Source organism: Papaver somniferum, chromosome 5 (genome assembly GCF_003573695.1).
Source record: "Papaver somniferum cultivar HN1 chromosome 5, ASM357369v1, whole genome shotgun sequence".
NCBI classification, from domain to species: domain Eukaryota; kingdom Viridiplantae; phylum Streptophyta; class Magnoliopsida; order Ranunculales; family Papaveraceae; genus Papaver; species Papaver somniferum.
The window spans coordinates 32,336,184-32,408,272 of record NC_039362.1 but is presented as its reverse complement, the minus strand read 5'-3'; the positions used below and the strand labels follow the sequence as shown (position 1 = coordinate 32,408,272).

The 72,089-nt window shown below is 39.1% G+C and overlaps 5 protein-coding genes and 1 pseudogene across 6 annotated transcripts; 1 reads left to right on the top strand and 5 right to left on the bottom strand.

The window, feature by feature from the left end:
• Positions 1-40,124: 40,124 nt before the first annotated feature.
• LOC113281325 (protein COFACTOR ASSEMBLY OF COMPLEX C SUBUNIT B CCB1, chloroplastic-like) lies at positions 40,125-41,697 on the bottom strand. Its single transcript, XM_026530034.1, has 4 exons — positions 41,158-41,697; positions 40,921-41,048; positions 40,677-40,829; positions 40,125-40,558 (listed from the first exon to the last, which is right to left on the bottom strand). The coding sequence occupies exons 1-4, from the start codon at positions 41,509-41,511 to the stop codon at positions 40,372-40,374; spliced, it is 822 nt and encodes a 273-aa protein (XP_026385819.1). The 5' UTR covers positions 41,512-41,697; the 3' UTR covers positions 40,125-40,371.
• Positions 41,698-41,878: 181 nt separating this feature from the next.
• Positions 41,879-43,130, top strand: LOC113281327. The gene is made up of 4 exons (XM_026530036.1): positions 41,879-42,274; positions 42,403-42,461; positions 42,552-42,669; positions 42,775-43,130. Exons 1-4 carry the CDS (start codon positions 42,012-42,014, stop codon positions 42,851-42,853), a joined length of 519 nt encoding a protein of 172 aa, XP_026385821.1. The 5' UTR covers positions 41,879-42,011; the 3' UTR covers positions 42,854-43,130.
• Positions 43,131-43,302: 172 nt separating this feature from the next.
• Positions 43,303-46,056, bottom strand: LOC113281326 (chromophore lyase CRL, chloroplastic-like). The gene is made up of 9 exons (XM_026530035.1): positions 45,675-46,056; positions 45,518-45,567; positions 45,122-45,182; positions 44,953-44,988; positions 44,794-44,844; positions 44,428-44,520; positions 43,962-44,066; positions 43,702-43,794; positions 43,303-43,569 (listed from the first exon to the last, which is right to left on the bottom strand). The coding sequence occupies exons 1-9, from the start codon at positions 45,834-45,836 to the stop codon at positions 43,429-43,431; spliced, it is 792 nt and encodes a 263-aa protein (XP_026385820.1). The 5' UTR covers positions 45,837-46,056; the 3' UTR covers positions 43,303-43,428.
• Positions 46,057-47,166: 1,110 nt separating this feature from the next.
• LOC113281323 lies at positions 47,167-52,370 on the bottom strand (annotated as a pseudogene).
• Positions 52,371-52,379: 9 nt separating this feature from the next.
• On the bottom strand, positions 52,380-57,635 carry LOC113281324 (CCR4-NOT transcription complex subunit 4-like). Of its 2 annotated transcripts, XM_026530033.1 has the most exons (10): positions 57,464-57,635; positions 57,250-57,377; positions 56,993-57,126; positions 56,683-56,792; positions 56,331-56,414; positions 56,188-56,236; positions 54,689-54,777; positions 54,447-54,613; positions 54,232-54,298; positions 52,380-54,140 (listed from the first exon to the last, which is right to left on the bottom strand). In XM_026530033.1, exons 2-10 carry the CDS (start codon positions 57,254-57,256, stop codon positions 54,092-54,094), a joined length of 756 nt encoding a protein of 251 aa, XP_026385818.1. In that variant the 5' UTR covers positions 57,257-57,377; positions 57,464-57,635; the 3' UTR covers positions 52,380-54,091. The 2 variants fall into 2 exon arrangements, with proteins under 2 accessions (XP_026385818.1, XP_026385817.1); XM_026530032.1 differs by having other exon boundaries at positions 52,380-54,288; positions 56,993-57,377.
• A 3,268-nt stretch (positions 57,636-60,903) lies between these two features.
• LOC113278922 (probable polygalacturonase) lies at positions 60,904-66,410 on the bottom strand. Its single transcript, XM_026527645.1, has 2 exons — positions 66,391-66,410; positions 60,904-61,612 (listed from the first exon to the last, which is right to left on the bottom strand). Exons 1-2 carry the CDS (start codon positions 66,408-66,410, stop codon positions 61,027-61,029), a joined length of 606 nt encoding a protein of 201 aa, XP_026383430.1. The 3' UTR covers positions 60,904-61,026.
• Between the last annotated feature and the right edge of the window lie 5,679 nt (positions 66,411-72,089).

Sequence of the window (72,089 nt, the reverse complement as noted above, 5' to 3'; positions counted from 1 at the left end):
GTGCGTTAAAGGTTAATCGATTGGAGATCCGACCTTGTGGTTGTCGATTTCATTGATTAACACTTGGATATTGGTCTTTGGTACCGTCCAAGTTATTCCTTGTATTTGATAAAGACTCGCTATTGTTTTTAGCTTGAGTAAAAATCAAATCAAGAGAGAGATATTAACTCCTTGAGATACTTTTATCTAGATTGAGTCTGACTGTCTAGTTGATTCTCTAGCAAAGTATTTCGGAGTTAACCCATACAGATTTCTAAGCGAAATATTGGGTGGTGTTGTTAGACCTTCGCTTTTTCACTTATGAAGGCGCACAGTATGCATATATAAAATATGGATCAGGGAAGATCAATACTGCGGAATGGACAAAGATTCATTTTATTTTCATCACTATTTGCATAACGACATATAATAGACATAATATTTGTGGACAAAAATTCATCCTATCTTCCATCAATTATTTTCATAACGACATAATAGGTTTTGTTTTGTCAAAAGTTCATCGATCTTTTATCAATACATGCATATCGACATATGAAGGAGATAACTTTTGACATCGTATGGGACAATCATAGTTCACGGACGCAAACACACATATCCCATAACATATTGCAATATATTAAACCATAAAGATTAATACCACAAAAATCATCTTCCAAATCAATTTAGAATTTAAATAAATAAATCTAAAAACATTGAAGATGAAAACGTTGGACATAGCTATGTGTACTCACAATAATGGCTATTCCAAACCCTAGTTATTCTTCTAAATAAAACATGAAAAGATGATTTACTAGATATTGTAGAGCTTTCTCAAGGCATCTACAGAGAATTCCTTCTCATTATTAAAGAAACCATTTATTATGGGATCATTCAATTCCTCTAAGTCTTCAGAAATGTCAGTTAACTCACTGAGTTCTCTTTTTAGCTCACACAAGGTGTTCTTGGTTAGAGACAACATTCGTTCATAGTGAGTTATCTTTTCCAAAGAGGAAACAATTTGAGATTTTAAATCATTTCTCTTGTTGGTGAAATCTTTCACCATGCTTCTAAAATTGTTGTCATAATGACAAATAGATAAGAGACAGTTAGAGGAAGAACCTTCTCCATTATTTGTCGGCTTCACTTTCTTCATCCTTGAGGAAGTGATTCCTTCACAAATATACACATTAACTACTTCAACTGCATCTTTTTTTGTGATCCCTCTAGTTACAGGAGCCATGAGACCGTATCTTATGATAAGGAATGAGGAAGGAAGGACACAGAAGTATAAACGGATTTATGAATATAAAACCCTAGAAGGACTTTGAATGAGTCTTTCAAGACGTGTTATCCACCATCCATCTTCTTAGGAGAATATTTTCTTAACAAATATAAGAAAGAAATACAAATATAAAGACTTGAGATACTTTTAACGCAAACCTCATTTTCCCAAGTTAAAGATGAGGATGCAGAAGTCACTGACATTAATCAGTGATAGGGTGAGCCAAATGCTCATACCTTTTGCCTCCCAGTAGCTTGTCAACGTTTGTTGTATAAATAGGTTTCTTACCTCGTCTAGATCTGGATTTGATGGATTTTTTAGGAAAACCTTGATTATCCAATGCCAAATTTATCTTCTACATGTTCTCTTGAAGTTTGGTGATTCTTTTGTTGCTCCTTCTGAATCTCAAACACGTGCTTTGATCATGCTTTGTATTTCCACAAAATGAACACAACAATGAAGATTTTTTGTCTTGATGGTTTTTTTTTTCTGTTTATCACAATAATTAACAATCATTGTTCCCTGATTACTTGGAGCCAACGTGTTGTTTGAGCTTACAGTTTTGCTTTTGAACCTTAAACCATTAGTGTTTCCAAAGGATCTTTGACCAAATAACATTGCTGAGATTTTGTCAGAACTTCCAAATAACCTTTGCATGTCATTCTTGAGAGTATTAATATCTTCTTCCTTTAGAGACATGGTTCTGATGAAATTGTCATTAAGACGCTCTATCTCAATATTTTTCACCAGGAGTGATGATTTAACATTCTTTAAGGATGCCTTTAGATGAAGGTTCTCTCGAAGAATCTCTTTATTCAAGAGATCAAGAAACTGTGTGTCATATTCAAGTTCCGAATCAGAAGTTGATCAGGTGAGAGAATCTGGGGTAAAGGAAGAAAGTCCATTATACCTGTTAGACACATCTAAGATTTTGACACCCAGAGTAGATTTGTCTTCTGTTGAATCATCTAAAGCATTAACTGGAGATGGATTTTCATTACATTTATTCTTCCTCTTTATCAATTTCTTGACCTATTTGATTATCAGTGATTTATCAAAATCAACATGATTGGAAGAACATTCATCAGCCCAAGACAAGTTAGAGGATTCACTTGTTTTGGTCACAACATTGAACGCAGACATTCTGCCTGTGTCAAGATCAAGAATTTTTAAATTTCCTATCAGAGTATTTCTCGAAAGTGTATCAAGGTTATTTCCCTCAACGATGGCATGCTTCTTAGAATCGTATCTAGATGGCAGCGATCTGAAAATTTTCATCACAATGTCCTTTTCAGGAATAGTCTTACGCAATGCAAAATATGCATTAACAATTTCAAACACTTTGTGATTAAACTCATCAAATGAATCTTCATCTGCCATACGAAGGTTTTCCCATTCGGAATTTAGGTTTTGAAGCCTGACTTCCTTTTCACTGGTATTCCCTTCAAATACGGTTTCTAAGATATCGCAAGCATTTTTAGACCGAGTGCAATTAGACACATGGTGCTGAAGATTAGGGGTAATGGCATGTATGACGGCATTCAAGCCGTCGGATTTTTGCTTTGCAGCAAGTATCTATGCAGCATCGTATTCGCCAATATTCTTTGGAACAATAGCGTTACCTATTGCCATAACGGGAGCATCATAGCCATTAACTACATATACCCATGATTGAAAATCACGCGATTGAAGAAAAGCTCGCATAACAATTTTCCACCATAAGTAGTTTGATCCATCGAAGACTGGTGGTATGTTAATTGAGATAGCATCTCTGTCCATAGAGTCAGATCGCTACAAAAACAGAATTTTGAGGTCTTGAACGTGTTTGCCTGCTCTGATACCAATTGAAAATACGGGGGGTCTAACAACCTCACTCAATATTTCGATTAGCAATTTGTATGGACTAACTCTAATATACTTTTAAGAGAACTACCTAGACAGTCAGACTCAATCTTACTAAAACATATATCAAGGAGTTAATATCACGATCTCTTGATTTAATCTATACTCAAGCAAATAGAAATCTGCGAGTCTTTATTAAATACAAGAGATACAAACTTGGATGGTACCAAAGACCAATATCCAAGGATCAATCAATTTCCAATCAACAACCAAAGGTTGGATTTCACAATTGATTGATACAACGCACAACCTGTGATATTTCAATTATATAACAAAATATAATGCGGAATAGAAATAACACAGACACCAGAAGTTTTGTTAACGAGGAAACCGCAAATGCAGAAAAAACCTGGGACCTAGTCCAGATTGAACACCATACTGTATTAAGGCGCTACAGACACTAGCCTACTACAAACTGACTTCGGTCTGGACTGTAGTTGAACCCCAATCAATCTCACACTGATTCAAGGTACAGTTGGGTTCCTTACGTCTCTGATCCCATCAGGATGCTACGCACTTGATTCCCTTAGCTGATCTCACCCACAACCAAGAGTTTCTACGACCCAAAGTCGAAGACTTTAATAAACAAATCTGTATCTCACAGAAAAGTCTATGGTAATAGATAAATCTGTCTCCCACAAATAAACCCATGAGTTTTGTTCCGTCTTTTGATAAAATCAAGGTGAACAGGAACTAATCGATAAACCAGACTTATATTCCCGAAGAACAACCTAAAATTATCAATCACCTCAAAATAATATAAATCGTATGGTAGCGAAACAAAATATTGCGGAATCACAAACGATGAGACGAAGATGTTTGCGATTTATTTTTATCTTGCCCTATCGGAGATATAATCTCAAGTCAATTCTTTCAATTGAACTCGTACGATAGAAAATGGAAAGATTAGATCGCTCAAATACAAGAGAAGTAGTTTCGTATGGATTTACAATCCCAATGAAGTCTTTAAGTCGTTAACCTACATGGTCTCGAGAAGAAACCTAAGGTTAAAGGAGAATCGACTTTAGCTAAACCAACTAGTATCACACAAGAGGTGTGGGAATTAGTTTTTCCAGTTGCTAGAATTCTCCTTTATGTAGTTTTCAAATCAGGATTTGCAATCAATGTTAGCTTAGTAACAAAGCATTCAATATTCATCGTTAGATGAAAACATGATTAGATACAAGCTATTATCTTTCAACCGTTGGATCAAAACTTAGCTTGTCATACACAAATGAAATGTATTTCATTTAGGTTTGAGTAACCGTACCTAAACGTGTACACTTAGTTGGTTCACAAATAGTTAACCAATGGTTAGCCATATCAGCACTTTCATATTAACCGTATTCATCTTCTTCATAACTAGTTCTAATGACTTCAAAAGAACTAGTTGAAGAGTTGTTCAATTGCTTAGGTCTTTATACGTAGACACAATTGAAACAAAATCGGTTTGATTCATTTGAATCAATTCATGAACAATATAGCCATGGTTTGCAAAGATTGCATTCCTTATAATTTATTGTTTAAGTTCATGAACTACCGATTTGATAACATAACCAGCTTGGGTACGCGTACGGGTATGCGTACCTTAGCAACCAGATTGAGTTGGTTTTGGTTTCCAATCTCAGCAGAATTTTTCGGGTAGACTAGTTCCGCCAGTATGTGTATTTAAGGTGACTGGTTTACTAGTTTGTAACTACAAACTCAGCAGAATTTTCTGGGAGAAAAAGTTCCGCCAGTACGCGTACGGGTACGCGTACCCAACCTGTCTCCTTTACCAATTCCGTATGCACACATATGCACACACTTGGTATCCGGTACATGGATTTATATACTAATGTGTGAACAAACTATATATGCTTATATCCATAGATGGTTACATAATCTCAACTCTACATTTCAATCATTGAAACATTCTTCTATAATGTTATAATAGTCGTTATCACAAATATCGTCATCAAAGCAATTTTCAAGAGATTGAAACGTCATCATGACTTTATTCACGGCTAAAGATGAAAATGGTTAAAGCGAAAGCATAACAACACATATTTCTAGAAATAGATTGGCGAGATAAACTCGGCTCAAAATAGAAAATGTGTATGTATGAAAACTATCATACTTATACGAGTTTTGTCTCAAGAGAGGAGATATAGTAGATAGACTTTTGAGTGATATATAAGTTCAAGTCTCCACATAACTTTTAGTCGGATGAAGTTCCACTGGTTCCTCGATTAGTTCTTCGTCTTTGTAAGATGATCGTGGTGGAGTCTGGAGCTCAACTACACTTAACTATCCTAGTCTGAGACTTAGCTATAAGTAGACTAGAAATCAAGACATATAGTTTTGACAACTAAATTTGAAAAACAAGCTTGAGATAGCAACGCTTGCGAGTTCAACCGAGCAATGCTCTAACACTATGAACTTCAGACTGGAATGTATTTGAGTCCTAATCAATCTCACACTGATCAAGGTACAATTGCGCTTCTTACGTCTCTAAACCCCAACAGGATTTTACACACTTGATTTCCTTAGTTGATCTCACCCACAACCAAGAGTTGCTACGACCCAAAGTCGAAGACTTGATAAACAAATTTGTCTCACACAGAAAAGTCTATTGGAATAGATAAATATGTCTCCTACAAAAATAACTATGAGTTTTGTTCCGTATTTTGATAATTCAAGGTGTACATGAACCAATTGATAAACCAGACTTATATTCCCGAAGCACAACCTAGTATTATCAATCACCTCATAATAATCTTAATCGTATGGAAGCGAAATAAGATATTGTGGAATCACAAACGATGAGACAAAGATGTTTGTGACTACTTTTAATCTTACCCATCGGAGATAAATATCAAGCAAATCTTAGCAAAGACAATACTCAACCACGATAGTAAACGTAAAATCAGAACACACAACTAAAAAAAGAAAATAATTGGGTCTGGCTTCACAATCCCAATGAAGTCTTCAAGTCGTTAACCTACATGGTTTGTTGAAAAACCTAAGGTTAAAGAAAAATCGACTCTAGTCGCAACTAGTATCACACAGGAGGTGTGGGTATTAGGTTTCCCAGTTGTTAGAGTTCTCCTTTATATAGTTTTCAAATCAGGGTTTGCAATCAATGTTACCTTGGTAACAAAGCATTCAATATTCACCGTTAGATGAAAACCTGATTAGATCCAACCTAATATCTTTCAACCGTTAGATCAAACTTAGCTTGTTATACACAATTGGAATGTACCTTCATTTAGGTTTGAGTAACCGTACCTAAACGTGTACACTAGGTTGGCTCAACAGTAGTTAACCAAAGTTAGCTATATGAACACTCTCATATCAACCTTATTCATCTTAACCACAACTAGTTCAAATGACTCAAATGAAACTAGTTAGAGAGTTGTTCAATTGATATATTCTCATAGAAGTATACAAAACCATAATTGAAGCAAAATCGGTTTGATTCACACGAATCAATTCATGAACATTATAGCCACGGTTTTCATAGAATACATCCTTATTATTTGAATGTATTAGTTCATGAACAAACTGATTCTAGAACTTTAAACACTCAAGTATGCAAAAGAGTACGCATACTGAAAGTAGCCGGACTGAGTTCGGGTTCCCCAAAATGCAAACAGGTACGCATACTTCCAAACACAACAGAAATTCCCGAACCCAAACCCTTCGCCAGTACGCGTACGGGTATGTGTGCTTAGGCTCTGGAATTTCTCAATTAACAGGTACGCAACGGGTATTCATACTATAATTCCGACCATGGATCACATATATGCAAGCACGCATACTATGTTCATAATCCAATGATGGTTCAGTGTTCTAAACTCTATTTCAATCATTGAAACATTCTTAGAGGATGACAATAGTTGTTTTCACGAACTATTAGCATCAAAGCAATTTTCAAGTTATTGAAATAATCGTAACGAAATATTCAAGTCTACACCAAATGATTGTATCACACAAACCATGTAAGATTTTACTCGGCTATTTTCACATGAGCATCTTTTGACTTTTGAGAAATATGTAAGCGAGTTAAACTCAGCTCGAAATCTCAAATGTGTATAATCGAAAACTATATAGTAATACGACTTTTTCCTCAATATAAGAGATATAGTAGAAATAGACTTTCCAGTGATGGATGAGTTTTAATCTCCACATACCTTTTGTTGATGAAGTTCAACAAGCTCTCCTTAGTATTTCTTCATCTTTAATTGATGAACGTCGTGAAGTCTAATGCTCAACTACACAATATTATCCTAGTCCGAGACATCACTATAAGTAGAGTAGAATTCAAGACTTATAATTTTGATCACTAACATTGACAAACAAGCTTGAGATAGTAACGCTTGCGAGTTTGACCGAGCGGTGCTCTAACATTACCTTAATCGGTGTGAGACTTGGTTAGGGCTCAACTACATTCCAGTCCGAAGTTAACTTGTAGCAGGCTAGAGTCTGAGCGTCTTAATACAACGTGGTTTTCAAATCTGGACTAGGTCTCGGGGTTTTTCTACATTTACGGTTTCCTCGATAACAAAATTTCTGGTGTTTGTGTTATTTCTTTTCCGAATTATATTTGTTTATATAATTGAAATATCACAGGTCATGCGTAGTTCAATCAGTTGATAAATCCGACCTTGTTTGTTGGATAAAACTTGATTGATACTTGGGCATTGGTCTTTTATACAGTCCAAGTTATTTCTCATATCAATCAGACTCGCAGATTTCTCTCTGTTTGATTTGCTGATTGTATTGAGAAAGAGATAAAAACTCTTTGATATAATTCTTGATTGAGTCTCACTTTTAAGTTGGTGCTCTCAGAATTAAATTGAAGTTTAGTCCATACAGATTGTCGGAAGAATTATTGGGTGTGGTTGTTATACCCCAGCTTTTCCGAAATTGATAGTTAAATTTAGGGTTTATAGGACATAGCTCTCTGATAAGCCTCATAACCAAGTGCGTTGGAATACGAACATGACGTTGAAAATCTTCATCAGAGTACACACATCCATTGATAACATAATCACGCATTATTCGTTGATTTCCATCTTATCGAAATCTCCACGTGTATCTTCGTGTCAACATTACTCTTGGTTCTAAAGCTCGCGGTACTTTCCCTGTGTATGATTGTATTATGGTGTTCGTCATTGTTCTCTCTTTGTCTGAATCTTCATCTATTTGATCCAACTAATGTATCCATTGTAGGGTAACTGTCTTCCCTTCCTCCTTTTCTAAATTATGATCCATAAGAGATTTTTTTTTATTATTATCATTATTAAATTATTAAAAACAAGGAATATGTTGAAGAAATTTGATGAGTGTCAATGAAAATTAAAAAAAAAAGACAGAAGTTGTATGAGTTTATTGGTGGATAGAAGAAGATTTATATAGGTAGGATGAGCATATAACCTTTGGATTGATGTTTATAAATGTAGTCGTTGTCGTTGAAATAGGGACGATAAGCTCTAGTTGAACTGAGGCTCGGTTGATGTTTCACCTAAACTCAGCTGAATCTGGGACGTGCATCCCAACTAAGGAAAATTTGTCTATCTTTGAAGGTATTCCCAATTCCTGTTGTGAGAAAATTAGTTTGCGCACCCGCGTGGACCATTGAATTATGTTATATCTCAAGTCCCACTGGACTTGCTCTAATAACTATGTGATGGACAGAAATATATAGTGATTGGTAAACTTGAGTCTTGAATTAATATCAGTCGGATACCCGGCATCCCTCCGTATAGTAACGATTTATTTGTAGCTAAAACATGAACCCTGATTTTGCTTCAAACCACGCTAGTAGCAATATTAATTGGGTTTTCACTATCTCTATCCTGGCATGGCTATTTGAGGGAGTAATCTGGGATAAAACGAGAACAATTCTTACTTGTTAGTCTATATTTGCATTTACTATATGATTGCAAGAAGGTCATTTTATCTTTAAACTGTAGTTTAATAAATCCTCTAAGTCTTTCATCTTCGATCTAGTTGGAAGTATACTAGTGCAATAAATGTTAGAAAGATGGGTTAAAGTCGAGGACGAAAAATAAACAGAGAATGGTGTAGCATCAACTTCAAGGATCTTTCGATTTTTTTAGAAAATAATTTGATCCTTCAAAATAAATTCGGGAGTATAACAGGTTGAATTATACCTTCGGGACTTAATAATCCCTACCCCCTTCTAGAACCTCTAGCCACAATTAAATCGGGATATTTCGTGATCATGCAAATTTTGGACCAAACTCAGACATTGCTTTTAATATATTTTTGGTTACGTTGTCAAATTTGTTCATACTAGTAGATTTTTTGTTACAATGCATATATTTGATCCTAATATAAATCTGGTTACGTTGTCAAATTTTGGTCATATTAGTAGACTTTTTATTACAATGCATATCTTTGAACCAGAAGGATTACTTTCATATTAAAATAACTGAAAAGTGGACAAGAGATTGATTTTTGATAACGTGACAAGATTAGGGACAAGCTATGGAGTACTTAACGAATTTTGGTTCATGAAGCAAAGTTTAGGACATAGTGGCCGAGTTTCAGTTACAAGGAAGATTTGAGGTCACCATAAAATGTTTGGGTAGGTCATGTAGCAAAGTTTAGGTCATAGTGATAGAATTTCAATCACAAGGCAGATTCGAGGTCACCATAAAAAATTTGGGTTTCAGGAATGTATGTTTTAGTTTTTTTTTTTAATTCTGCGTGTTGAATTAAGGAAAGATTTGAGTTACAGATATTCCACCCTCCATTGTTGCTTTTGCAGTAAATTTTGGTGGACTTGACAACATACTCTTGAAGTTCTGTAAATCTTAGCATGCCTAGCTATTTTATCTACCGTCTTATTATAATACACCATAAAGGATTATTGCGTAACATAAACTTAATGTCTTGAACGAAAGATTGATTTTCCCAGCCGACCGTCTGATGATCTCCATTAACTGCATCAACTACAGTTTGTGCATCCAGTTCAAAACATGCGTGTTGTATTCCTAGCTCCATTGCCCATTCCATAGCTAGCAGAAGACCACCACACTTATCCTATTCTGCATTTATATATTCAGTTGCATATCAGCACTTCCCGCATTCGTACGATCCTGCAAAATTATGTATAATTAGTCTTATGCCTGAATGATGAATGTTATGCTATTTTTATAAGATGCATAAGAGAACATAGAATAGTAGGGTGCTATAGGAAATTTCCAGTGGGATGTATTTCCCATAATCTGTTGATTACGGACTGTTGGCATATGTTTTATCTTCATGGCTTTTCCTGTGAATTCGTTTAGAAGTTGTATACACTTAACAACTCCCGCAGGACTAGGCCATATGTCCTGGAAGGTACAGTTGCACCGATCTTTCCATATTTCCCATGATGTGTTTGTCGTTCTTACTATCCAGTCTTCAACTAGGCTATTCATTGTGTCAGAGAACCAGCTTCTTATCCAGTCTGTCACATTAATTCCATTGCTATGTATACTATGTAGATCCCCTGGAACACTGAGCCAGATTGCTCTGGAAAAACTATTTTCCATAAGAATGTGTTTTGTTGTTTCAATTCCTTGATTGCAGATTTTGCAATTACTTACACTGTGATTCATTACCCTTGACATCCTCTCATTTGAGAGGATAATATCTGAAACACATTTCCATAGAAAGTACCTAACTTTAGGAAAAGTGGCAATTCCCCATAGTTGTTTACAAAATCTAGCTTCTGTTGTATCATGTGTAGTGTTGTTGTTGTTCTTGATCTCCATAAGTTTGCGATAAGCTGACTTAACTTAGAATTTTCCATTCTTCATCAAAGTCCAAACTAGTCTGTCATCAGCTAACCAAGGGATTCGAATCTTGAAAATTATTTCTGCATCTGTCTGACAAAAATGATGTTGGACCAACTGCACCTTCCAAGCTTTGGTGTGCTGATCAATTAATTCAGATACTAGGTTGTAATTTCTTGCTTTTTCAGGTGAAACTATCGGCGTTGGTGGAGAACTTTTACCACGTATCCAACTATCACTCCAAATGTAAATCGTACTGCCATTACCTATAATCCATAGGCTATGTTCCCGAATGAAACCCAACATGATGTAGATGCTTTGCCAAGCTCAAGTAGAGTTGTTCTTCTTTTTTGCATGAAACGCATTAATGGTTGGGAAGTGTCACTATTTTAATGCGTTAGACCAGAGCTGGTCATCTTTGGTGCACAATCTCCATGTTGTTCTTGCAAGTAATGCTTGGTTAAACAGGTGAGGTCACGAAAACCCATACCTCCTTGTGTTTTAGATTTTCCTACTTAAGGCCAGGAGATGAAATGTAGACCCTTATCTATTTTTTTTCCCACCAGAATTTGCGTTGAACCTTATCCATTTCTTTAATAGCAGCGGCTGGTATTTTGAAAACCCCTATCTGATGAGAAGGCATAGTACTGAGCACGCTTTGAATCATGGCATACCTTCCCACTTGGTTCATAAACTTCGCATTCCACTTGGTAAGTCTAACTTTCATGTTATCAACCAGTCTCGAGAAAGAGGTTGTCTTCCTCCTATTGAGAAATAGAGGAATTCCCAAGTACTTTTCTTCTAATGGCATTTTTCTCATCTTAAGTCTTCTCATTAACACTCTACAATGACGAGGATGTATATGCTTGGAGAAAAATACTGCAGACTTCTGAAAATTAATTTTTTGCCCTGATATAGCACGGAAATTATTGATCACCTCCAAGAGAGTGTTAACATTCTGAATATCTTCTTTAGCAAACCACAAGCAGTCGTCTGTAAATAAGAGATGCATTACTTGTGGTGCATTTCTTGAAATTTTTATGCCTTGTAACTTTCCCGAGTGTCCAGCTTTGTCCAAAGACCTGGTAAGAACTTCCATAGTGAGAAGAAATAAATAAGGCGACAAAGGGTCACCTTGACGTATGCCATGTTAGCTTGAACGGTTTGCATGGAGAACCATTTAGGAGAATTTGAATTTCAGTTGTGTTGATGCATTCATGAACCAGCTGACACCATTTACTATTGAACCCAAGCTTCATCATAACCTTATTTAAAAAGCCCCAATCTACACGATCAAAGGCTTTGCTCATATCCAATTTTAGAGCCATATAACCTTCTTTTTGTCTTTTTCTTTTCATGCAGTGAATAAGTTCTTGAACTAAAGGATGTTATCACCAATTTGACGTCCTGGTACGTATGCTACCTGCATGAGGGAAATAATTTTCTCGAGGTGCTGCTTTAGTCGATTTGCCATTATTTTAGTGATCAACTTGTAAGTTGAGTTGCAAAGAGCTATAAGACGATAGTCACCATCTGTGTGAGGAAGTTTTATCTTTGGAATTAAACATATGTTTGTTTTGTTCATCTCCCTTGGTATTCTTCCTGACACAAAGAAGCTTTGCACCATACGAATAACATCTTCTTTGACGACATCCTATTGAGTCTGAAAAAACCAGTTGGAGAACCATCTGGTCCTAGGGCTTTCCATGGTTGCATTTCTTTTAATGTTTCTTTTATCTCAGCTGTATCTGGCACTTTAACAAGAGATGAATTATCCTCTTCAGTGATACACGTTGGAAGTGAAAAAGCGGGGGTCTAACAACACCACCCAATATTTTGATTAACAATTTGTATGGACTAACTACGAAACACTTACTAGAGAATCAACTAGACAATCAGACTCAATCTAGATAAAAGTATCTCAAGGATTTAATATCTCTCTCTTGTTTTGATTCACTCAAGCTAATAGAAATCAGCGAGTCTATAATCAAACACAAGGAATAACTTGGACGGTACCAAAGACCAATGTCCAAGGATCAATCAATATCAATCAACAACCAAAGGTCGGATTTCCAATTGATAAATTCAAACGCACAACCTGTATTATTTCAATTATATAAACAAATATAATGCGGAAATAGAAATAACACAGACACCAGAATTTTGTTAACTAGGAAACCGCTGTAGATGGGGAAAAATGATTTGCTGGTTTTTAAGGAATTGAGGAGACGACCGTACGAAGGAAACTCCTCGGACCGAGCGAAATGTTAAACCTCACACAGATGCACCGCTGCAAAGGGGGTGCTTTAGATTCGAGAGATCAATCTGTAATACTCCGGCCTAAATCAAGACAATGACCGTTCCAGAGTAAATTCGGTCACAAGAGAGGATGGGTTGATCTGTAGGAGGGAAGCTGAGAAATGTGTGGAATCAATGGTAATCAAAGATTGTGGGTGTGTGAATTCCGAATACGATAAGATCTGAGTGATTGAAATTGCTCAATTGAGAGTAGCTGCTCAATTGATGAGTCAATGATCTCGTGTTGTCAGTTTGACGTGAGATTGATGATACTGATGATGATGATTCAATCATGATTCAAAGACTTATTTATATTGCTGGAATTGTAGACACCATGATTTCATGAAGTGCGACAATTGATGGAATTAAGGAGTGGGGAAGTGGAGATCGTGTTTGAAACCAGTTGCTCAACGTGTGGAGACTTGGTCGATTTTCCACCCACTACCTCGTGAATTCCTTCAACTGATTGCACAACTTGCTCACATTCCATTGTGTGTTTGAAAGCACGTGCCGTAGACCTCCAGACCAAAACCCTAAGTGATATCCCCCCAAGTGAAACGATTGATGTCTTGTGGTTTGTTAGTCAATTGATGACTTCGTGGTTTGATGGGACGATGAGTTCATGTAGTCGTTTGAGTTGAACATGATGTTCTGAAACTCATGAATTGAACATGTCATGAGACAGAGGTATAGTTCTTACGATGAAGTGAGCAAGTATTGCTCATTCGATGGATCGTTGAATATTGAGCAAATATTCCTCATCTGAGCAAGTGATGCTCGTCTGATGGATTATTGGCAGCATACCAAAAATATTAATTAGAATACTGGTCGTTGAACCGAGCATAATTAATAAAATTAATGACCATGAGGTCGTCATAAAATTATTAAGGTTAGAATCTGGAATGATGATCCTTGGATTCAGAAACCCTAATTTGATCAATTGATGATCAATTCATGGTTCGTCAGAATTTCAACCATGGAACGAAGGAGGGAGCGACTACATGGGACCGTGAATCAACCATGTAGTGTCCATATTCTCACGTGAGCAAATACGAAGAACTCCTGAAGAGTTGACGATTTGTTGGTGGAAGAATGATTAAATGCTGGTTTAATCATTTATTCAAAAAATGCTCGTCTGAGCCTTAGGTGAGAAAACCTAATTAATTATGACGAGGCAAGGGACCGACCATGGAGTCATGAAACTGGACCTGGGTTATCCCGTGACCGCCTGACGATCACTTCATGAAAATCCAAAGTGTTTGGGAGAGTCTTGGACCTAATACGAGCAATTGTGCAAATTAGGTCAAAACTGTGAAAATTGATGGGACCGGCTTCCGTGAGCCAAAGAGCCAATCTTGGTCAGTCAAGATAGCACGCTCGTATCCCCAAGGCGTCCGCGTCTCAGTCCTGAGAATTTTGATATTTTCTGGCGTGCAATTGAGCATCCATTCGAGAAAATATGCCAAAATTAGGGTTTCGACGAAACTGAGGAAAAACACCATGAGATGATGAAAAATAATTATAAAATAAGAAATAAGGAGGCGTGGGACCGCCGTGGTCAAGGCATGGTCGGCCGGTCGTGACCACGGTCCCGTGGTGCTTTTTCCTTAACTTTATAATATTTTGATGATTTTATGAAAAAATTCATGAATTTTGAGAAATTTGATGAATTTTGGGAGTTTCCATGAATTTAAGGAGTTTTCATGAGTTCAAGGAAGCAAAAGATATTAAAATAATAAAACAAGGGCGTGTGGGACCGTGGAAGGCATGACTGGCCGGCCAGGGCCCGGTCCCACAAGTTTCCCTAATTTTATAATGATTTTATGAAAAATTCATGAAATTTGATGAATTTAGGGAGTTTCCATGAACTGAAGGAGTTTTCATAAGTTCAGGGAAGCAAAAATATTAAAATAATAAAAACAAGGGCGTATGGGACCGTGGAGGCATGGCCGGCCGGCTTGGGACCGGTCCCACGAGTTTTCATAATTTTTTAATATATTTTAAGTATTTTTGATGATTTGAGGGAATTTTTCCTAATTTGAGAGAAATACCCTGAAATCAAGGAATTTAATGAATTCAAGGAAAACTAATAATAAAATAATAAAACAAAGGGGCGTGTGGGACCGGCTAGGGCATGGCCGGCCGCCAAGGCCCGGTCCCATAAGTTTTCATAATTTATATTATTTTATTATTATTTGATGATTTATGCAAAAATACCATGAAATCAAGGAGTTTTTTCATGAAATTAGAGAAATAATAATAATAAAATAATAAGGAACCGTGAGTGTGGGCCGGTTGGGACCAAGGCATGGCCGGTTGGCCAATGGTCACGCCCCACACTCCTTTCCTTAATTTTATATATTTTTTTATGGATTTATGGAAGTACCATGAAACCGAGGAGTTTCCACGAGACGAAGGAAATTTGATAAAATGAGAGAATTTTCATCAAATCATGAAAAATAATAAAAATGCATTAAAATATAAAACTGGCTGGGATTGACCACGACACGGTCGGTTGGTCATGTGTCCGTGCTCCCAGCACCTTGGTCAATATTTTAATTATTTATTATTTTCTTCTCTATTTTGCATAAGTTCATCGTTTCGTTGTATTTTTGAAATACTCGTTCGTGCGGTGACTGTTATTGTATCATCGTTGAATACACTTTTACCATTTGAATCGGGGCTTACTTAGAGGTAGGTCAGACGCCCGGTTGTTGATTATTTATTACTAATTGTGGAATTCGATGGAGAATAATTCACAAAACTGAGTAATAAGATGTTTATTATTAATTCATAGGATCAGCTGAGGATTCGACTACAAATTCAGAATAATAAAGTGAGCATTACCATTCCATGGGATCGTAGATTCGACCATATAATCGGAGTAATTAAGATTTATCTATTACCATTTATGAGACCAGTTGTGGATTCGATCATGAAATCGGAGTAATGAGATAATATAGTTATTGCTATTCTATGAGATCAAGCGTGGATTCGATCATAGAATCAGAACAATTGTTATTGCATTCCATGGGACCAGTCGTGGATTCGACCATGGAATAGGAGAAGAATTAGGAATATTAACTTTGTGGCTCTATACTAGCAGAGCAAGTGTCTAGGAGCATTAATCATCCCGATATGAGCTTGTCGGTAAGTCATATCTTTTATAGTCAGGGTAAACTCGTTGTTTGTTCCTGAAGACGTTATCGCTCTATACTAGCAGAGCAAGCTGTCTAGGAGCCGTCCATCACGTGATGCTATATAGAAATAATCACTGAAAGTATTCAGTATTCATGAGATATGCGTTGTCCAGTCGTGAGACTACATATCTACATGTACTCTGAGAGAAAGTACTCTCCGTTGAGAATTCGATGAGAGACCGTGTCTCGATACTCACGTCTGATTGCTGAATCAGAGTTCGTATATTATGAGTTTACGAATTTAGCCTTTGTCGAAAATCCACCATCTACATTAAGTCCCCTGCTTACTGAGGAAAGTGTGTTCCTCAGTCAGCATTAAATGGTGATTTTCCGGCCATAAATAATAATACCAGTAATTGAACTTAGTCGTAAGTTGAGACGTTACCGGATTTAGAGAGCATGAGCAAACCACGACTTGATGAAGGCTTCAATGTCATGATTGGAGCATCTTTGATGAGCATAAATTGGTGTTGAACCGCTGGTTTGGATGACGAGTCCGTGGTCGGTTAGGATTCGCGGGTCGGGCCCAATAAGGAAATCCTTAGAAAATTAGGTTTTGGAAATAAAATTGATATAAAAGGGATTAATCCTTTTTTTTTTTCTTCACACGACCAGCACCTTCATCACCTTCACGCCAGGGAAGGAGAGTTCCCGCCGCCGCCGGACCACCACCTGCCCGCCGTCGCCGTCGTTCCGCCGCGGCCGGCGCTCCCAGGTACGTTTTTTTTTTTGTTTGCTGATGTTTATGATCCTCATGAGTTGTTCATGCTTTGATCATGATGAAGTTATATACATGTGTGTATATTAGTGTGAGTTTTATGAAAAAACCCTCGTTTTTGAAAAGTATGTTCGTTCGATCGTTAGTTTTGAAAACTAATTATAATCCCTGATTTAGGAGAGATTTTTTTTTTAATATGAACCTAGGTCCAGTGATAAAACTTAGTGTATGAGCTTTCATGTATACCAAGGTTTCATCATAAAAGAAGTGAATTTTCATGAAATTGGAAAAATCCTTCGTTTTAAAGACAAATAATGATGACACGAAGGAAAATATGTATGATGAACTTGTGTCCAGTGATAAAATTTTGCTTATGAGCTTTCATGTAAATACAAAACTTTATCATATGTATGAGATGTGAGCTTTCACAATATTTTTTGAAATAAACCTTCGTTTTAAAGACAAATAACGACGATACGAAGGAAATAATTTTTTTTTATATATATGTAGCCGTGACATATATTGTGTAAAATATGATGGTATATTTTATTTGCATGAATTTGTTTTCATTAGATAAAATCTTGAGAATTTATATGCAAGTTGCATTAATTGTTGTTTTTTCGAAAAATCAGAAACGTGGGTTTTGAGGAACCTTCGAAGATAGACAATATATTTATGATGAAATATTTTATTGTTGTAAACTTCATAGGTCAGTTGTGTGAATGTTCACATTATGAAATTGTGTCCGTGATTTCATGAAAAATCAGTTTCGGAAATTAAATAAAGTTTCGTTCGTTTTTGCAGTTTTCGAAGAAACGATTTTGGGGTGTTAACTCTAGCATTACTATCACTATTGTTAGTGGAAGTATAAAAGGTAAGAGTTAAGAGTTACCATTTTTGCTTGTATTTCCTTGATTTATATCTGGACGGCATACTGAAGTAGAATGTAGTGTGAACCTTTTCAGCTACTTAGCAAAGATGTCCAATTCCCAAGCTGACGACGCCTCGAGGGAAGAGATGTGCGTTGATGATGGTATCTCCAGAGATGAGACATGCATGGATGAAACTTCCGTTGGGGAGACGAAGACGAAATCCCTGGGATTAAGAATGTCCCGAACATAGATGATGCATTCTTTGAAAAAGATATCCCAGGAGCTGAGCAACATTTGAAATCCCCAGTGTATCGTCTTTTGATAAATCCCAGAACTGTTACTCAGAAGAAATTGGTGACTCCTAAGACAGTGATTCGATTTTGTCTTGAACGAGGGGTCTTCGCCTCATCAATCATAGAGTTTAAGCTTTCTCGACGACCTTTGGAGAAATTTGCCGGCTGGGCGAGGCATATGTTGGGTTTTCCTCATGTGAGGACTATGCTCGACCAGGCGCAGGTGACGAGAGCTATTCAAGCTTCTGGAGAGTTGTTCATTTATCATGACGCAAGTGGTATTGTGGCTCTGTTTGCTCGCTGGTGCATTCCCACTCACACTTTCATATGTAGATGGGGAGAGTTTACCATTACCTTGGAAGACGTGGCGGCTCTGATGCATCTCCCGATCACGGGCAATCTTCCTGGGGATCTTTCAGATGAGGAGACCGCGTTTCTCATGTCTTGACAGCTGCAATGGAGAAAGCGAATAAGGCTGGTAGTAAAGGATGCTATGCTTCCTGGTTGACACACTGGTGGCCCAAAGACGAGGTTTCTGATAAACCCATCGACGGTATGTTACCCATTGCTGCTTTCTTATGTTTATGGTTGTCCAGAGACGTTTTTGAAGACAGTGGAAACTTGTTGAAGCCTTTTGTGATTCCCTTTGCTATTAAGATGGCTCAAGGTGAGCAACTTCCGATAGGTAGTTTATTCTTAGGCTCCTTGTATTACAACCTGGACTCCTTGATTATAGACTCCAGTGTGTCGAACGGCTCTATGAAGATTGAGTGTTATGCCAACACGATGTTTCTTCAAGCTTTGATGTGGGAGCATTTTAAGAATTATGCACCTACTCCACGTAATGTTCTGCAAGGACCGAATACTGATGCGCGCCATACTTTCCCTGAGAAAGATAATGCTAGGATCATGCGTTGGTCCACCAAGCAGCCTCGTTCTAAAATACGTTTTATTGATGTGTTAGATGAAGAATCTGAGTTCAATTTTCGCCCGTGGGTGTCAGTCCCTGATTATGTTTCTCAGCCGATGACTTTCAATACTGGAGAAGGCACGAGTTTGACGTCTGGTGCGCATCTGAGTGATGGCGAAAGATCTTTCATGTTGAGTTGCACTCCTGGTCATTTGCTATCAGTCACGTTTGGAGAGCTTTCAGTGGAGGAGTATAATATTGATAGAGCAGCTCGACAAATGGGTATGGATCAGTGTGTTCCAACCATACGGAGAAGGAAGCCATCAGTTGAGCAACTCAGGACTCATTTGGATCATACTCACGTGGAAGGGAGTAGCTACTGGTTTCCTGGTTCTGATAGATTCGCCTATGTAACCCCAGGTTATGTAGAATTCTGGGACCAAACTTGGGCGTTTGCGTGGCTTTGTAAGATTTCCCAGACCTCCATTCAAGGATCTTCCTTCGGCTGAGATGATTTCCAGTCGACCAAGATTGAAGTATCTTTCTGGTGATAAACGAAAGTCGTCTCCAGGATGCTCTCAGGTATGTTTCTTCATATAATCTTCACGAAATTATAAGAACTGTATTCTGATTATATTACTGGATTTCACCACAGGACGGTCGTAATATACGACCTCGAATCGGTGTAGATTTCTCAGAGACTGAGGCGGTTATTCATGGCGGAGAAGGCAGGCATAAAGGTTATAAGCTGTTACCTAATACCGTAAAGTCCCCAGTTGGTGCTTTGGTGAGTTCCCAATATTTCTCACTGACTTTCATTGCTATTAGCATTAGAATCATGAAGCCAACGTTGTTAATTTTGTTGCAGAATTTTACTCCATCAAGTCTTGAAGGTCTTCAATTTTCTGCTACTGAACAAGCAATCGCTGATTTGAGTGACGAAGAAACTGTAAGTATTTCTTCACATGTTCAAATGGGTGCTTCATAGATGAAAATATTGATTGTAAAGGACGTGTACAGGAGGATGTCGTCATGGAGATGGAGAATTCTGGAACTCAATCATCCTCTGGGAAGGAATGGAGGTAATTCCCAAGATTCGGAGCCGGATGGAAGTGATGTTCCTCTTGTCGTTGATGTGGACAATTCCAACCCCTTGGACACTTTGGAGACTCCTCAAGTAAGTATATATCCTGTATATTCTTCATAGAAGTATAAAAGTGCTGACTTGTGAATGAATGAATGGAACCCATGTGAATATATGAAAACTTAGTCGAATTTCGTCGTCAGAAAATTCAGAACCCAGCTTTTTAATAGAAACGCTGTAGAATCTTCGTCCGGGTCGGATTTTGATCTGCATGTGCAAATTCAAGCCCGGAAAATTTCCAAGCTTTAGCAAGAAGCTTTTTAAGTTTTGAGCACGTTCAGAGCCTGAAAAAGGCGAAATAGTAAACTTCCAGGAGACTTCCAGAACTTTTTCAGATTGCGCGTCACTTGATATTTTGGCCACATCTACTCGCTCGTTCATCGGATTGTCATGAAATTTTGACATGTAATAGAGGACATCCATACGAAGAGAATGGCATATGACCCATCCTCGGATTTCTTGTAGATTGCTCCCAGTTCGTCTCTTAGTACAGGTCAGAGTTCAGTTTCTTCAGACGGAGTCATCGTAAAATGTGTTTTCATGACTTTCATGTTATTTGCTCGTGCTTTGAATGTAGTATGATGAACCTTGATGATTTTGCTTTGCTGGTATACTGTGTTTCATAATCTCCTTTAGATTCGTGACTCTAACCTCATGTAATCTTCGTATTAGGTGCTAAATACCGAAGTTGAGGATACTGGAGCCAACGATGGTAACCCTAGCCATTGTTGAGTTATTGATGAGGAGACAACCATCCTTGTATTTAAAGGCCATGAGAAGGTCGCTACTGCTGTTATGGAAACCCATATGGTTGTTGCCTCAGTGATAGAAGAAACCGAGACAACAACGGAGAATACCGAAGGAACTGTTGCTTTATTCGTGGGAGCCACTCCAGTGACCGAGAACCGTATAATAGTGTATGAATATCCAACTGCAGGGGTCGCTTTCGATCCTCCCTTTAACACTTCACTCCCGTATCATGAACTGGTCGGTGGATTCAGCGTTCCCATTGGACATGCACGCTTGTATGAGACGATATGGAAGAAGTTCGGCCATATGATCGTTGACAGGAACCCTGCGCGTGTTTACGCTTTAATCATGCAAGTAGGCGTTATCTTACGTGTCGTGAGTGATATGCACACGAGACCCAGTAATACCGTGACTCCAGATATACTCTTTGATTGGGAGTTTAACTTGGAGAATTCAGAAAGACTTGGCCTCAACGTGAAATGGCTTCGTAAGCAAATAAACGTTATCAGGGATTCATGTGAGAAGAACATACCATTTCCGAATGATGCTGTGAAGGAGAAGGAGGACAATATTCCCAAGCTGACCGAGGAGTTGAATAAGGAGAGGGCGGCTTTGCAAATGTTGAAGGATGCTGATGAGCGAAAGCCTTTTCTTGCTGATCTCTTGAACTTCTGAACTTCTGAGAGATGTAAGGTTTATACTTGGGTTTTTGATATTTAGATGGTTTTGGATTGAATGATGGTTGAGGATTTTCTTGTAGATTTGATAGAGATTTTCTTTTACGAAATATGAACTGAATTTTGATAAATTTCTGAATTCAAATACTGATTGCAAGTATTGCAAATGTTTTGGAGGAATTGAAATACAAATGAAAGAAAATCCTAAATGTTAAATCCCAACGCCATGAGTGCTTCAAACGCCCAATACCTTAAATGTCCAATAATTTCAGATAAACACCTTGAGCAAATTTTCGTGAATTATTTGTAAGGTTCTGCCATCTGTGTTGGTCAATTTGTAGTATCCTCCGGCCACGGATTCAACGACCATGAATGGTCCTTCCCAATTGGAGTTCCTTGTAGAATGAAGACCGCGCTGAACTGCTTTGAGAACCAGGTCTCCTTCATGAAACTTGTTAGGCCTAGTCGATCGTGCCTTGAATATCTTCCGCTGATTTGGAATTCCCTGTTTGATGGAATTCCTCGATTGTGGCCCGAATGGACACTCGCGCGGAAGAGAGTATCCAACATAGTGTTGATCATGCTTAGCCAAGTCTTCAGCAATAAATCTCTCGATGGAGTGACCGATTTGAAGAAGTTTTGAACCCAACCATTGAGTGTAATATTGTTGAGGTGAAGTTACCCACTTGTAGCTTTTGATGACTACTAAATTATTCATGGGGAGAAGTCCTTGGACCATAGTACCGTATTTGAACATTGGTAATATTGGAACAAGAGGAGGAATAAGACTTTCCTGAGCTCGAAACCTTCTGACAAAGGTGTGCGTATTATCTCCAAGTTCATGTGTAAGTCCCATCAGAGTTTTTACTTCTTCCAGATGCTCAAACGGTGGTGCGTCCTCTGCTTCGTCTTCCGACTCGTAATCCTTGTCGATGACAGGATGTGTTGAAGCCATCGTTGTCCTTTCAGCATGAATCCAAGTTCTCCCAAGGACCATGTCGTATCCAGGGTCTTCCCGGATTATGAAAAACTTGGCCTCAGTGCAGATCGATCTTTCCGTAACTTTGAGAGTGATGAAGCCGTATGCGTTTCTGGAGATTCCTTCGTGATCCCTGATTGCTATGGGAGCGTGGGTGGCTTCCCGTCGAGTAATACCAACAGCTCTGAGAGTTTTCAAAGGGATGATGTTGACGGCGGTACCAACATCGATGAACGCCCTCTTGAACTCATTTCCTTTAATGTGCACTGTGGTGAGCAGTCCCCAATCATACATTTATGTGTCAGTGGCTGAAGGTCCGGTGATAGTATCTTGGATCAGCGGACGTCTTCCGGACACGACGTGGTTTAGTTCAGCAAACATGTCTTTCCTTTGAGCTTTCGAAAGATACAACAGCTCACAGACATGTTCGATCAGAGATTGGACCGTTTTCTTGACAGGAGGTTCGGAGATGGTAAAAGTTCTGACTGGGAGGGGTTTTTTGTGCACCCCCTCAGTCCCCAGGTTGAGCTCTCCTGTTTTGACCTTTTCTTTGAATATGCGCTTCAAAATTTTGCAATCACTCGTGGGATGGCTGACGTATCTATGGAAGCGACAATACCGAGGATTTTCCATGGCCTCTTCAGTTGGTTCCTTCTTGACATAAGGAAATTTGATTGCGCCGTCTTGAATCCAGGCGTCGAGTAGTTCATTAACTTCTTCCATTGAACATGGAAAATCAGGTGCTTCTGGATCTTCCGTATGCTGAGGAGGGATCTTCGAATTCTCCTTCTTGCGTATCTTTGAAGGGGTGGAGGAAGTCTGCTTGTGTTGTGGTTCTGCTTTTTGCTTACTCCCTTCCGCGACAACATTTGTTGAAGGTTGCAGGTTATACTTCTTGTTGATCAGATGTCTGCTTCCTCGAGTGTCTTTTGAATATTCAGTCTTTGTTGACTTTTCTCTTTCCAAAAGAGCGGGTACAGTGGTTGCCGACCTCTTCGCAGCTTCGTGAAGCTCTGAGAAAGTCTGGAATCGAAGGTTTTCTAGCAAGGCCCTGTAGACCGGGAGCATGCCATTGATGCACAATTCCACCAGTTGTTGCTCCATGACGTTTGGATCATGACAATCCAGGGCTTGAACTCTGAACATTTTCACATAATCATTGGGATTTTTACTGACCCTCTGAAACATTCTTCCAAGGTCGGAGAGGGTGACTTGTTCTGACACGAAGAAGTATTTCCTGTAAAATGCGTTAACCATTTCTTCCCAATTGTTGATGGTCCCTGGTGTGATGCTGTTATACCAGGTGTATGCCCTGCCTTTCAGAGATTTTGAGAATTCTTTGAGACGGACGACATGATTATGTTCATGTTCTCCCAAGGCTTCGAGAAAACAAGAGACATGTTCCCGAGCATTGCCAGTTCCATCATACAAGGTGAAAGTTGGAGAAACGTAACCTTTGGGTAATGGAATCCTCTGCGCAGCGGCAGGATAAGGAGGTTGATGACGATGGTCATGCGATGTCTTGCCTTTTCCATGGTTCTCTAAGAGGTGCTCCAGATCCTCGCGAGTGATGAAATTCGGTGATCCCTTTGCTGATGAGTTGTCTGCAGCAGTTTTGTGGACTTCGTCGTCTTCTACTGTATGGATTGGAATTACTTCAGGACCGTCGTCCGAGGATTTCTCCTTCTCCTTTACCTTCTCTTGAGTCTTCTCTGACATCTTGTCAGTAAGAGTTTTGAGATAATTACACATCTCCTTCTGTGTAGCAGCCATGTCAGTCTGGTTCTTTGCAAGAGTCTTCTGCGCTTTGATAAGATCAACAATGGTAGGCGGTGGATCTCCTCTAACTTCTTCAGGGTGTCGTCCGGACAGTGGATGACCTTCGGCGTGAGGAGTAGTAGTGTCACCACCATCAGTGTTGGAGGTCGGAATTGTCTCCGGGATATTCGGATTGTTGTTGTTGCTAGTGATAGCACGGTTTGTGTTAGGATTCGTAACTGAACCTGACCTGAGATCAACCATCTTGTGAAATTGTGAGATTGCAACCGAGAGATTAATCTCCCACTGTGGTCGCCAATCTGTAGATGGGGAAAAACGATTTGCTGGTTTTTAAGGAATTGAGGAGACGGCCGTACGGAGGAGACTCCTCGGACCGAGCGAAATGTTAAACCTCACACAGATGCACCGCTGCAAAGGGGGTGCTTTAGATTCGAGAGATCAATCTGTAGTACTCCGGCCTAAATCAAGACAATAACCATTCCAGAGTAAATTCGGTTACAAGAGATGATGGGTTGATCTGTAGGAGGGAAGCTGAGAAATGTGTGGAATCAATGGTAATCAAAGATTGTGGGTGTGTGAATTCTGAATACGATAAGCTCCGAGTGATTGAAATTGCTCAATTGAGAGTAGTTTCTCAATTGATGAGTCGATGATCTCGTGTTGTCAGTTTAACGTGAGATTGATGATACTGATGATGATGATTCAATCATGATTCAGAGACTTATTTATATTGCTGGAATTGTAGACACCATGATTCCATGAAGTGTGACAGTTGATCGAATTAAGGAGTGGGGAAGTGGAGATCGTGTTTGAAATCAGTTGCTCAACGTGTGGAGACTTGGTCGATTTTCCACCCACTACCTCGTGAATTCCTTCAACTGATTGCACGAATTGCTCACATTCCATGGTGTGTTTGAACACACGTGCCGTAGACCTCCAGACCAAAACCCTAAGTGATATCCCCCCAAGTGACACGATTGACGTCTCGTGGTTTGTTAGTCAATTGATGACTTCGTGGTTTGATGGGACGATGAGTCCATGTAGTCGTTTGAGTTGAACATGATGTTCTGAAACTCATGAATTGAACATGTCATGAGACAGAGGTATAGTTCTTAGATGAAATGAGCAAGTATTGCTCATTCGATGGATCGTTGAATATTGATTGTTGAACCAATATTGAGCAAATATTCCTCATCTGAGTGCTGCTCGTCTGATGGATTATTGGCAGCGTACCAAAAATATTAATTAGAATACTGGTCGTTGAACCGAGCATAATTAATAAAATTAATGACCATGAGGTCGTCATAAAATTATTAAGGTTAGAATCTGGAATGATGGTCCTTGGATTCAGAAACCCTAATTTGATCAATTGATGATCAATTCATGGTTCGTCAGAATTTCAACCATGGGACGAAGGAGGGAGCGACTACATGGGACCGTGAATCAACCATGTAGTGTCCATATGCTCACGTGAGCAAATACGAAGAACTCCTGAAGAGTTGACGATTTGTTGGTGGAAGAATGATTAAATGCTGGTTTAATCATTTATTCAAAAAATGCTCGTCTGAGCCTTAGGTGAGAAAACCTAATTAATTATGACGAGGCGAGGGACCGACCATGGAGTCATGAAACCGGACTTGGGTTATCCCGTGACCGCCTGACGATCACTTCATGAAAATCCAAAGTGTTTGGGAGAGCCTTGGACCTAATACGAGCAATTGTGCAAATTAGGTCAAAACTGTGAAAATTGATGGGACCGGCTTCTGTGAGCCAAACAACCAATCTTGGTCGGTCAAGATAGAGCGCTCGTGTCCCCAAGGCGTTCGCGTCTCAGTCCTGAGAATTTTGATATTTTCTGGCGTGCAATTGAGCATCCATTCGAGAAAATATGCCAAAATTAGGGTTTCGACGAAACTGAGGAAAAACACCATGAGATGATGAAAAATAATTATAAAATAAGGAAAGAGAAGGCGTGGGACCGACGTGGTCAAGGCATGATCGGACGGTCATGACCACGGTTTCGTGGTGCCTTTTCCTTAATTTTATAATATTTTGATGATTTTATGAAAAAATTCATGAATTTTGAGAAATTTGATGAATTTTGGGAGTTTCCATGAATTGAAGGAGTTTTCATGAGTTCAAGGAAGCAAAAGATATTAAAATAATAAAACAAGGGCATGTGGGACCGTGGAAGGCATGACTGGCCGGCCAGGGCCCGGTCCCACAAGTTTACCTAATTTTATAATGATTTTATGAAAAATTCATGAATTTTGAGAAATTTGATGAATTTAGGGAGTTTCCATGAACTGAAGGAGTTTTCATGAGTTCAGGAAAGCAAAAATATTAAAATAATAAAAACAAGGGTGTGTGGGACTGTGGAGGCATGGCCGGCCGGCTTAGGCCCGGTCCCACGAGTTTTCATAATTTTTTAATATTTTTTAAGTATTTTTGATGATTTGAGGGAATTTTTCCTAATTTGAGAGAAATACCATGAAATCAAGGAATTTGATGAATTCAAGGAAAACTAATAATAAAATAATAAAACAAAGGGGCGTGTGGGACCGGCTATGGCATGGCCGGCCGGCCAAGGCCCGGTCCCACAAGTTTTCATAATTTATATTATTATTTGATGATTTATGCAAAAATACCATGAAATCAAGGAGTTTTTTCATGAAATTAGAGAAATAATAATAATAAAATAATAAGGAACCGTGTGTGTGGGCCGGTTGGCCAATGGTCACGCCCCACACTCCTTTCCTTAATTTTATATTATTTTTTATGGATTTATGGAAGTACCATGAAACCGAGGAGTTCCCTCGAGACGAAGGAAATTTGATAAAATGAGAGAATTTTCATCAAATCATGAAAAATAATAAAAAAGCATTAAAATATAAAACTGGCGTGGGATTGACCATGACACGGTCGTTTGGTCGTGTGTCCGTGCTCCCAGCACCTTGGTCGATATTTTAATTATTTATTATTTTCTTCTCTATTTTGCATAAGTTCATCGTTTCGTTGTATTTTTGAAATACTCGTTCGTGCGGTGACTGTTATTGTATCATCGTTGAATAAACTTTTACCATTTGAATCGGGGCTTACTTAGAGGTAGCTCAGACGCCCGGTTGTTGATTATATATTACTAATTGTGGAATTCGATGGAGAATAATTCACAAAACTGAGTAATAAGATGTTTATTATTAATTCATAGGATCAGCTGAGGATTCGACTACAAATTCAGAATAATAAAGTGAGCATTACCATTCCACGGGATCGTAGATTCGACCATAGAATCGGAGTAATTAAGATTTATCTATTATCATTTATGAGACCAGTTGTGGATTCGATCATGAAATCAGAGTAATGAAATAATATAGTTATTGCTATTCTATGAGATCAAGCCGTGCATTCGATCATAGAATCAGAACAATTGTTATCGCCATTCCATGGGACCATTCGTGGATTCGACCATGGAATAGGAGCAATTATGAATAATTAACTTTGTGGCTCCATACTGTAGAGCAAGTTGTCTAGGATCATTAATCATCCCAATATGAGCTTGTCGGTAAGTCATATCTTTTATATAGTCAGGGTAAACTCGTTGTTTGTTCCTGAAGACGTTATCGCTCTATACTAGAAGAGCAAGCTGTCTAGGAGCCGTCCATCACGTGATGCTATATATAAATAATCACTGAAAGTATTCAGTATTCATGAGATATGCCGTTGTCCAATCATGACACTGCATATCTACATGTACTCTGAGAGAAAGTACTCTCTGTTGAGAATTCGATGAGAGACTCGCGTGTCGATACTCACGTCCGATTGCTGAATCAGAGTTTCGTATGATTATGAGTGTACGAATTTAGCCTTTGTCGAAAATCCACCATCTACAACCGCAAATGCAGAAAAACCTCGGGACCTAGTCCAGATTGAATACACACTGTATTAAGCCGCTACAGACACTAGCCTACTCCAAGATAACTTCGGACTGGAATGTAATTGAGCCCTAACCAATCTCACACCGATCAAGGTACATTTGCATTCATTATGCCTCTTGAACCACGCCGGATTCTGCTCACTTGATTCCCTTAGCTGATCTCACCCACAACTAAGAGTTGCTACAACCCAAAGTCAAAGACTTGATAAACAAATCTGTCTCACACAAAAAAGTTTATTGAATAGATAAATCTGTCTCACACAAAAAAGTTTATTGAATAGATCAATGGTAGCTTCACCGCATTAGTATTTTACCAAGTGGTTGAATCTGACATTTCTCCGGATCAAGCACTGAAACATTCATTACTGACGTCCAAGCATGGCAAAGAACACTTTGGGCTTTTCTCCTGCAAGTCCATGTGTTCCACAAAATCAGAAAGCTCTGATGTCTGCACAAATGTCGAATCCCACTACTGCAACGAAAGGGATGCTGAATCAACAGAAGATACTCCAGGGCCGAGATGATCAAACCCCTAAGACATTCGATGCTTAAGGAATATATGCCTCAACGCTCAAGCATCTATGGAGCCATCAAATTGTACTCCCAATCAAAGAGTACATCTTCAGCACAAATATCTCAATGATGATACATTTATTCAACACCAGCACGATCAAAGTAAACTATAATCGATAAGTCTTCATTATCCCATGATAAGACTTCTGAAGCAGATGTCACATCATTCATACATGGATGAAACTAACTCCTTCAACATACACTGGGAAACCTGAAGCAAGAACCTGCAAAAGATGCGTAGACATTCATCAAGAGGTTCCGCACTCAGGCAAGTCTCATTATATGTCTGTCATTTATTTACCCATATGTTTTCCTAGCATGGGGACTTAATTATGCTAGAAATTCTACAAGAAGTTATGAATGGTAGCTTCACCGCATTAGTATTTTACCAAGTGGTTGAATCTGACATTTCTCCGGATCAAGCACTGAAACATTCATTACTGACGTCCAAGCATGGCAAAGAACACTTTGGGCTTTTCTCCTGCAAGTCCATGTGTTCCACAAAATCAGAAAGCTCTGATGTCTGCACAAATGTCGAATCCCACTACTGCAACGAAAGGGATGCTGAATCAACAGAAGATACTCCAGGGCCGAGATGATCAAACCCCTAAGACATTCGATGCTTAAGGAATATATGCCTCAACGCTCAAGCATCTATGGAGCCATCAAATTGTACTCCCAATCAAAGAGTACATCTTCAACACAAATATCTCAATGATGATACATTTATTCAACACCAGCACGATCAAAGTAAACTACAATCGATAAGTCTTCATTATCCCATGATAAGACTTCTGAAGCAGATGTAACATCATTCATACATGGATGAAACTAACTCCTTCAACATAAACTGGGCAACCTGAGGTGATTCCATGAAACTTCATCAACAGGATTTCTCTACATCACAAGCCCATGCATGATTGAGGAACTTCTTCTCTTTACAAATCACGTCCAGTATGAAAACTGCTGATGTTATCTACCACAACAACGTCGACTTACTGACAAAGCCATTTTATGATAAAGTTATGCTTTCAGGAGCATTCAAGTTAAACTCTCGGTACACCTTCATCTTAGGGACGCTCATCTCATCAACTAATCCGTGAATGTAAAAGGCTCATTGGATGAAGGAGCAAAGATTATATCTATAATCATGATTCTAGCCTTTTCGGTCTTTGGAGCAACTTCAACCATGGTATAAACATCAACAATAATCTCTAGAGGAACACAATCCATGATCTCAGCATCGACAAAGATCTCTGGAGTGTAATCATTCATGGTTTCAGCACCAACAACGGTCTCAGGAGATCCATCTTCAGGGCTTCATCAACTAATCATTCTCTGAAGTGCTACATATGAAGCGGACTTCTCTAAGAACCAATGATTCATATAAAGATGTGTAGACCTAATAACATGCTCACATGAAAGTCTTCCCAAAGCTGGAACGACTGGTGGGCATAATCTAGAGTCTTCTACAAGATGTTCTCATCACCTCTACAAATGAGATACAACACACTCAGACCATGGGTTTGCAAAACCGTACCAATGGGTGAGGAATGGGACAATGTTTCCTCAACAAAAGATATTCGTCTATGTCTCTTATACAACATAGCAAAAGGATGCATCAATCGGACATACGAGCTGAAAGATATGGCCTTTACCGTCAGGTCTACGAAATCTGAAAAATTTGTACGGGATTACAAATTACAAATGTGCACGCTTCGTTGGATGACCTCTACAACTCCAAATTGATTTATTCTTGTCTCATTAGACAACTCAGTCTCTTATCTTCAAAAGTTGGGGTCAAGCATCAAATTCCGACGTCGTATGAGGTTCCTACAGCTTCCAGAGCGTACAACATGCATGCAGCAATTCTTAGAAGGGATTCATAACTTCCACAGTCGATCGGTGTCCACCAGGTCTTTTCGTTAAGTCCTTCATCAAGATACCTCCAACTTCGAACACCTGGGTCTTTACATCAATTTTTCTACCTGGGTCCTCTATCCAAGTCTTGCCAGAAGAAGAGGAAACGAAAAGGAGAGATTTAACAAAATAATGGGGACTGACGATCCACTGATCATGAGATCAGTTTTACAGTCCAAGACTCGTGACACCATACTCTCATGTGCTAATAATTCATCATAAAAGCAATGCTACCACCGAGACATGAAACCATGGTCATTACATCATCCCGTCTCGAGAGCAACCTCAGCTACGGTCTCGTGACCAGGGTTTCAGAAGTGATGTTCTACGACTGACAGAAGCAAGATGGTGCTGCAAGCACCATGCTCATGCATCAATCAAAGGGTCCTGATCTCAAAGGAATCAATGATATTAAAAGCCTTCACCAACCGTTCAAGACACAAGCGAATGGTCTAAAGACACAACATGAATGTTTTACAACAAGCTCGTCTGAGATGATTTTACACTGCCCTGTACAAACCGACGATCTGGGAGCAATTGGTGAATAATTTGTGGATGGGTCGTACACCATTCTCTTCGTATGGATGTCCTCTTCAACATATCCACAATTCACAGAAATTGAAGAAACGAGCGAAGAGTTGTGGCCAAAACATTGGACCACATGCCAGCTGAAACTTTTCTGAAGGTCTCCTGGAAGTTTACTGTTTCGTCGATTTCGGATCCTAAACATGCTCGGAACCCAAAAAGCTTCTTTGCCAAAGTTTGGAAATTTCCTGGGCATGAGGATACATGGGTAGACCGCGAAAATCCAACATCGAACGAAGATTATACAACAATTTCAATGAAGACCTAATTTCTGAATTTTCTGATGACGAATTATGGCGAAATTCTTCGTTCATCCACATTTGAATCAGGAGATACACCATCAACACAAAGCCTAACTTCATCTTCAGCTGATAGTCTCATTTTCTGAAGTCGGCGGTGCTTATGCTGATAAGGGACGACTCACAGATGATCTAGAGACATACAAAGTACCAGCTTTCCAGCGTCTCTGAAAGGTTGATTCATCCCATGATGAACATCTGCAAACGTCTTCATGTATGACTTGATATTTCTAGAGTGTTCGCCGGAAGATCCAGAAGGGTGGTTGTAACCAGAAGTCACCACTATCCGAGGTGAAATACATGGAGTCATGGATATACCAACAACAAGCACGCGTTGAAACGGTAACAATCCAACTCTTACCTATTTACAATTTCACTAGATATAGTGATTATAACGTCAAAATTTTGAAAATTTGCTCGTTCCTTCAAACCTGCAAAGTCGAGCAAAATTCATTATTCAAAATCATGACTTGATTTTCGTCAAACCGTGAACAACCCACGTGAATTTTAACATTCACTGGTTTTTCAAAAATTGGACAAACGTCCATTTTACAATTGTGAAAACTCACATACAGACATTATTTCATCATATATAATTGTCTACTTTCAACAGTTGTTCAAAATCAAAATATGATTTAACAAAATATATAAATATTTAACGTGAAACTCACGTAAATTTGAAAAAATATGTCTATATATTTTGCTCCCTCGCACGAGCATCTGTCTTTGAAGTGAGAGTATATTTTCAAAGATTTCTGAAAGCTCGAAGATAAAATTTTCATGAAAGCTCATAAACAAAATTTTATTACTAACAGACGCAATGTCTATTAAAAAAAAAAATTCTCTCGTACGAGCATTCACCTTTGAAACGAGAGTTTATTCCACTTTGTGAAATCTCACCTATTTAAAAAAAAAATTGTTGTTTTTCGTGAAAGCTCATAGACAAAATTTTATCATTAGTCTCAGTTTTATCTTGTTTGTTTCTTAAACTAACGAACGAACGTCCGCGGATTCCCTTTCTTGATCCCGGACCCGTGAATCCTAAATCGACCAAGGTTCCACCATCGAATCAGCGGTTCTACACCAATTTATGATCACTGGATGATGCTCTATTATGCCACTGGGGTTCCGCTTAAACCATGGTTTTCTCATTCAGGCGAAATCCGGTAATGTCTTATCTTATGACTAAGTTCAATTACTTATTTTTGTCTGTACCTGGAAAATCACCATTCAATGCTGACTGAGGAACATGACTGTTCCTCACTAAGCAGGGGACTTAATTTAGATGGTGGATTTTCGAAAAAGGGTAAAATTGTAAAAGTATACTCTGGATCCGGCAATCAGATGAGTATTAAGACCCACGTTTCTCATTAAAGCGTGAAAGCTCATAAAACCTCTGATTGAGAAAGTTCTCTCAGAGAAGATGGGGATGTGTAGTCTCTCAGCTGAGACCACGACACGTCTCATGAATACTGAGAAATTTCAGTAATTACTCCGGATCCGACAATCAGATGAGTATTGAGGCTCATGTATCTCAATAAATCATGAAAGATCATGCCATAAAACCCCTGATCGAGAAAGTCTCTCAGGGAAGGAGTAGATGTGTAGTCTCCCGGCTGAGGTCACGACACATCTCATGAATACTGAGCAATTTCAGTAATTACTCCGGATCCGGCAATCGGATGAGCATTGAGACTCATGTCTCTAAGCATGAAAGCTCATGCCATAAATCTCTGACTGAGAAGGCTGTCTCTCAGAGTACATGTAGATGTGTAGCCTCTCAGCTGAGGCCACGACACATCTCATGAATACTGAGCAATTTCAGTAATTACTCCGGATCCGGCAATCATATGAGTATCGAGACTCATGTCTCTATGCATGAAAGCTCATGCCACCTCTGATGGAGAAAGTTTCTCAGAGAAGATGAAGATGTTCAGTCTCTCAGCTAAGGCCACGACACATCTCATACTGTATAGAATCGAAAGATTGGGCGGCTCCTAGACAACATGTCTGCTAGTATAGAGCGACAACGTCTTCGGGATGTAACCAGATTTTCCCCGACTATGCAAAAGGTATATGACACTCCAGCAAGTTCATATTGCTCAACCCTCAGATAATTAATGCTCCTAGACAGGAAGCCCTAGAGCCAGCAATTAATTATCTTAAATCGTCTGAATATCCAGCAATATTCTACGAGCCATCGTCTGAATATCCAGCAATATTCTACGAGTCGTCAATTAATCTCCTGAATATTCAGCAATATTCTACGATTCCTCGTTATATTTCGTTACTTCAATCTGTGGTTCTTCCCAGCAGAATTCCACAAGTTAGTAATAAATATTCAACGGAACAGGCATCTGAGCATCGAATAAGCCCTGACAAAAATGGTGCAAGTGTAATTAGCAGATAATACACAGACCAGCATTCTGAATGCACGAACGAGCATTTTAAAAATACGAACGAACGAGGAACCTATGCAAAATAGGAAGGGAAAATAATAATAATAATAATATATTAAACAAAAGCGCCAGGGGACTAGGCTCACCAGCCGGCCAGTCATGCCGTGACTAGTCCCGCGCCCAATTATATATGTTACCATATTTTTACTATTTTCACGATCTCATGAAAATCCTCTCGTTCGAGCAAATTTCCTTTATTTCAAAGAAATTATCTAAATCACATGATTTTATCAAAAAATAATAAAATTAGGGAAAGGTGTCGCGGGACCGAGCACCAGCCGGCCATGTATTGGCCGTGGCTGGTCCCACACCTCACGTCTCCATTATTTTATTATTTCTCTCAAATTATGAAAATTCCTTGATTTTATGAATTTTCCGTAAAATCATGAAAATTACCTAATTTCATGTATTTTTATCTAAATCACATGATTTTATCAAAAAAATAATAAAATTAGGGAAAGGTGTCGCGGGACCGCGGCCGGCCGGTCATACCTTGGACGTGGCCGATCCCACACCTCACATCCCATTATTTTATTATTCCTTCTAAAATTATGAAAATTCCTTGATTTTATGAATTTTCCCTAAAATTACCTAATTTCATGTATTTTCTCTAAAATCATGGAAAATATTAAGAAATTAGGAAATTTTGTGGGACCGGGCTCTAGCCGGCCGGCCATGCCCTAGCCGATCCCACACGCCCATTATTTTTTTATTATTTGGTGTTTTGTTTCCTGATTTCATGAAAACTCCCCGATTTCAACAAAATATCTTGATTTTCAACAAATTCCTTTGATTTTATGAAAATTATCTAAAATCATCAAAATTACATAAAATCGGGAAGAGTGCCTTGGGACCCGCGCCCATTGGCTGGCCGGCCATGCCATGGCCATTGCCGGTCCCACACTCCCATTCTTTATTTTATATTTTAATTTATGTCTCTCATCTCATGGAAGTTCCCTAATTTCGCCAAACTCTCCAGTTTCATGGAATTTCCCTTAAATCAGAGAAAAATACATAAAATCACATAAAACTGGGAAAAGCATGTGGGACCGCGTGTCAGCCGGCCGTCCATTCCCTAGCCGTGGCTGGTCCCACACCTTGCAATTTCTCATCAAAAGTTCATACAGACAATCTTTCTTCTACACGAACTCACATAAATTACTCTCAATTGAGAAAAATTCAATCATTCAGAGCATTTTCACGCTGAATTCACAACACACCTACAATCTCAGATCACCATTGATCTCACGCATTTCTCAGCTTCCCTCCTACAGATCAACCCATCCTCTCTTGTGACCGAATTGACTCTGGAACGGCCATTGTTCTTGGTTTTGGCCGAGGTCTTACAGATTGATCTCTCGAACTTAAAGCACTCCCTTCTTGCAGTGCATCTGTGTGAGGGTCAACATTTCGCTCGGTTCAAGGAGTCTCCACACGGTCGACTCTTCAATTCCATAAAAACCAGCAAATCGTTTTTCCCCACTCACACCAATTGAAAAAGCGGGGGTCTAACAACACCACCCAATATTTCGATTAGCAATCTGTAGGGACTAACTCCGAAACACTTACTAGAGAATCAACTAGACAGTCAGACTCAATCTAGATAAAAGTATCTTAAGGAGTTAATACCTCTATCTTGTTTTGATTCACTCAAGCTAATAGAAATCAGCGAGTATATAATCAAACACAAGGAATAACTTGGACGGACCAAAGACCAATGTCCAAGGATCAATTAATATCAATCAACAACCAAAGGTCGGATTTCCAATTGATTGATTAAAACGCACAACCTGTATTATTTCAATTATATAAACAAATATAATGCGGAAATAAAAATAACACAGACACCAGAATTTTGTTAACTAGGAAACCGCAAATGCAGAAAAACCCGGAGACCTAGTCCAGATCGAATACACACTGTATTAAGCCGCTACAGACACTAGCCTACTCCAAACTAGAATCGGACTGGACTATAGTTGCACCCCAATCAGTCTCCCACTGATCCAAGGTACAGTTGTACTCCCTACGCCTCTGATCCCAGCAGGATACTGCGCACTTGATTTCCATAGCTGATCTCACCCACAACTAAGAGTTTTTACGACCCAAAATCGCAAGCTTTAACAATAAACAAATCTGTCTCACACAGACAAGTCTATCAAAGGATCAATCTGTCTCCGCAGAAAAACCCTAAAAGTTTTTGTTATGTCTTTTGATAATAATCAAGGTGAACATGAACCAATTGATAATCCGGTCTTATATTCCCGAAGAACAACCTAGATTAATCAATCACCTCACAACAATCTTAATCGTATGGTAGCGAAACAAGATGTCGTGGAATCACAAACGATGAGACGAAGGTGTTTGTGATTACTTTTTATAGATTGCCTATCGGAGAACTCTCACGATCTCAAGCCAATCAATATGATTGTACTATTACGATAGAAGATGCAAGATCAGATCACACAACTACGATAAAAGTAGTATCGGTCTGGCTTCACAATCCCAATGAAGTCTTTAAGTTGTTAACCTGGTTTTAGAAGAAGAAAACCAAAGGTTAAAGGAGAAACGACTCTAGCAAGCAAACTAGTATCACACGTAAGGTGTGGGGATTAGTTTTCTCAATGCTAAATGTCTCCTTTATATATCCTTTCAAATCAGGGTTTTGCCTTAGTTATAAAGCAATCAATATTCACCGTTAGATGAAAACCTGATTTAGATTCAAGCTAATATTTCTCAACCGTTAGATCGAAAACTTAGCTTGTCATGCACAAATGACTGTACGCTTCTAGGTTTGTTAACTGCACCCAAACGTGTACATTGTTGGTTCAACAATAGTCTACCCAGAGAGGTTAACCATATGCGAGTTTCATACCAACCATGTTCTTCTTCACCATAACTAGTTCAATTGACTCAAATGAACTAGTTAAGAGAGTTGTTCAATTGTAAGGAAATCTTATGTAACTACACAAGACACAATTGAAGCAAAGATGATTTGATTCACTCGAATCGGCTCATGAACTTTAATAGACACGGTTTGCAAATGCATTCCTTAGTCTTTTAAGATTAAGTTCAGAAATCATCTTTAGATATATAACCTTCTCAAGTTCGCAGACTAGGTTCGCGGACTTAAGACACCGGATAGAGTTTACAAACTCCAGCAGAAATTCTCGGGTTCGAGAACTACGCCGGTTCGCGGACTGGGTTCGCGGAATTGGTTCGTGGACTTGGCTCACGCAAGTAGTTTGTCAACTCCAGCAGAAATTCTCGGGTTTGAGAACTCCGGCAGTTCGCGGACTGAGTTCAAGGACTTGGCACTTGCCATACTTCCGGTTCTCTTGATCAACAAAGTTCGAAAACTTCGGTTCAAGGAATCCATTGGTTATGTAATCTAAACTCTCATTCCAATCATTGAAACATTCTTAGAGGACGTTATATAGTTGTTACACTATTTCTCGTCAAAGCAATTTTCAAAGTGATTGAAACATTCATGACTTTCGTCACTAGGTAAAGATAAACTTGGTCGACGCGAAAAGCTTACCAACACATATTTCGAGATATAGATAGGCGAGGTATACTCGGCTCGAAATACCAAATGTGTATGATCTAGTCTATATATGTAGCATACGACTTTTGTCTCAAAGAGTAAGAGATAGAATAGATAGACTTTTGAGTGACAGATAAGTTCAAGTCTCCACACACCTTTTTGTCGATAAGTTCCACCGGTTCCTTGAGTAGATCTTCTACTTGTATGATGAATCACCATGAAGTCCTTGAGCTCAACTACACTTACTATCCTAGTCCGAGATGTAGCTATAAGAGACTAGAAATCAAGACTTATAGTTTTGATCACTAACATTGACAAACATGCTTGAGATAGCAACGCATGCGAGTTTGACCGAGCAATGCTCTAACAGGAAGTATATTTATTAGCCCGTCATCGTTTACTGGATTCGAAGTACTCATGATGTTATGTAAATGGTTGATAAGAAAATTCTCAAGATTGCTTCTTTCGCTGCACCAACTACCATTTGGCATTTGTAGAGATTCAATTATGTTGCGAGCTCTCCTTTTGTTTGCTTACATGTGATATTGGATAAGTTTTACAAGATTTTTGGTCATAGAGCAATTGCTTTTTGCTAATTTGTTGTACTTGGGGTCGCCATACAAATTTTGGGGTCACAAAGAATATTTTGAGGCATAAAAATAAATTTCGAGACATATTTCGGTTAACAATTGGAGATTTTGTTTTGGTAAAAACATAAGCTTTTGAATCTGGATAACTTGTTGGATATTTTCAAATATGTCTACCACTACGACCTGGAGGTCTTTGGGGGGCGACAGCCTCCTAGCTAGACATTTTTTTTCCAGAAAATCCAATTTAAATATGAACAAACCCATCTCCTCTCATAAGGCACTATTGATTTCTCTTGGAAGTGTTTGTCGGAGATGAAGAGGTGGTGAAGATGCTCTCTCTTTCATATATACATCAAGACTCTCCAACTTTCTTATTCTCACTAAGCATCATCATAAATCTAATCTCATGTGTTTTTGATTGGATCAAGGGGTACAAACCTTGAATCCAATTATATTCTGAAGCAATTATTTCATGTATCCGTTATAATCGCCGATTTAATTGAGAGGGTCAAAATAATTGTCTAAGAAAAATATTTTAAAGCCTTGAAGTCGGAAGCACGACCGATGGCTGAAGCCTTTTGTTAAGGAACAAGTCTCGGGTAGGCTAGAGATTTAATCTCATAAAAGTATGGCAAAAGGTTTTACGCTGGCATTCCTTCCTAGTCACAACCTGCACAGAGGCGGGAACAAATCCTTGGCACATTCCGCGCCGCATTCGTTTTGGCACAGAGAATAGAGTTGTCACCACATCAATGAGATTATGCATTCGTGACCATTAAGGAGGATATTTCCGCATCCCTGTCCAGGCTGCAGGGCTGCGGGGAGATTTCTCCCCTTCACAATCCTGCCAGCTGCAGAGCTATGGGGAGGATTCCCTCTTCACAATATGCTAGGATGGTTTCACATGTTCACTAATTCGAGGGATAAAAATCGATACCTTCTCGGTAGATAGGCACAAGAACCCAACGGGTCTTTCCCGAAGGAAAACATGGAACGGGACTGAAGAGGTACCCATGCTTGTCGTTCACCTCAAAGAGCGGAGAGCCAACAGGCACACAAGAACCAAACACTATTCTTACGTCAACACGTATTGTCCATCAAGCAACGACCGTCTCGAGTACAACTAATAACACAGGCAACTGAAGGCAAGTGAACCACAAACACCAGAGACAAATCGTTCCAAGAGGACACGTTGTGCACGAACCTTTTAAAGCCTTGAAGTCGGAAGTACGACATCTCCCATTATTTTTTCATCTCTATGTTAGTGCAATTTTCCAACACAAATCACAGGCGCCTTTAGATCCTAATGTCAGATACCACTGGACCGTGCTTCAATTCAGTTTAACCAGCCTAATATTGAAGCACTTCAACTCTCCAGACGTTTGGCAGGAAACCTGTGCATGAATGGTGGCAGAAAGACTCAAATTGATCCGCGAGGAGCCAAGGGCGCCATCCAAATTTAGAGGACCAAGGTCTTTAAACTGATATTTTAGCTTTCGCTCTGAGTTAAACAATCTAAACTTCAAACAGAAGTTTCAAGGACAGGATGACACTAAGTTGGTATGGATGTTTTCATTTGGCAATATGAAAAACTTGCTTCAAATGGAACTTCAGCGTTTAGAACATTGTTTACTTACACCAAGGTCAAAGAAATAAGATTAATGATCTCCATATATAACATACATAAGAATTGACAGTACAGCTCAAAATTGTTTCGAGTCTACATAGCCTTATGACATGACCTTTCATTACTATGTTAGAACAAACTCTCTATCACTCTTCCTTCTATCCAGGCATAGTGGATCGCTTGGGGCTATAAAATGAAAAGCCGAACTCCAAATGTTCTTTGAATCTTCAAAAAAAGGAAGTAATATTGACAGATTTTTTACATTTACCTCTCAAATAAACCTTTGACATACACCATGCCCTTCTCGCTAAGTTGAAGCTCCTTCCTCAATTGCTCAACCTGTTGATCATCCCCTTGGACGACAATCTCAGACAAAGTTCCATCCTCTGCAACCATCATTTTCACCTGTATTTTTTCTTTTCTCGATGCCTTCTTCCAGTAATACGCTCCTCTGCATCATCACCATGTCATAAAGCAAAGAAATTAATGAAGCCGGTGAAATTCTATGAAATGCAGGTTCCTCTGGTTAATCTATGATGTTTTACTCATGAGTAGAAGCAGTAACTTACGCTAAGGGGCTTAACACGGTGAGGTAGTACCATTTGTCACCAACATCTGGAACTGTAATGGTCAGCACAAGGCCAACACTGAGCAAGCTGATGCATGTGCAGAATGTGAGCAATGCAGCTTGACTACTACTTGGTACCATCTCTCCTTCAAACCTTCACATTTTTAAGTCAAAACGTCAATCACCATTTTTTTGATGCATACAGTAAAGTGCTGGAAAGAATAGAAAGGGAGAAGGAAGCATACGTAATTGTCTCTCCCCGGTCAGAAACGGCGAAATTGTTACGGGTAAAGAAAGAAAGAATTTCGCCAGCAACTTGATTTGGCCCTTTCGTTTTCATTTCACCTTCTCCAACAAAACTTTTCTTCACTATCTGTTTGCACCAGTAAACCAAAACCAAGAACAAACATTAAGAAACCTCAAATTTGGTAAAGGACATAGAATATTAAAAAACTCAATCATCATATAATGTTAATCTGCACCTTGGATTTGACAGAGCGTTTAATGAGTGACCATAATCCAGGAACAGAAATGACAAACAGACCCAGTGATGTATAATAGCTTGCCAAGGAATACCCTGTACTAGTTTCAGTCACTGCTGTTGCTACATCTGTTGCAGCTTCAGCTAGTAGTAGTGGTTCTTGAAGGAGGTTGGAGAGCTGAGCGCCTACTAACCTCTTAGTTGGTCTTATGGCTTGAAATGGTACTACTTGCCATGGTTGTTGTTGTTGCTGGAGTTGTAACTGTGTACAGTCCCTAGTTGCTTTGAATTTGCAAGAAGGTGAAGGAGAATGTAGTGGAGAAGATGATAGAAGCTTCATCGATGCCATTGCCATTGGTGTGTATGTGTTTGTGTGTCTGAGCGAGAGGTTCACTCTAATCTGATCTTTTTCTGGGGTACAAAAATATATTAAGTTACCCGAAAACCCTTTGAATTACAAGATACTTCAGAAGTACCCTCATATTATTTGTGATGTATATGAAGAAGAAATACTGCCAAGAAGAAGAAATACTTCCACGTTTTTCTCATCTGGATCTTGCAATTCAATGGCTGTCTTAATTTAGACAGAAAAATGATCTATACGAAGTTACACCCTATCTACACCTCTCTTCTCTGTAAACTTTAAAACCAAATCTGTGATGATAAAGATGCTAGCTAGACTACAATAATACAACATCCTTCTAGTAAAGTGTAGAAGGAATGGGAAATGAAATGAGCGTGTGTGGGGAGCATGAAAGCCACATATTTTCTTACTTTACTATGATGTCTTATCTTCTCATATCCTTATTTCATCTCTGCAAAGGAAGACAACAGTTGGACTAGAGACAGTAAGACATGGCACTTCAAGCACCAGTAACTTCAAAGCTCAAGAACTCTAGTCCTGCTGCTGCTAATCTCTCATCTCCTTCAACTAGTCATGTTGGATTAAGGCAAACATCGGATCGCTTTGCACTTAAATCAGCATTTTTCTCTTCTTCTATTCAGCTCTCTGCACTTTCTCCTCCTAAACAGCAAACTACATCCTCTAAAACTTCCCTTGCGCCTAAAATCTATATGCGTGCTGCTTCCAAGCAATCTTACATTTGTCGCGACTGCGGGTATTTTTTTTCTACTCCCTCTTTGGGTTCATTGTAAGCTGCATATACATATAGAGATCTCTGTGTTCACGACTGTTATTTATAGTGTGTTTTATGGGATTCTAATATGAAGTTTCTGTATACTGCAGGTATATTTACCAAGACCGTACACCCTTCGAGAAGCAACCTGACAAGTACTTCTGTCCAGGTAAATAATCTATTACAAACACCCCATGAATTCTGTTGAATCCAGGTCTTATTTCCGATGCAACAACTGACAGTCTGGACATTCATTTAGTTTGTGCTGCTCCAAAACGAAGATTCAGAGTTTACGAACCACCGGTAAATAAGAATGCAAATGCTACAGACACTCGCAAAGCCAGAAAAGCAGAGCTTCAAAGAGATGAAGCAGTCGGGTAATATACACAAACAAGTGGACGATCAAGTGATACTGTTCTCAACTTGAAACTAATTTTCTATGCATTTACCTGTATTGACTCCATTTCAATCTCTTTTTGCAGTAAAGCATTGCCCATAGCAATTGCAGTTGGAGTTGCAGCGTTGGCTGGGTTATATTTCTACCTCAACAGTGCTTTCTAATGCCTTCAATTGGGAAAGACAATAGAAGTTATGAATTACCAGGAACAATTCTTCAATTCTTCTCTTTTCTTTGTTCTGCTTTTTTTCTTTCTGCAACTGGTTGCAGTTGATAAGGAAAATTTTGTAACCCTGTTGTATGCCTGAAGGCTTACCTTGTGAAGGGCCATATCTCAGTTCCCATTCATTCTTGTAATAAAAAGAAAAAATGCTGCAGTTGGATGCACAATAACAATGTTGAAATATGTAAATATGGTTGTGAAGCAATTCCCAACAGTCATTCGATGAGAATGCCAATGCCAATCCCCTTCGATTATAGCATTGTCAGCCTTGAGCCTTATGCCAGTACCAATCCCCTGTAGGTACCTGTAGCCAGTTGGACTCCTTCATGAATGCCATATTTGCTAAACATGAGTTACACTTTGTGAGCAGCGCTGAGTGCAAAGTTCGATAGGAAAAAGTTGGAACTTTATAAGACAGGAGAAACACTCCAATAACTTACTACCGTAAATAAGAAATAAATGCTTCACTAACTACATAACTAAATTATACACTGTCCATGTAATAGGTACAAAAGATCATTCCTGTAAAACAAATGAACCTTCTATTCTTTTTTCCAATGAGACGGGAGGAGAAAAGTTTAGAAGAGAAAATTTGTCTGTGAAACTCAAGGTTGGTGCAGGTTTGAACTCATACGGGCCTTTCTTGACTCCCCAGACCTGTTTTACAAACAGAAGAAATGTTAGTGATCTATCTAGCCTTTACTAAAGCAAAATATAATGTAGAATCCACTCTCAGCCAATATTGTTCTTAATATCAATGGAATATTACATCTGCCAATAGAAACTCACTTGATTACCGTCGTCGTCATAGCCCCTATCCCAAGTATGTACCTCATTGTTCTTATGGATAGCAAGTTCTGATTTGCAGTACGATGCACCACTCTGGAATTAACATATCAAAACGAGATATGGACAGTAAGTTCATAATTATAAAACAAACAAAACCAGCTCAGATCAACATTAAGTCGAATGTCTGACTGCAGTTTAGAGTGACTCAGAGTTTCTTGGACGAAATTGAAGAACACTGATGGAGAGGAAGCAGTAAATACCCATGAATTAGGGAAACCGCCTTCTGGGGTTGATCCCTCATATAAGCAACGTTTCCCTCGTTCACATCGCTTAAGGTAGATAGTCGTTAAGTGTTCAGCAATGTCCTGTCCATGACATTCCAAGATAAGGAACATGAAGATCACTAGGAGAAGAACATGATATTACTAAAAGGGAGATTTGGAGAAGGTCCTCTTCTTTAGTCAGTATCCATAACTATAACTACATATGTTTGGGATTATGTCAAAAACCTAAAGTTCCCAAAACACTGTTGAAACCAGAATCATGGTGCAGGTGATCTTTAATGAATCACAGTTTTAAGCTTTTAAGAAGAGCGGGTGGTTCATAAGAAAGCAAAGACTGAGCAGCCATCAACATGTTCCTCAATTGTTAAACCACTGTTTGGTATAAAAGTGGTTTAGTTGACAAGCAAAACCAAGACCCCTTTGAGAATTAGAATAAACTCACCCCAATAACTTCTTCAGGTAGTGGACGCTGGTCTTTTGGACGATCACAAAAGTTCTTGTATTCCTCTGCATCTCTAATGGCATAAGAGCTCACCTGTCCATTCCAAACAACTAAACCTTTTTCAGTACAAAAACAAACTGAATTAAATCTACCTAAGACAGAGAAAGAGTATCTCATAAACAACGCACTGTCATGATAACCAAGCGAGACCTGCTCTACTTCCGCACAGGTTTTTACATAAAAACGATGAGCAAGTCATAGTAGAGAGAATATGCAGTTGTAACAATGTGTCAGTTTTTACACTGCAATTACCAACTTAAGAAAGTTTGAAACTAGCTTAAAGTGGAAACAATATATAAATCTCACCTCAACATCACATTTCATTTCTTTCGTACAAGGCTTCACCATATAAAATCTCTGCACCAAGTATATTCAAAAAACTCTCCCGTCAAGGAAAAAGCCAAGAAATCCCCGACATATCATCTACACTTCAGAATTGTAAAACAAAGCAGGAGGTTTTCATACCTGACGAAATGGCTTCTGAGGAGTTCTCCAAAATGCCTGACACCAAAAGAAAGACGTGTTTTCCTCATTAGAAACCATGTCTTTACAAATCAACTACTTACAATTCTGCCGACTAATATGATTTAATAGTGTCCTAAAACAACAAAGGAGCAATCAATGAGAGACTTACTTGTTCAACATATATAACATTAGAACCATCCACCATTTCTGCTGCTGGGCATGTTAGCATTCTACATTAATACCCCAGAACAGATATAATCAGGTTCTTCAAGGAATGTAAAATATTAAGGGTTCAACAATACCCTAGAAGTAAAGTGGTGCTAGTGCCTGGTGCTGGTGGATTACAGGAAGTTGGAATTGTCCATTGAACTCATGTAAACCCAGAATTGAGGTGTTTCAGCAGATTAACCCCAACCCCATCAATCAGCTTCCACGACCACCCAGAACCCCCAAGCACTGCCAACTACTCTACCACCACCACCACCATCCATCAGAAACTCCCCCACCAGCCACCCCACATACACCACCACCATCCAAAATGAACACGGGAAGTAATGATTATTACCTCAAATTGAAAAAGTTGTCGGGATCTTTAGAAGCTTGTTCTTGAGAAAACTACAATTAACACACAACACCATCAAAATGCGTTACAAAATTTCTAAAAAGAAACCCTAATTCAGAAAACAAAAAAACAAACAAAAAAACTCAAAAAATGAGAGTACCTTTTCACCACAAAGAGAATCAGCAACAATACGAGCATGATCCCAACGAGTTGTTGATTTAGTTAAACGCTTAAGAAGAAGAGCACCACCAACTAAAACCAGTGTTTTCAGAAATACACCACGGGCTCGGCTCCATCCATTTGAATCCGAACCCGTTCCCATTTCTTCGATAACCAAAACAAAATCCAATCTTTTCACCTTAATAACATCATTATCATCATCAAATCCAATTTTTTGTTTTACTAGATAAGTTTAAGTGTTCTGTGATGCAATTTGTATGCTCTGATGTGAGATTTTAGGATAATAGAGAGAACTGGGTTTTGTGTGGAAGGGGTTTTCCAGTAATGGAGAGAAAGGGAGAGGAACCAGGATAAAGGAATGATTTTTCTTCTTTTCATCGGTAAAAACGTTTTGCGTGCTTGTGTTATCTAGTGACGAGTGACTGACTCAGTGAGTCAGATGTTGGGACCCCAGCCACGAGGAGCGGACAGTAATGAGACAGCTGACTCGCATCTGATATGGCTTGACAGTGCTAACTGGATTTGCAGTTTGCTCTTTTTTTTTGTTTGATGCAAAAAAGAAATATCATTACTCTAGCAAACAACTGCCATTGTTTACATCTTTAGCAATAAAACTCGAGGATGATTAACTTTTCTAAATCTTAAACACTCTCGCATGGCTTGCTAATTTATCTACAAGCTTATTATGATTTCGCTTGATGTACTTACAAGTCCATCTTTGATGGTTTTAAAACTAGCAATGATATTTAAAACTAATGTTTGTTTTTCCCAAGCTGCAATTTGGTAATGTCTATTGACCGCTTCCACAACGAGCTTTACATCGAGTTCAAAACAGATCGATTGAATTCTTAGCTCATATGCCCATAGAAAACTCTCCTGCAAAATTACACGAAACTAGTCCATATCCAGATTGATTAGAATCATTATACTTTTTAAAGGATACATCACATAAAATGGAGCAGAAAGGAAATATAAGTGGTGTCAAAAAAGGCGAAGGAAAAAACGACTTTTTTTGTTGGTGGGGCTGGCTTAAGCTAGCCTAGTCATAAGGTAGCTCCGCCCCTGCTCATCCAGTTTCTACTCCAAGGACCCATCCGCCAGCACCATAATATCTTCTTACCTAGCTTTGCCACAGACGGTTCAGGTGGTCAGAAAATGACGAGTTTTGTCATGAAAAACGATCACAGGCAATGTTAGCTGGTTCCACACTAAGATTGTTCATGTTAAAGAGTTTCTTATCTTCTACTTGGTATATCTAATCTTGTACTGAGATTTATGTGACTGATATATGTCATACTGTACCTGTGAATACTGCACAGACGAACACCTAAAGCACCATTTCAACAACTTTCCCAATAAAACTTCTAGCAAAATAACTGTATATTCTTAAAAAACAAATTGTGCAACCTCAAGTCCTGACTATGCTTAACATCTCAAATGCAATAGGTGAGAAAATCAAGGTGTGACGGAAATTGATACTACTCAAATATAAGCAACTGCAAATATTATACCACTTGAAACTGACACTGCAAGTGCTTCATGATATTTAAAAGTTGCCAAAATTAGAAGCTCATTTAATTCATCACGAGAAAATAAAAAAGAGCCACTGTCAGGAATTTAAGTATAATTCAGACTCATTGGGTCATCAGTCATCGCTACTAGGAGTTCTTTTCCCAACTGAATGTTAGGTACAAACTGTCAATCTCCACTGTCAATCCTACAGCATCAATGCTAACTTGGAATAAACTAAAGAAATAATGGTTCTTCACAAGGACAGCATTCACTGCATCAACCTTTGAAGGGAATTGTACCATTGCGAACCTCATGGGATCTGAGAAATTGTCAGCACAAAATTTCAAAAGATTATCAGGAGATGTATACATCAGACAAAGTAAAAATGACACTTTTATACATCAGACAAAGTAAAAATGACATATCCTTAACCTCCAGATGAATCACAAGCTGGACGGGCTGAAATCACAACCAGACAACATGTGTTCTATGTCCTCTGAGACGGCAGAGTGAGGGACTCCTTGAATTAACACCTGACGTAAGATACACACACTGAATTCAGTTTCACTTACAGAATACAAGTAGAATAATAATCATATTACCAGGTATTCGTTTCAAACAGGCATATACTCTTATCTTTGCATATTTACAAAACATTATAATGCAAGTGGTTCCTCATTTTTTATATAGATTCATAACAGATTACTTAAAAAATTCATGGGATTTCCAAAATCAAAATAAAATATTATTACAGAAAATACAGACTCACTTTAAAAAAAAATGAACATACAGAAAAAGTAGATGTAAATTAAACTCTAAAACAAGTTACTAATCATCAGATTCAACACGCAAAGAAAAGAATGAGCAACTAAAACATTTCCAATCTGGGATGACTAAAATAAATTCAATCTAGTAACAAAATCAATTGAACGAGTAATATATAATCAAAAACAGAAAAATATACTCAGATCTAAAGAAAAACAGTTAAAATGATGATTTGAATCTTACGGTAACGAAGATCCAGAAACAGCATCAACTACAGCGACAGCCATTGACAATATAGCTTCAATATAGAAATATGCCATCCACGGTGCACAATGCTGAAACAAGAACAAACTGCCGCTATAACTAACAGAAAAGTCAAACTGGCCACCTCTATAACTAATGGAAACAACAAGAAAAAACAAAAAAGTGTGAAACTTTCAGTTACTGATGTTTGAAGCTGTCTGTATGACACACAGAGCCACAATGCAAAGCAAATGTACCATCCTAAGTTTAGCAAGAGACTTTTTTTATAAAGTCCTAAAAATATTAAGTCGAAAAGAAAAATCTTAAAATTGGTCATTTCCCTTCATTACATCAAATTACAGAGTTAAGTTTAGCAAATTCAAAAATATACAGACAGAAAGTCATAAGAACATCGTAAACATTTGATTTCCAACGTTGAAGCACATACCAGCCGTTAATAAATTGAAAATAAAACAGAACTATGTATCAACAGTATCAAAAGGAAAATCACTTACAATAGCTCCATTATGGGCGCACATGTAAAAGTCATAATTCCTAGGATGCACGACTTTTGTATCCACCGCCGTTCCTGTAGAATAACATAAATACACAAAAACTAGTAAAGATGGAATCTAAAAATCTAAAATTCTAAAACAGGGAAGACAGTAGAGAGTACAGATGCACAGAGTTTAAAGGATAACAAAGTGAAACCTGGTGGAACATTCTCGGGGCGGCCACCAGCTTTGAATAATTTTGTATGGTGGTTTTCTGTGCGACAATTAGTGTGAACTTTGGCAGCTTCGTCTCTCCCAAGTGAGTTACTGCCTAAAGCAAACAAGAACTTTTTAGGTTTAAAATTATGCCTGAATGGAGATACATTTACAGATATTGAATCCATAAGCAAGAAAAAGAGCCATAGATGTTGAATAATCCCCATGGTTCTTATTGTTGTAACTAAATTGGAGTACTCGAGCCAAACGAACCTTAATGATCTGCTCCAACTCGACGTTCAATACTTGGTTGAATTGAGACTCACTCACTCCATCCCTGAAAAGTGTAACCATAATCGATTAAAACACGTATCCTGGTTTCTTTGTACTAAAGGGAAAGAAGAGTGCTCGAAGTGAAAACTGAGAATCTAGAAAATTAATATACCTAAAAATGATAATTTGGCTTGGCTTTCTCCCATTACTTGTCTGGTAGAGATCCACCAAAAGCTCTCTGGAACAACAAAGAAGATTAGCAATAAGAAAATAAACATTGACACGCTACTCAGGTGCTAAGTTATGATATTTAAAACTGTTGAAATTACCACCTCATAATTCCGTCATCCTCCCCATTTGGTAATACTTTGTACAAGGAGTCGATCATCTCCACTTTTGGGGATTGGGTACGTACAGATTCCCTGTACCTTGAAATTAAGGGCCAACATCCAGAACCAACAACCTGACAGTTCCAGCATATTTACCAGCAATGTCAATTAGGATACAATTTCCAAGTTCATGAAACATTAATTCAATACCAAGGGATAAAAAACTAAAACAAAAAAACTTACAGCAGCAATTGATGGGATATCTGATTGACCTGGTGACCCATGAGAAACATCCATTCCCAATATCATAGTTGGAGTTTCACTAATAAGGGGAATGCGAGGTATTTGTTCAACAGCTAGCAAAGAATTCTTACCCCCAAGCTAATAAACAGAGAGAAACAAGATGGACATGCAAATAAGAGACTAAGCCCCTAAAAAACGGAGGAAGGGAAAAAAAAAAACAAGTAGCAGAGTACCTTCGTATTGATTTTCAAAAGGACATTAGTAAGGTACTGATCATTTACTTTCATTGGGCAGATGCATTGTGTGACAATACCTGCTCCAGAAAGGCACTTCTTCTTCCAAGGTCCTTCATTACGAAAAGTAAAACATGTTCAAATTTTAAAGATCATTAAAAGAAGAAATTGAATGTTGAATTATGTTTTAGGCACCAAACCATAAACATCAGAATTTTTCCGCTCTGCCAGGGCACACAAAAGAAATTCAGGAGGACCAGGTAGCTTCTGTTTTATCTGTTCAAACATCGCTTCCACCCGGGCAATAGGAGGTAATCTCCTTGATTGGTTATCTTCCTCAATTAGTGAATATGGACGCTCCATATTCTGCATAAAGTGGAACAGGATTAATACAATGCCTCATAAACCACAATGACAAGTATGAAAGCAAATGCAGTTAAAAAAAGTCAGAAGACTCACTATTCCCTTATTTATTGCACAATCAATAAGATCCCTAGAAATCTGGCTAGTGTTGCAACGAGCAGAAAAGTTAACGAGTGCCCACCTTTGAATTTGAACGGGTTCATATAGTGTCTGGAAGAGAAGGAACCACTTTGACATCAATTCCTCAATCAGATAACAACATGACATGTTCGAAAAGGCAAACAAAACCTCATGACTTACCTGCCTATTGTAATTCCACCGTCCATTGTTAGGGATGCAATCAACATTATTGCCGACTTTCAACTGCAATTGAAGTGGACCAAGTGGTAAAATTTCACGAATAAAACCAATAAATCATACAACTATATCTGGAATATAAACAATAAAAAAGCTCACAGCTGGTGCTCCAAGAACAAGTCCTTCAAGGGAAATCAACTCTTTCTCGATAGACACCCCACAGGCAGAAAGCCATGGATCCGCATCACAGCGGTTGTTATTGATAGACTGAAAAGACAAAGTACAGAAATGAATAACTCATGAAATATGAATGCTAAGGAAAGTCAGCAAAAGGATGCTTACATCTGTCAGCGTCTTAATACGTTCTAAAGGCTTTTGTCTTGATTTTTCAACTAAAGAAGATCTTAGCATAGTAGATAAGACTTTGTATAGCGTTGCAGTGGCACAAGCGAACAGAGCTGAAATGCAGACAAGCAAAAGCATAAGAGAGAGAAAGGAGAGATAACACTGCACATGACCAGATAGCACAAGCATCGTACTAACCTCTAGAGGAATGTAATTGGGTTTCTTTGGCCTGCCAACATCCACACAGGGCATGTATGCAGAAGTAGTAAACTCTAACTTACGATGCTTTGTAAAATAATCGTAAACAGTAACCTCAACAGTTTGCCCTTCATCCGCGCCATCTTCATTTCTCACTTTCATGGGGAAGCTGTAACAGAACAAGAAAACAAGATTTAATCTCCATCAAGAAGTATCTAATCAACTAGAACTAGAACGAATCACAGAAGGCATAGTGATCAAATGAAATACACTAGCTCTTTGCAGGGCTTTTCTCTTAATCTTATGATCTTGAAATCCATATTATTATGCTTCGTCTTGATTCTCATGTTCTTCAGCATTCTTTTGGCCTGAAAGTCCAAATGATAAACATCACAAGCTGAAGAAATGATGAGAAAAAAGGTTCAAGGACTAGAATTCAATGGCCTCAAGCTTCCCACTGTACTGATCATAAAGATTTTCAAAACAGGTTTAAAGAATTCCCACTGCTAGCAAAGAAAACCCACATACACCTAATACTTTCTCGTGAAGAAAAACCAAGGATACCATCGTATCACTTTAAGGAAGAAGAATAATTTAAATACACATATAACAGGTGTTCTTTCTCAATCTTAAAGAAAAGTTCGACACCCTTCCACCCATCGCATAAAGAACAGCAAGGATTACCAGGCCTGGAAAATTAAGTCGACCAATTTCAATTTTAGAGAGGAGACAAGCAACACAAATTTAAAGAGGTTTTTTTTTGTAATATTTAAGATCAAATGAAATTTAAATAAATTAATGATGCTCAACAACATCATAACAAACTGATGCTCAACAACATCCTTTCCACAGAAAACCAATCAAGCAAAAGATAATAATGATGCTCAACAGCATCCTTATTGTTGATACTCAACCTCAGCAACATAAACAAATTTCAAAATACCACTAGCAAAATATAATTGAAAAACCTACTGTTTTCATTGCAATCCTCCCTTATAATTGATGATCCATCTGGTTATCCGTTAACCCCTCCTTACTTAAACTAGGGAATCCAGTTGTTGGAAGCTACTCCATAAAGAGACGAAAGGAAACGCTATTTGAGAGCTCGGAGAGAGAAAAAGAAAACCCCAGTCAAAAAATACTTTAACTTAAGCTAGGTGTCAGTTTTGCTTAGTAAATTTGGCCAAGTTTCAAAAAATTGTCTTGTAACTCTAAACTAAACAAACAAATTAAGAAGGATATTATTATATTATTAGTTCAACAAAAGTCTAATATCATCATCATGCTTCTGAAAAAGAAAACAAAAAAATGCCTCCCGTTTATTTAGAGAGTTTACTGTAAAGTAAACCCACAAATCGTTTACAAAGATTTTAATGGAACGATGATAAGTCGTACAAACACCACAACCTGACATTGATGGAAACAAATTAAAACCCCTCAGGTCTCGGTTTCCTCCTACCTTTGACAAATTCAGAATAATCCACGTTTAGCCTTTTACGAATTCGGTCGTCCACAGAGCTCACCACCCTTAGATAAGGATGTCCTGACTTATCCATCTTGCTAAGATGGTCGGTCACATGGTCATACCTAGCTTCCTTTCCCTGGCTGCTATGGATGTCTTCCCATCCATCTTCCTCTCCATTTTCAGTCCGGGGAGTGTCTTTCCTCCTTGCAAGGTAATCCGCCATAGAATTCGCTTGCCGGAGTGAATGTTCGAATGAAAAAAGATGTGGATACCTATCGATCACGTCCGTAATGTATGTAAACATATCCACTAAGTCCTCATCTTCGCTTTCATAACATTTACCAGCAGGTGTCGGGTTGAACACATACTCATTGATCCTCTCAATGGCGCCGTAACTATTGCCTCAAAGTGTCCGTGCGTAAAACTACTGCACATCCACCATAGATGCCTGGCCTGTAGGAGCCGTCACAACTTATGCGGAGTGCACTCTCAAACGAAGGACTAAGCAACTTAACATCGGAAAAATCAAGTCTACTCTCCATGACTCTAGGGTGCTTGCGATGGCAGAACTGATACTTTAACAGTCTGTTTCCTTCATCATCAGTATAATAGAAATAATCATCATCGGGTGGTGGTCCCACCCATCCAACACTTGGATCTCCTGATGCAATACTTGGAGAACTCACCCGATCTCCTCCACTGTACGATAAAATTACATACATCAATTGATATTCAAACAATATTATAACATAAGAGAACGGAAATGCTATTCCGCTCCCCCATCTCCTCCCGAGGACGTGTACATACATCTAAAACCACTTCAACCATTAGTCTTTGTCCTTCTTTTACTTTTTTTCTTTCTTCTGTATCTGCTGGTTTTCCCCAAATCCCCAAATCCTCTTTTATCTCACCAGCAACAAAAACCAAACATCTTCGATAGTAAATCATCGTCAGTTCATTTCCTCATGTCAAGAACCGATGGTGGTCGAGCATACTTGAAGTGTGGAATAGCAGAAGCATCTTCCCAAATAATATTTCTTAGCTCCTCTTGAAAATCAACTGGTTTCATCCCCTTAACATAATCAGGGGCAATCCTTTCTTCCTTCTTGTTCGGAACTTCATGTCTCTTGTTCTTTTCTCCCTTTTTCTCAACTTCACGTCTTTTATTCATTTCACTTTCCGCCAGAAAACGCGCAGCTGCATTCGAACCACATGAACCATAAAATCCTACTAGGAACGCATCTCTCTGCCTTGATTATTATTAGCCCAGTGACATGTATCGTAAAAGAGAGAACCGTAGCCCAATTACACTGGACATAGAAGAAATCAGATAGTTTATGTCTCTTAGCAAGTTTGACACCAGCCTTTATCCCCAAGAATGCATGAAAAAATGTTTTTCCATTTTCTGAGAACTGAAGCAACTAATGGCTTTGCAAGCGCATTGCGTCCATATCCTCCATAGCCTTCTCCCTTTTCAAAATAAGCATACACATCAATATAAATAAGTCCATTGTCGTCGCTGCTCTAACACTTCACCAACCCATTCATTATCACTCCTTACCCAATGTAGCCATTTGTCAAAAGACAGACAATCACTGATGCTGCTGCTAATCTCACCCTGCAAACATCTTTATTTATTGTCATTACATCATCTAGAAAAATACTGGAAAGAAAGATGGTTGCGGCTGCAAAGGTTTCATATACGAGCTCCTCAATTGTAATTGCATCAAAATAAAAATTTTGAAAAAATTCAATGGAGTAGTTATTATTACTCACTTGTTTGTTCTCTTCTGTTGGTGTTGAATCGGTCATGCCTACTTATCCTTCTTTGATTGTTTGAAAAAAAATCTTCTCCTGCACGCCCATCAGAGTTTTGTTTGGTAAACCCAGTTGAACCATCTGACGATATGTTAGGTGGACGTCCATTTGAAGCACGCAATCCCCTGAGAAAAGATTCATAAATTTCAGAAGCAATACTTCTCAAACCAAACAAAGATAAACTAAAGAGAATATCATACCATGAAACTGCTGCTGGAAGAGAGACAGATCTTCCAGGGGACACAATTGGCACACTGGGGGGCGAAGATTTACCAAGACTTGAAGAACTCTGGTTTACAGTAACAACCAAGTTGTAATCAGAATAAAGATACATCCAATAGTCAAACATTCAAACTATAAGAGCATGGCACTTTTTTCATGAAGAAAACAGATAAAAACAGCACACAATCTCTGTTTTCATACATTTGAGACACTTATGGGTATAGGCTTTTCTAAAGTAGGTGCACTGATATTGATTAGCTCGTCTGCTGGAGGAGGCAATGTTGGTTAAACTTCAACATAGAAGTCACTAACAAGCTGGTTAGGACAAGATTAGGAAATTGATGTAATCCTAAGGGAATTAGAAGTCATCTAGTTCTAAGAAAAGGAAAGACATGTAATAAGGTAATAGGACTAGGAAAAGGAATTCATAGTTCTATATATATATGATCACCAAAGTTGTGGTTGATCATATGAGCAAGATTAGAGCTTGTGTTTAGTTTTGAGAGATTTTCTAAACATCAATAAAGAGAGTTGTCTTTATATAAGCTAAGTTTCATCTTGCAGTTGCCATTAGGCAACACATTTCCTGAACGTCGCAGAGAATTGTTTGTAGCGCCAGTTATTTGTTGAACTCTACTCCTACAAAAATAGAAGATGGGTTGATACAAAAAAGTTACTTTAAAACATACTTTAAACAACATTAATTCCTTCAGAGCACTATGATTACACTGAACACTAAACAATTCCGGGTGACCCTCTTCACAAGTTAAATCAGGAGCATCAAACTTCCTGACATTTTCAAGAATGGTATTCGCTACTATTTTCAAGAGTAGGTTTACGAGTACTCAAATAATATTATACATAAAGGAAAAAATAGAAATTCAAAACAACCTGCAAAGATAAAGAGTACTTGCAACACGTCCCACATCATAGTGATATGAATGCAAATTTTCACACAACTGATGGACTACAGGAACACATACTACGGGTTAAATTAAGAGAAATAGCTCAAATAAACAATAAGGTCTCATGATAGTTAGATCCACAAAAATTGTTTGGTCCACCGCATCCCTATCACTTTCAAGGGAAATAGAATTATTAGGTCAATAGGTTGATTGATACCAAGTACAAAAAGGGGCATCCAAGCGTAATAAACCCACCTCAATTAGTTTCAGTCTCTCCTACTGGCTACTTCATAACACATTAAACACACAAAAAGCAGAGAGACTTTGGCATAAGTTACAAATAGATAACACCACATAGTTCAGCATATGCAACTGTACCTGGTATATGCTGAAATTATTTCATCTTTCGTAAAACTATATTCTTGGGTGCCAACTTCATGCAGATACAGGCAATCAGGATTGTTACAAGGCTGGAAATCTAAGAGAAACTTTTAACTAGTGCTCTACTGCGAATAGCTGTTTTCAGTAACCAAAAAAAATAACGCGATAAGTATGTATGACTTTCCCCATACCGTATTTCTTAACCATGCATGACAATATTTTGTGGTTCCAAAGCACGCTCTGCAAAGGATGGGGGGTGGGGGAGGAACAGGTGTCAAGGTGATACATCCTGTTATGTTATGCATAATACATGCCAAATAGTGCATGAGCTTACTTTAAGGGTTTATCTTCTAGGACATAGCCATGCACTGATTGTATGCATCGGACCGCCTCTTCTTCTTTTGAGTAAGTAATATATCTGCAAGCATGAATAACAGAACTGACGTACATTACATTTTAAGCATGAAACGCACGTTAATTAGCCAAAAATTGGATAGAAGTTCAGTAATGTTTTGGACACTAGCAAAAACATGCAGTAAACCACATACTTAAGGGGGAGAACAGCAAAAGGAGATACAACAACAATTCATGGCGGGCATTTCATAGCCATAATAGCACTTACGCACCCCCACCCCAAAAAAAAATAAAAAATGATGGAAAATCTCAATTAAAACCAGCGAACTTACACACTACAAGTGTTGGTAGCAGAATATTGTATGGACCCTCCAGCATTTCGGGGCATAGAAACCTTCATAACCTTTCCATACTGACCAAAATACTCCTTGTGCTGGAGAAGCTGCACAGAACCATAAAAACACGTCATAACACTAAAAAACAATGTAAATGCCAGACCAAACTGATTGGAAACACCAAAACCCACTCAATAACTCAAGCAGATACTGATGTAGCGGAAAAGACTATATAAGCTGAACCACTCATTTAGAAATTGATGTGGAGAGGGGTCAGAGCAAGAGCATATGTGGAGGAGATACGCACATCCTCATCAGCTAAACTAGAAGGTATCCCGATTATGTACACCAGGTTCTTCCTCTGAATAACTCGGACGCTGCTAAGATTCTTCCTTCCATCAGATGACTTAGGCTTCCCCTTCTGTGACTTTAATCTTCTGTCTGAATTGTTCTCAGCCATAGACCCGTTTGCAAGTAAGCACATCATGAGCATTCCCAACTTAACCAAATATTGCTTGCTAAAAGTATGTATAGCAGTGTGTGCTAATGCTATAAAACAATCACCTTTCATATCCCACTGTCTTCTCTACAATTTTTTCCTTGTCATAGGGAGTGCGACATGCAGGACATCTTCCCTCCATATCATCCTTCTCAGCCATGTCCATGACATTATGCCAACACCAAACGCATATCTAAAGAAACAATACAAAAATAAGAACTAGTCCATGATGTTTCCAATTATCTAATCCACATCTAATCCAAAAAATCCATATCTAACCTCGTAACCACATTTGCAAGGCTTCAATTGCTTATCAGTCAAATTCATCTCTTATATCTTGTCTCCTCATCAATAAGGAAAACCCAATTTCATCAGAAAAATCAGTCATTAGATAAAAACAGCCAAACGGGTACAGCAGCAAATCAACTAAATCATAAGTAGTTATTCTAAGATTGAGAGAGAGACTCTTACCAGCAAATCAACTAAATCCCTAAGGTCCTCTTTGTACGGCTGGCTTTCATGATTCTTTGAACCCAATTCTCCACAACCTCCTCTGAACCCAATTCTTCAATTGGCAGAAACTTCTCTTAAATCTCCAAATCTTCAATTTGGTGGAGTTCTTGACATGAAGATGTTTGATTTTGTGTTGCTGGTGAGGCAATTGAAGATGTTCGATTTTCTGTTGCTGGTGAAATAAAAAAAGGATCGGGGATTTGGGGAAGAACAGCAGATTGAAGGGGAAAAAAACAAGAAAAAAAAGGGAAGGAGATGATTGGTTGACTGGTTTAAGATTTATGCACACATCACAGGGAGGAGATTGTGGAGAATTATCATAATCTAATTTTATTTCTGAAGAAAGTAAAAAAAACAGATAGAGATTAAACAAACCCTACCTTATCAATGACATCTTTGCACAGCTCCCCCAACGTTAACCCCGCTTCTTATATATATATGATTTCCTCAATTTACGTTTGAAATACAAATATACCCCTTCTTTTTTTTTTTTTTTTTTTTGTGCCTTTCAGATGTACCCTGTATTGTAGTTTTTTACAAATATACCCCTGTTTTTGACCGTTATTTTGAAAAAACGTAGACGGAAAGCTATCCGTGGAGAGTTAAGTGACCCCAGAAAGACTTTTTAGTCCTTTTAGTGACTTTTTACAGCTACTAGTTAACTCGGTTTCATCTGCGTACATGGCACTATCTCTTTAACACGTGGCATCCTAAAATTGGCCCCCAATATTTTTTTAATAAAAGAAAATCAGTGGTTCTCGACAGACCGTCCAAAAAACCACGTCAAAACCGCCATGTGATGGAAGGCCTGGGACCCATCCCAGGAGAGTTAGCAGGGGGCCCGTTAAAAAGTGTATTGGGTCCAGCATTTGTCTCACAACGGTTTTGGGGTCACTTATTTGCACGGTCTGTTTAGAATTTTTGAAAGAAAATACTACAACTCTAAGGCAGCTGCACAAAACGATCCAAACCGCCAGGCCAAACTGAAACCAATTCAAAAAAACCGAATCAGAACCAAACCGATGACCCTGCGGTCGTTAAATCTATTCTCATAGACGATGGACACTCAGAGCCGACCGATGACACCGACTGCCTAATCTCAACCGTTCATCGAATGTAAACCCGATAAATAATTTTTCTTCAGCTTTCTTCCTTTCGCAGAGCGCCTCACTTTCTTCCCCCGTCATTCTCCCTCCCTCTCTTGCTTCACGATTGGAATCTCAAAGAGATTGTTTTCATTTTTGAACTTCTACAAGATACAGTTAAATCTCGAAATTGTTCGATCAGAAAGCCCTACTTTGAAAAATGACACGTACGAATAAGATTTTTACCATATTCTCTCTACTCCCTGTCTTTCTTCTATTTCATAATACATGTATAAAAATATATAATATATGTGATTAATGTGATATTTTTTCAAATCAAAATGTAAAATACTCCATATCTCTTGTAATTATTTTTGAATAATTGTTTATTTTTCTAGGTTTTTGTCCGTTGTGTTTCTAATTAAGAATTACAATTTAGTTTTTATTGTTACGATTATATTGGAAGTTATGAAGTTTTTTATTTCTATCCTTGTCTGATTTATATATGTATACATAAAAAATGGTACATAATAAAAACATGCCTCCTCCCTAGGTATCGGATATGTTAATGACAGTCTGTGGGTATACATAATAGTTTGTTGATCTCTATAATATCAGTACCGGTGTTTGTTAATTTCTCCTAAACTACAAACGTATAATAGATGAGTTTTTAAAGTATTCGCACTTTGGACACTATTTGTTGAATAAAGTTAAAACAGTAACAAATTTGAAACAAATATATATTTTGGAGATATATTCACTTACCAAACTAAAATCCTTATATTCTTATACACCACCATCTACTACTTTGAAATCAGACATTAAAAATTAAATGAATTTCAACCATTGAAATTAGGATTGGTAGATAGTGTAGATTGATAGGGAATGCGCTAATTCTTATATGGTACTTTGTAAGAGGAACGTATCCCCAAAATTTTAGCTTCAAATCCTCTATTGTTTAGATTTTATTAAAAATAAAGGTGTCAAAAGTATGAGATAATTTAAAAATAAAAGTCTGAGTGATCCGCTTTTAATCTTTTGCAAAAATTTAGCGATGATTATTTCGAAAGTAGAGACTAAAAAGCTACAACACATGTCTGATAGATTCCGTCAAAAAGTTCATAAATCTAGCATAGATTCCAATGTTTTCGATAAAAATGACTTTGTAAATATCTTGTAATATATTTGCAAGTTAATATATGATCTTTTCCATCAATTTTTTTTTTCCGAAAGTAAAGATGGAGCTTAGAAAATAACTCCTTAAAGAGTTAAGGATGTAGTCCAAGACCCGTTCCAAACAATCAAATAAAAAAGAAATGGAGTTTAGAGGGTGATTATTTCTTATTATTATTTTCTGATAATCATTAGAGGCCATATTGGCAATAACCTAACTGTATTTTTCAGTGTGGATTCATTCACACGTTGGACAATATTTGTTGAATAAAGTTTGAAACAACAACGGATTCAGGGGCGGAGCCAGCTTATTACAAGGGGTTGCACTTGCACCCCTGCCCAGCTGGCTCCAAAGCCTATTTTAACCCAATTAGAGAAAATTTTCGTATATGTAAGCCCATTTTTTGTTTTTTTGCACCCCTAAAATCTTTTTTACTTCCCATAGCAGATTTTTGCACCCCCATCCCACAATTCTTGGCTCCGTCCCTGAACGGATTTGAATAAAGTTTGAACAACAACGAATTTGAAGCTAAGATTTTGGTAATACATTCATCTTGTAAATCCATTATTGTTTAGGTTTTGTTCAAAAAAAAAAAAAAATATATATATATATATCAAAGTGTGAGATAATGAAAAAATCAAAGTTTAAGTTAGTTGCTTTTAATTTTTTGCAACAATTTAGCAAGAGATGGAGCTTGGAGGGTGATTTATTTTTTGATAATCATTAAAGGGAGATGATCTGCCAGATTGCCAATAACCTATGAATGTTATCAGGACCAAGCAATCAAGTACTGTGTTTTTTGATTAAAAAAAGAAAAATACCCATTTACAGGCAACAATTACAAAGTGTAATGATAGTGTATATAAACAAGAAATAAGAAATACTACAACCAACAGATAAGATATGCACACGGTAAGACTACGAAGTATATATAAAATCATTTCCCAGGTAAGGCTCTTATTTGATATGGTTACCTATATAAGGGTTTTTACATTACAAAAATACTCAAGGTCGGAATTGATGCCATCACAAATTTATACTGAAGAATATCAAAACATACATCATCGACCTCAAATAAAGTAATTAGTTCTGCAAGAACACGTCTTAATTTCAATTGTATCAATTGGAAAGACGTTGGTAGGAAAGGGACAATTTGTAACTTGTTCAGGTAACAAATTGCACGTTGTAGGACTAACACTGCTCGTTAACCCCTCAACATCAGTGCAAGTCCAGGGAACTTTCTTTGCTTTTGCAGCCATACTAATGGTAACATTCGAAATACATATACGTGTGAAAGGATCTCCATCTATTCCTTCCAATCGTGCTGCCATAGTCACATTATCAGCTACCATGTCACTGTAATTGATCCCATTGATCACAGGAAGAGCATTTTTGTCATATTTATCATCCGCTTGAGACCCATAATTCACTGTCATCCAAAATTCCCATTTCATAGTTTCCATAGTCATTCTTCTAACAAATATGTCCTTAACAAATCCACCACGACCAACCGCAGTTTTAATACGAATTCCTGACCCAAAATTGATAGCTAGGATATCTTCATCCCTAACGTCTTGAATTCCTCCAGACATTTCACTTCTTAATGCAATTACAGCACTATCGGGAGAAATACAAGTCAGTTTTGTTAAAGAATAGCTATGTTAGCTTGTCATATTTTAGTGAGCCAAAACTCATTTTAAGAGTCTCTTGATTATGTACTAGAGTCAACTTCGTATAGGTTAGCTTGAAAGTATTAGGATATGAGACATTACAAGTATTGCGAAGACTTGAAGAAGTGAAGAAGCAATGAGCTACAACGACAACATCATCCTTCCACTTGAGGTTAGTGATATTTGACTTACTGTTTTATTCCTTCACGTATCTTTCAAGTCGTGCATATTGAAAACAAAACTGCGAAGCATGAACGATTACACTCTAGTTAGACATAGTATTAAGGAATACAATACGAGGTTTATTGCTTAATCATTAAACTTTGTATATAAGACATCGACATAATCGTTTGAATGATATTATGATTGTGTATGGGTATGAGGTGAAGATTTCATCTTAGGAAACAATGTTTTACATTTGTTTTAAGGAAGTAAATTCATGAACTTGTTTTGTGAATCGAAAAGGAAATCGCCAGGCATTATTGATATTGTTATTCATTGTGTATCTTTTAAACTACCAATATGTGTGATTAGTATAACCGCTCATGACTTGTTTATGTTCTTGGTAAAACTATTCACAAAGGCCTGACTTTTGTATTGGTATGACTTTTATTAGTGAAACCGGTCTTCAGTAATCACCTGAGGTGGTATGATCGATTTAGTGTTATTGGTATGACCGACTATGGGTAAAGGGGAACCAATCCTAGTAAAAGGTGCAACCTATCACAAAGGGAAATCGATCCTTATATGAGGTGCAACAAGTTTTTAGTAGAAAGGGGAACCTATCCTATGGACATGTGCAACATGTTTTTAGGCAAAGGGAAACCCATCCTATGGACATGTGCAAACGTACAAGTTAGATATCATATATATGTGGGGAATCGATCCTAGTACCTAGTTGTTGATGGTGGCTTTTAGATTAGGGTTAAAATCGTAAAACCTTACATCAGATGTGACGTCACTCTGCAAGGAAACGGTGCTGCGAGTACCAACCTCTCCACCGACACATTTAATGAACCACTCAATATACTTTTTAAATTCTTGCATGATAGGCTTTCGGGATTGCCTATATATAAAACCGCAATTGCACGGTGTCTAACTAGTAGAACAATGGCAAGTACAGGTCGTTCCCGCGAGGAGCGGTGGAAATACGTAATCAATATCTCTAATGGACTAACAAATAAAGATGTTTTTGGATTTTTGAAAGAATAAAGACAATGAGAAGAATAAACTCAAGTAACAAAACGAATCAAATAGGAGAGTTGGTAACCAGGGTTTAATGTATCCACCACTATTTCTATTCAATTACTGAAATGAAACATAATTCATGAATTATTTATTGTTCGTTATATTGACATCACCTATTATATACATTAGAGTCGCAAATATCACTAGGACGCCCTAAGCATGGCACATCAAAAGACTAAACCAAAGCATGCACCATCAAATTGCATTAGCGAGAAATTTATACGAAACTAAATACAGGTTCTCAAATAATACCTGGCTATTCTAAGCATACCCCATCAAAGGATTTAACCCAAGCATGAAATATCAAATAAGTAGACAAATATATTTTCGATCATAACAATTATGCACAAAGGTTATACGAAACCGGTGAAGCAACAACTCATATTATCATTAAATCAATATATAAAATCATGGAATTATTTATTCAATTCAAAGTGGTCTATTGCTATATAATCCAATCAATCAAAAATGGCCTAATACCCATGTAGTTTCAACCATAAAAACCCTAGTTACAAACAAAAGCCATAAATAAATATATTAGATGTTCACTAGCTAATCGAAATGGAATTGGAAAAACGGAAGAACGCAAACCCTTCTCCGTCTCTCCTTCACGGCTCTGTATCCGCCTCCCTTCTATTCGTCTCCCCAAAACCGGCCTCAGAACCCCCCTCCCTTTTTCTTCTTCACAATAGAGAAAATATATACCAAATAAAGGTGTGTCATCATTCTCTTAATTATCCTTAATTGAAACTTGCATGGTGGTCATATATGTGATCCCCCCCATATATATATTCTTATTCATTTTGCTTGCATGCATATTTGGTAGACTTAAAAAGAATCCCACTGGTGGGGAAGCAAAATCTTTTTAATTCATTTTTCTCCCTCCAACAAGATATTCACGTCGACCCATTTATTTGTTCCAATATTCCACTACCTAACAGAATTTCCTTTCCAACTTCCCAAAACTATGCATATATGCAACGACACATGGCATAGTAACCCCTATAATGTTTTCTGCTTGCATGAAAATCACACGACTGTTTTTCTGAGCCCCACAAAACCATGATTCAAGGGAAAGCATGTGTACGTGCTTGACCTCCTTGTTTTCAATTAGACCGTCCCCCTTGTGTATCATCCCTTCTCTGTCTGGCTTTGGTGTCTCGAGTAACCTTGCTGTTTTTTTTGTGGCAAGCACTGTTTTAGCTTCACATTTCGTCATTTATTCTTGGATGATTGGATTTAATTCTACTTTCTACAAAAGCATTAAAATAGTATTATTAGCAACAATATCGAGTCCTATCTAATATAAATATGGGTAAAAAATGTAGCACATACGTGCTTATCATGGCGCCTCGCCAATACTAGACTCGTTAAGTACTCTCATGTGCTATGTTCCTCAGCAGAACCCTTAAATCGGTATGGCATGACGGATTTATGTTCACTCGCAGCGGAGTAGCGTGAAACCTCCAAGTACCAAAGTTAAGGCCATTGCACGAAAGGCTCAGACAGAAAGCATACTGCATTCTGTAGATAAGGATTTTTTATGGCAAGATACAAAAATCCGTATAATCATTGTGATAACTCGCAAAGAACTCATAAACCCAACTAATTTGCAAATTAGAGTTGTGCGCCCCGCGCAGTATGCTAAACCCTGTTGGTCGAAACCATGCTTAGTCAAACTAGGCAACCAAATTCTCCACAGTGTACTAAAAGTGCGACCGCGCCCTAGCATGTCGGCCCTCTTTCCATTAACCAATCGGGTTGCTTCAAATTCGCCACCGCGCGTTGAAGTGTAGCCACGACCCTAGCGTGCTGGCCCCACTTCTTGTCGACCAATCAGGTTGCTCCAAACCTGTCACGGTTTCAAAAGAGGTCGCTAATACTAAGCTAGCTTCCCAAAACATGCTAGCTTCCCAAAGCATACTAGCTTCCAAAAAACGTGCTAGCTTCCCAAAGCATGCTAGATAACTAAAAACGTGCTAGCTTCCAAAACGCGTTGCACGCACTGATTAGGGTTTCAACACGCCCAAACCCTAATCCAGGCAAGTCGCAACCAAATCCGTCCACGATGCTAATTTTAACTTTGTCCACGACGCAACTGGCATGCTGCTATGCCGTGGCTACTGGCATACCACCAGCACGTTGCCAACACCGCTATGCAAACAAAATGCGGCCATGATCAATGGTCATCTTTCCTCTTGAGATGTAAATCTCAGCCGTCCAAACTCGCCACCAAACCGCAAGAGTTGTGCCGACTTTTGGCCACAACGCCAAATCCCTTGGTTTGTGCCGCCAAACCCTAAATTGGCTACGACGCCAAACTCTTTGGTCATCGTGCCAAAAGCATGCGCAAGCCATGCCAGTCACGCTACCACCCTTCTGACCACCAATGAAAGGTAGCCACGATCAACGGCCGCCCTTTCTCCTGATATGCAAATCTTAGTCGTACAAGTTTGCCACCAAACTTGTGGCAACTTTGGTCGCAATGACAAATTCCATGGTTTATGCCAAAACCCCTAATTTGGCCGCGCCTAAAATATGTGCGAGCATGTTGGCCATGCCACCATGCCACAGCTGCTAGCACGTCGCTATGCCACGGCTACTGGCATGACACTATGCCACATCTGCTAGCACGTCATTATGCCACAGCTGTTAGCACGTCGATATGCCACGACTACTTGCATGACACCATGCCATATCTACTAGCACGTCGCAATGCCAAAACTGCTAGCACGTCGCTATGCCACGGCTACTGGCATGACACCATGCCACATCTACTAGCACGTCGCTATGCCAAAGCTACTAGCACGTCGTCATGCCACGGCCACTGGCATGCCACCATGCCACAACTACTAGCACGTTACTATGCCACGTCTACTAGCATGACACCATGCCACAGATACTAGCACGTCGTTGTGCCACGGCTACTGCATGCCACCATGCCACAACTACTAGCACGTCGCTATACCACGGCTACTGGCATGCCACCATGCCACAACTACTAGCACGTCGCTATACCACGGCTATTGGAATGCCACCATGCCACAACTACTAGCACGTCGCTATACCACGGCTACAGGAAAGCCACCATGCCACAACTACTAGCACGTCTCTATGCCACGGCTACAGGAAAGCCACCATGCCACAACTACTAGCACGTCGCTATGCCACGGCTACAGGCATGCCACCATGCTACAACTACTAGCACGTTGCTATGCCACGGCTACTGGCATGCCACCATGCCATAGCTACTAGCACGTCGCTATGCCACGACCACTGGCATGCCACCATGCCACACATAGCAACCTGCTACACGTTTTTCACGAAAACACTCGAGATATCAAAACATGTCACAAACTGGGGATACTCATCAGGGTATTGTTCTGGCGGTTTACAGCGTGTGGTGTGCAATACGCCCGTTACAAGAAAGTGTCATAAGTGTGAGGCAGTTAGTATATACAAGAAGTAATGGTGAAACGTTTTCTTCATTATGGATACATCAATTACAGACGTTACCCATTATTGCTTTCTTCCATTACTCAACCGTTTCCACTTCTTACGAGGTCAGGGTACGTTTTATTACGACTTGTATAAATATGTTTCACCTATTTCCACCAAAAGGAAAAAAGTTTTTATTCAGGAGAACAATACCACATCCAGAAATCACCTGGTAGCCTTCCATTCAGCTTACAAGTTCAATTTTCTGATACATGTCACAAAAACGCCCACACTTCCAGAATCAACTATTTTGGTCTCCACACTTTATTCGCTTCCCTCCCTAAGACCAACCCTTCTCCTTCACTTTGTGACCGAAGCCAGCCTGGAACGGCCATTTCTTGGTTTAGGCCAGGATTGTATAGATTGATCTCTCGAATCAAAAGTACCCCCTTGCAGTACATTGTTTTGGGTTTAGACTAGTTTCTCACCCGCACTCACACGAAATTGTCGAAATCAGCAGAAACGGTTTACACCCACAAACAATTGGCAACCACATTGGGAGATTAATCTTTCGGTTACAATATCAATTTCCAATTCCCGATTTCATTTTTTTTCAACCCCGATCTCAAGATGGTAGAACTCAGGTCAGGATCAGCAACAAACCCTGAGAACACTGGTGTCGAAATTATTCTCGGTGTTAACATTTCTCCCAGTGGTGTTAATACGCCACATGTCAACACCAGCAACCTGAAGAATGTTTCTTCAGGTGTTACACCTCCAATCACAAGAGCCAGAGCCTCTGCCGCGGAAAATGCTCCTTCAGGTATTACACCTCCAATCACCAGAGCCAGAGCTACTGCCGCCGCTCCCAATGTTTCATCAAGTATGACACCTCCAGCTGTTACCAGAACCGCAGCTACTCCTCCTTCAGGACGAGAAACTGTAGGATCCATAGGGAGTCGACCCTACATTACTATTGCTGATTTGATGGAAAGGCATGAGGTTCTTGCCAGGGCCCAAACAGACATGGCCTCAACCAAGAAAGAGATGCTTGCTTTCCTAAAGACACTGACAGAGCGTCTACCACAAGAATCACGCCAGCTAGAGCCAATGAAGAACACATCCAATACCTCTGGCGCTAGCGCCTCAACATGGCACACTTTTGTAGACGAAGAAACTCGCCCGGGAACCTCAGTGGAAAGAAATCAACCACCCAATTTTGTCACGAGAGAAGACTTGGAACGACTTCTCCGAAACCGATATAAAAGCGACTTCATGGACATGCATCAACATCAGCCCTTGTATCCTCCTAAAGTACAAAGAATTGCTCTTCCAAGGGGGTACTCTTCCCCTCAATTCTCCCTATACGACGGTATCGGAAATGCACGTGAACATGTCTCTCGATTCTTGGAGTCCCTGGGAGAGCACGAATATAATCACGTTCTCCGTTTGAGGGAATTTTCGAAGTCACTTACTGGAAGAGCATGCACATGGTACAACAGCATTACGCCAGGCATCATCTCCAACTGGTCTGACATGGTTGCAGCTTTCTACAAGAAATACTTCTTTGTGTCTGAGAAAATAACCTTCTCAGATCTATGAAGGATGTTTCAACGAAACAACGAACATCCGAATGATTTTGTCAAAAGATTCAGAATTCAAGCACTCGATTGTCATGACCCAAATGTGACCGAACAACAATTGGTGAACTACTGTATCAATGACATGATTCCCATCTACCGCGGCTTATTAGAGAATCTGCGATTCCAGACATTGTATGATCTTCATGAAGCTGCAAAACGGTCAGCCATAACAGCACCAGCGTTGTTGAAATAACCAGGACAACTAGAAGCGAGGACGCACGCGAAACTCGAGGAAATAGATGCCTCATCAATAAGCAATACACCACTGGTCCCTCCTCTGTGAGCGTGGTAGACGAAGGAGGAAAAAGGAAGGCTCCAACAGCAGAACAAACATCCAAGCGCGCAGCGCCAGCACGACAAGTAGCTCTGCAATGGAAGACCACCGCTAAAGCTCCCATGCGACATCAAGAGGCTGGAGAAAATGTCTTGGATTTCCCGTTCTCAATCGAAGAAGTGATTGAACTCTTGGAAGCATGGATCCAAGACGACGCCATCAGACTACCTCCTATCAGGCGCCCACCAACCGAAGCGGAAATGGCGAACCCCAAATATTGCCGCTACCACAGATTTTTCCACCACCCAACCAGTGACTGCAACAAGATAAAACATATATTCAAAGAAAAGATAGAAGCAGGGGAGCTTATACTAGACAATGAAAGAGTTCACAGAAACCCACTTCCAGTCAGGAGTTGCATGGTCTCTGGGGACTCCATACACAAAACTGTGCAATCCATGATGCAATGTGTGTGCGAAATTCTCTACCTCTCCAAGATACAGCGTCAAGATATCTTTACAGCCCTTAATCGTGTTGTATCGGGCAAGCGACTCTTTCCTACTGAAGAAACCCCACCAGAACCCCAAACTCTCCCAGAAAGCGGTGCTGGAAAATACAACTGGGGACTGCTGACCTCGGTTCATCTGAGAGACGCCAATCTCGATAACGCACTAATCGACGCGTCCTATGACTCCAACATCATTACCATCAAAACTCTGAGAGTTGCGAGAATTTCGAAGCAGGAGGCTACTCATTTCCCAACCGTGGTCAAAAACTTGGAAGGAGAGGCAGTAGACGCGTATGGATACATCAATCTTGAAATCAAGGTGGGAGACACTCTAAAACATGGCAAATTATACATAGTCAAAGAACTCGCGAGTTACGACATGATTCTGGGGAGCGCGTGGGTACATGGTAACAAAGCGAAGTTAGGGATATCCCCTCTGCCGATGTCGGTACCCGAAAGAATTTCCAACAAGCCGTCCAACTTTGAAGATTACATGTTGTTGTCTCAACAACTTACCAATTTAACTCAATTGCCTGGAGAAAGCACGTCGACGTTCATCCGCAGATTCCGAACACAAGTAAGTCTGGTCAAACAACCCTTTCTGCACCCAGTCACCTCTCCTCTCGGCCAGGCATGGGGACTCGGTCCGATTACCAACCCATACGTCATTAGGAGGTGTGAATGGAATGTTGGGCATTTCAAGTACTTTGCAAAAAATTTGGAAGTTGTCACAGCCAAACATGACGAATTCAAAAATCAAATGGTTGCGCAACGCTCCAACCCGTTTCAAGTTGGGGATGTAGTATTCAAGATGACCTCGTTTCAAGTTGGGAGCATAACAGTAAAGATGGACACTCGACCCGGTCCGCCTAAAGAAAAGGAAGACGAGCCATATCTGGTGGAAGATGTTATCTTGGGCGGTTACTGCAAGCTCATCAATACCGACAAATTGGAAGGTGTCACGATTCACTCGCGATGGATCAAACCATGCAATACCTAAAACGTTGCGCTACCTTCACCTCCAGCGTTCTCCTTCAGCGTTTCCTTCAGCATTTTTCTTTTCATGCAATGTTTGTAACTTCTCTAAAATAATTGTACTGCTTGCATTCATGAGTATAATTTTCAATTTCAATTAAAGAACATCTTTCCTTGAAAAGTTTTCCTGAACCGTCTTAAAGGAAAAATACCAAGTAAACCTAAAATCTCACGAAGTCATTATCCGTCAATTGAAAACCAGAGAATCCAAACCACCACTAAAATATCTATTCAAAATACTAAAGAAGGAAATATGCAAGGAAGACGATCATTAGGCGGCAGAACAGATATCTTCTTCAAGAATATTCGGCCCCAAATTTCAGAAACAGTATGAAGGTTTTATTGATTCATTCGGAGATGAGAAACCATGAAACTGAATAATGAAATGTCACTTGAGAAACCCTAACTCCACCATCAAAAGCAAGAAAGTAAAAGCAAACTTTTGGAATATCAAAGGGGCTACACGCTAAGAAGAAATAAGCAAAAACGAAAAATTGGTCGTTAACGGTAGACGCCTGGATCAATAGCGCCTTCATCAGAGTTTCTTCAAGCACTTTCCCCAGCACGCTTTCTGACAGCAAACATTCCATCTAGAAGCTGCCTCAACAGTAGCGACCGCAGCATCCCATCCAGAATCCACTGCAACAACAACTTCCACTTCCTGTCCAACGTTTGCTTCAACAACACTCCCAGCGTGTGTTTCCGTAGCTTCCCCAATTGCTTCAGCATACATTGCCTCCGTCTCCTCTTCCACCTTGACGACATCCTCAGCGTTTGCGTAAACACCCTTGACAGCAGTTTCGGCGTCCACTCCAGAAGCTGCTTCAGTTTCGTAGACCGTATCGACATCTTCCCCATGCGCCTTTCCAGCTGCTTCTTGAGGATGTCCCGGTTCGTCCGCATCAAAGTCAAGGATTACGATCCCATCATGGACAAGGTAATTAAACTGGTACTCACCTAAGAATTTCATGGACTCAATTTTTCGCCGCTTCAACCGAGAGGAAAATTGTTCAGCCCTAGCACTGGGTTGTAGGAAAACTTCATTTCTCTGAGATCTCCCAACAAGCCGGGATTCTTCATCCTGCCTCCACCTTTCCTCCGTTTCCACTGAAGCCAAGAGAGTCTGAACACACATCTGCACTCTGCACAAATGGGCGAGAGACATGCCTTGTATAATCTCGTCAGCTTCACGGAACAGAGAATCAATTATGTCTAATACCTCCTTATGAGAAGAAAACTAGGTTTCGTCGGTTTCAGAATTTCTCTCCGAAATGGTACGATCATCACTGGAAGATCCCATTATGTGCTACAAAAAAACAAAAAAAAATAGTTTTTACCATGTTTGTACCGGCAGTCTACATGATGAAAAAGACAAAATGGAACTAGGGGAAGAAACACGATGCAATACATGTAGGGAAGATGGATGCGATTTTTATGATGATTTGTAAGAGCGAAGGATTCAAGATCACCTCTTATATTCAGCAGAAAGTCTTTTTTCCAGCCGTGAATTAAGGCTTCACACGCGTGATACCAGCTGGATTAGATATTTGTTTATATGGAACAATTAGGGTTTGGTATCCGAGTCATTCTGCGACTTAGCCTGCGCCATCCCCCATCCCAAGCGCTTTCCCCAAGCCAGCGCCATCATCTCCGCGCCCAAGCCAAGCCACGCCAAGTCAAGTCGCATCCAAACCAAGCCAAGTCGTGCCAATCCAAGCCGCGCCAAGCCAAGCCGTGTCAAGTCAAGCCAATCCAAGCCAATCCAAGTCGCGTCCAAACCATTTTAAGCCGTGCCAAGCCAAGTGGCGCCAAAACTAAGTCATTCCAAGCCGCACAACGCCTGCGACTCCCGTTCCAAGCCGACCAATGCCAGCGGCTCCATTTCAGCCGAGCAATGCCAACGACTCCCTTTCACGCCAAGTCTATGCTAGCGGCCCCCTTCTAAGGTGACGCCAACAGTCTTCGTCTCAGCCAGCAACTATCTCTACCACCCCGCGGCCTAGCCAGCAGCACATAATTTACGCAAAGTCACTAATGCAAGGATTATGGATTCTCTTTACCTCCCAAAAAAGGTTAGTCGGATCTGCCTGACCATCTTTTCATAACTTGCCGTATCGATCTTTCCTTCGTCTATCACCATCTCATGCTTACCTCGCAACAAGGCCCCTGCTCCGAGCTAAGCATGGGACTTAATGTTGATGGTGGTTTTTAGCTTAGGGTTAAAATCGCAAAACCTTGCATCAGATGTGACGTCACTCTGCAAGGAAACGGTGCTGCAAGTACAAACCTCTCAACCGACACATTTATTGAACCACTC

Excerpts from the sequence above, each read along its gene's own strand:
- LOC113281327 (XM_026530036.1), top strand. The coding sequence starts at position 42,012 with ATGGCACTTCAAGCACCAGTAACTTCAAAGCTCAAGAACTCTAGTCCT. Across the intron at positions 42,275-42,402 it reads TACATTTGTCGCGACTGCGG|GTATATTTACCAAGACCGTA; the intron begins GTATTTTTTTTC and ends TGTATACTGCAG. Across the intron at positions 42,462-42,551 it reads TGACAAGTACTTCTGTCCAG|TTTGTGCTGCTCCAAAACGA; the intron begins GTAAATAATCTA and ends ACATTCATTTAG.
- LOC113281324 (XM_026530032.1), bottom strand. The coding sequence starts at position 57,256 with ATGAAAGGTGATTGTTTTATAGCATTAGCACACACTGCTATACATACT. Across the intron at positions 56,415-56,682 it reads GCTACCAACACTTGTAGTGT|ATATATTACTTACTCAAAAG; the intron begins GTAAGTTCGCTG and ends TCATGCTTGCAG. Across the intron at positions 54,778-56,187 it reads ATGCATGGTTAAGAAATACG|AGTTCTTCAAGTCTTGGTAA; the intron begins GTATGGGGAAAG and ends ACTGTAAACCAG.
- LOC113281325 (XM_026530034.1), bottom strand. The coding sequence starts at position 41,511 with ATGGCAATGGCATCGATGAAGCTTCTATCATCTTCTCCACTACATTCT. Across the intron at positions 40,830-40,920 it reads GACCGGGGAGAGACAATTAC|GTTTGAAGGAGAGATGGTAC; the intron begins GTATGCTTCCTT and ends AAAAATGTGAAG. Across the intron at positions 40,559-40,676 it reads ACCGTGTTAAGCCCCTTAGC|AGGAGCGTATTACTGGAAGA; the intron begins GTAAGTTACTGC and ends GTGATGATGCAG.
- LOC113278922 (XM_026527645.1), bottom strand. The coding sequence starts at position 66,410 with ATGGAAGAAAGCAATAATGG. Across the intron at positions 61,613-66,390 it reads ATGGAAGAAAGCAATAATGG|CTATTCTTTAACAAAACTGA; the intron begins GTAACGTCTGTA and ends AAGCTAACATAG.
- LOC113281326 (XM_026530035.1), bottom strand. The coding sequence starts at position 45,836 with ATGGGAACGGGTTCGGATTCAAATGGATGGAGCCGAGCCCGTGGTGTA. Across the intron at positions 44,989-45,121 it reads ATGTTATATATGTTGAACAA|GCATTTTGGAGAACTCCTCA; the intron begins GTAAGTCTCTCA and ends TTTTGGTGTCAG. Across the intron at positions 44,067-44,427 it reads TACCTGAAGAAGTTATTGGG|GACATTGCTGAACACTTAAC; the intron begins GTGAGTTTATTC and ends TGTCATGGACAG.